Below are 60,948 nucleotides of genomic sequence, written 5' to 3' on the forward strand. Positions count from 1 at the left end.
GACGGATTTTTCTACATGTTCTACAAAAAAATGTACAACTTTTGAATATTGTAAATGTTTAATAGATATAGGAAGATATGGTGTGAGTGCCAATGAGACAACTCTCCATCCAAATAACAATTTAAAAAGTAAACCATTATAGGTTAAAGTACGGCCTTCAACACGGAGCCTTGGCTCACACCGAACAACAAGCTATAAAGGGCCCCAAAATTACTAGTGTAAAACCATTCAAACGGGAAAACCAACGGTCTAATGCATACATGTCCAGATCTAGATCGAACTGCTTTGCTTCGTTGAAAGTACGAATATAGAAAAATCACAGATTTATATTACAACTAGAAAGTCCTAGAACAGTTGAAGAAATCATCAGAATTTGTTTATTGTTAATTATTTTGTACATGTATAACTATAATGCGAACCCGAAGTTGTTTTCTAAGCGTGCTTTGGAAAAGCGACGGTTCTATAAAAACCTATTGTCAATTTCAAGTCTTGTTTCGACATCATTGTAATATATGTCACTGGACGTTAAAACTCAATCCTTTATTTCGTCTTCGTCTTCGTCAAATAGTGCTGTATGTTTCTTTTTATTATTATTACATACTACTATACATGAATATACCACAAGTTATTCCAATGAAATCTCATTTAGATATTTAGTAGTTTTAATATATTTTATTGTTCTAAACAAATGGATTAGAAATTTAGTGCATGCAAAGTAAATTTTAAGGATGACAATGATTGCAGTATCTCTGTGAATCTACTTCTCAATCACGCTTCGTAAAGATATTACAGAATATTCAAGATTTACAACTTTGCTTGAATATGATTGCCAATGGAATAAACCATGCAGCAGATTTCAAAATAACAATATTAATTTGTGTCTGAATTATAACAACTGAAACTGTAATTCTGCTGTAGTGCACCTTTAGAACTTGTATTTCAGATAATTTGACCACGTGACAAGAAATTATACAATAAACATTGGTCACGCACGATAGGTTCTGATGTAAGACACGTACCGTAACAATACCGAGTTTACACGCATCAGCGCACACAGGTTTGTCGAATGGGCCAGTTGATTGGAGGAAAGTTACCAAAAACCACGCCTACCTTTAACTATTATCCAATCAAACGCCTTTGACATAAACATAAATAATACATGAGTAATATTACAGAGATTTTGAAAAAAGTTGAGACTCTAAATTCTAACTTAAAATTATAGATTTATGCTCGTAATGCAGTTTCGCAATTTACAATAAATATAAATATTTTCACCTATCTAGTGAGGAAAAAATAGAAATTAAAAAAAATTGCAATTTACAACTATTTCGAATTATAGTGCACAGCACGGACGTATATTAGTTTTCCGTCCTTGTGCACAGTTTGGGATAAATGGGTATCAAAATGTATTAAACAAAAACCCAAAGACCAGTTTCAAGAAGAATTCTTTGCTTTTATGCAGAATCGCATAAAACATAATGCTGTCATATTTTCAAAAAGAATTATCAATTAGAAAACTCCTTTTTACATTTCTAAATTCATATATTACGCAGATATAGATGTGGTAGTGGCCGATTGAGTTCAGAAGGTGTCAGGATTTACACAGAGAAGACAGAATATGTCGTCTCTGTGACACAAACAACATTGATGATGAGTACCATTACATTATGAATTGTATAACATATACACTATAGAAAAAGAAGGAAATGTTTAAGGAACTACTGTTAGTCAAACCCTTATATCTTTAAAGCTGATCAACAGTTAAACTCATCAAATATTGTAATATTAGAAAAAATATGTAAAAGTTATAAATGTGAAAGTCAGTCCTCCAAGTTAATTTAATTGTATCGTTTACACATACATGTACTAATTTTACCTTATAGTTATGTTTATGTAAGTTCTTGATAACAAGTAATTGAAGTTTTATGAGAAATAAAGTATTCGTATTCCTTTAAACCATAAATTGCAGTACACGAAGACAGCCTACGGGTAAAGTACAAGTGAATATATCACAAATATTATATTTAATCCTCATTCGTACGCGTCCTTGTAAATGCCGAAAACTCTGGATTTTCTTTGAAACTTACCTGAGAGGTTATAAAAGATCTAGAAAAGACCAAAAATGAATTGAAATAAAAGATTTTTGTGTAGACGAGTTACAACATTGCATAAGCATGATTTGGAAATTTGAACAAAAAAAGGTAAGTGCACATCTTTGTAGTGGCGAAAAACACGCATATCGAGTTACGTAGACGAAAAAGAATAATTACATTCATAATAATTATGATGTAAATTCACGAAATTAAAAGGTTATAATTAGAAAACAACCTAAAACACGATTCGTCATTCCCCATGTATAATTATAGATTAAAACAAATTGAATAATAATTTTAATTCTGAAATTCAAAAGGCATGTTTCTGATACTTGACAGTTCAGCAAACACTATTACATGAAATGCACGATGATATTGACCGAAAACAAAGGTGAAAGATTCAAATTGTAAAATCATCCGCTGAACGGTAGAATTTCTATCAATCATTCAACGATATAAAAAGACTTTTGAGTGTATAATAGTATGATAGAAATACTTTTAATTTATTAAAATGCCTGTTAAATTGTTCCAGTCATTGAATACTAGTGCATGATTGTCAGTCCATTTCGATATTTCATAGCACTTTTACAAATTCTGAAAAAAAGAAAAGTAACTGAAACTTATATTCCCATGGGAAAAATATATCTTCCCATGAGGAGAAAATTGTCCCGCAGAATGTTCAACTCCCACAAAAGGGAATCTAACCAACTAAGAAATGCATAATCATCTGTAGACTGAGTTTTATATACGAAACGATGTGTATTGATTTTACTTGGTTCAATGTTCAGTGGCAAGTATTTTATATATGCGCAGGTCCTGAGACAGAAAATCAAATTATCAGATTGCGGGATGACGGACAGGACGACTTCAAACGTAACAGTGTGAACTAGCTGTCAGAAACTTGAGTACTCTCAGATTCTTTCATTGTTGAAGACCCTCTAGCGACTATAAAGATGATCAGGAATAAAAACGCTGACCATTGATAATTTGTATTTTTATTAAGCTCTGACTTTGTGTTCGATTAGGTCCCGTGTATATGTATACCCCGTATTCCTTTATTTTCTATAAAGGCGTCTGTCTTGACAGTAAGTTGACACGACTTAATCATGTTAATACAAGTTAAACCCTTAAATGTAAGACACCAGATGGAAATACTCAAATGGGAGAGCCAGTTTGGTACTCTTTAATGTTAGAGTTCAAATCTTCATGAAGAAACGACTATTTGTTTCCTGTATTCAGCATAGAATAATATCTTCTAAACTATATTTTTTCGCACAATATCTGGATACGGTTGGACATGCATCATTGCGAAACCAGACATTTACAAATGAAAATTAACACTTAGACTATAGACATTTAGTAGGGAAGTAAATGAATAAAAGACAAGTAATTCAGAAACATAAAATTGAGAATGGAAATGGGGAATGCATGGATCACGCAAAATTATGCAGGGGCGACACCGAAGTAATAGGAGTTTGCTTCTTGCAAGACATTCGCCGTGAAAACACAATTTGATATGAAGACAAGCCTTTGTGCTGTGACTTTGTTTTTAAATTTCAAACATGAGGCTGTTACGGCCCTGGTCAATGTTTTTAAGCAATACATTATTTCCTTTCATTTTGTTGTTAGCTTTCTGAAATAAATGTTTACATATTATCGACTATTTTGATCCTTTTTTTTTCAATTTCAGTTAAACACTATGTCTGATTTGCTTTTTCATAAATTTTAGCATGTTTAAATGTCTTTTTCTTTTTCTTCATCTTTTTTGACACCCTAGTTTTGTATTACCACTGACCAGTTCAGTAAAGAAACAGCTGCTTCATGTTTGCATAAATGTGTTTGTAACCATTCGAACATGCTATTATTTTCCGTTATTTTTTATTCCGTGTCTATAGATAGTCTTGATCGGAGAGGCAAGATTTATTTTGTCTGTTGGTTTCTTGGCTAGCGTAGGCTTATCGATTTACCTCACATTTTGAAGTTGGATGGAGATTTTTTTTAAATAAATGCCGTACCTTTGTACTTTGGTTTCCGATCGGATTTTTCTCAATTTTAAATTGGGAAGTTTTATCATCTGTTTTGCATAATTATTAATTTTGACTTGCAAATGAACAATTAATAAATCTAGTCCCATTTGTGCTAGCGAAATGTCTTTAGTGTAATCTCGGAGTGTAATTTTTATTTCAACTTTTACATTTGCTTCAGCACAACCTAAACCACGAAAACTTTTATTTTCTTGTAAGAATGAGATTCGTCACTTCAAACAAAAATCGCTTTTATCTTTTTTTTTCCCCCAGTAAAAGACCGGTTTCTTAAAAAAAACTTTCATACAATCGACTGAACGAAGTATAAGCTTCGGGAAGGTCAAAGATTATAACACACTTTTCGTAATTTTGAAGAAATCGAAAATTTACGGTAGTTAATGGTCGAATTGAAGCTTAATACCTACCAAAAATTCTCAATGAGCGAAAAGACTTTCATTTTAGTCATCTCTGGTGTATTTATGATGGTTTGGTTTGAAGCGAGAACAGACGAACTATGCTTACTAGTGCTACATAAAAAAAAACATGAGGATATGGTTTGTCCTTTATGAATCTAGATTACAAATTTGACTCATATAAGGATAATGTTTGTCTCATAGAAAAATCGGTAATTTTTACCGATAATTTATTTTTCGATTTTTTTTCGGATATAGTAGTTATTTGGAAAAATACAAACCGTATAATTATTTATTAAAGTTTCGTATGCAGCATAAATCGAGCTCCGGCAACTTTTTACTTGTTCTAATATAAATAGTAATGATTTTCAGCGGAGAAAAAGATAGATATTTTGGTCGTGGTTGGAAGAATCGTAAAAGTGTTATTTTTCTAAATTCTGTTTGTTTAATCGGACATCGTAGAGTCTTAATTTGATTTCTTTTTGCCGAACAGGACTCCACCATATTGTGTATTGAATTGAAAGTTTGCAAACGTTCCGACCAATGAAATTCATTTTAATATGTAACGAGAACTTCAACGAGAGCACCTAGATGAAATATTTTATCTATACTACAATCAGTTTTAACTTGGAAATTTCCGCTCAAATGTATAGGAAATAAAATTATATGAAAGCAACAATGCAGAATGTTTCTTTTCCATTTTTTTTAACAATGTTTATGTTCATTTCAATTTGGTAAGTAGACTTATATTTAATGCCCAAGACGTAAATATATGTTTTCTTTTAAAACATTAAAAAAACGTGAGAGTATGCCGATAAATAGCCAGTCTAGGTCGTTAAACTTAAATCAACTTACCAATCGTTATCGCAGACTAAAATTTACCTCATATATATATATGTTCATTTATTACAAGTACGTCAGGGTGCATGACAGCACAATAATCTTTTTACAGAATCGTAAGAACAATATTTTTGTTTGATATTTGCTTCTCTTCCACAATTAACGCCCGATTTGTCCAGTGACCGGTATTACAATTTAACACAGTTTTAAAAGTTCAGTGGGCTGCTACTTCATTTATAATTTTGAGCATGACTTTCTGTTTATCATATTCAACATACGTCAACATTATCTTCATCAATTTTATTATTCAATTCAACAAAACCTTGTTTTTCATTACAAGCTTTTCCGTATATCAATATACGGCAAGAGAATAAATATTTGTTGTTTACCGGAAATATAAGATACATCGATTTAAATTATGTACACAATAAATAATTTCTGTGTAGTTTTCCATGTCTTCATTTGATTTACTAGTACAATATAGTAAAAACAGTAAAAAGAGAAAAGAGAAACAGTAAATATACAGGAATACATAAAGTTTCGTAAATAGTTGCAAAGGACCACATGTTACTTACATGCCATGAGGTTTCATAGCATTCGGTAATTTTTGAAATACATATATATATATATATGTGCGATAAAGATCTAGTGCATTTGATCAAATTAAATTTATGTTATCCATCTTACTATTTTATTTTCAACAGATTCCCTAGTTTGACATTTTTAAACACGCGTGCATAAATGCCTTAGATATGAAAATGTCACGTGTATTATACGTTCGTTTGTTTTAATTGTGGAACATGTGACTTGACTAAGACTGTACGCATTTAAAGTTGGAAACAAAAAACGATAGATACATCGATGTCGTTTTGCTTGGGTGATTTACCTGTAAAAAGCCCGGGTCTCATCCATGTTTAAAACGAATTAATGCATGTTTGAAATAGTTAAACGGGGGCGTGGCCTATTAATTTAACGCAACTAACCAGCAACTTGATTTCAATTGATTCACCGCAGAGAAATCTATTTGACTGGCGTTAAAATGAATTGATATGAATTGAAATGAATTAAATATAATTTTTAATTTTTGTCAATCTTTATCAAATAACGATCAATCTCATTTAAATAGCGTTAACACGTTTTTGTCCGTTCAAGTTAAATTCGGGTTACTAGTGTTGCCAATCCCTGTGTTTCCACCAGTAATTATTACTGTTTTACCATCAATTCGCCTTTTCCCATAATATCTTGGTCCCTTCACATATCGTCGTATTCCCCATAACACAACACCTAAAATCAAATGCAAACATGTCTAAAGTAAAGATTGATTTAGTGCTGTACAAGAAATAATACCAATGTTTCACTACTAATAGTATATATTTAAGTGAAAGTTAGAAAAGAGGATGTGAGCCAGTGTAGATATCGTATAAAAAGAACAATATAGATTTAAGAAGCGACAATGCGTTGACCGTTAACTTTTCAGAAGCCATTGGCTCCAGGGGGATGGTTCCGGGGGTTGGAACACCCCCTTTTTTTGGACGATCAATGCATTTGAATGGGGACATATAGTTGGAACCCCCCTTTTTTTCCTGGGTTTGGACCCCCCCCCCTTTTTTTCAAATGACTGGATCCGCCCCTGCTCCCCGAAATTCTAACCCTGTAGTTACAATTTCAAATATCATAAAACTTTAAACATATATATATTTTAGTTTAAAACGTTTTTTTTTATATTCATTTGCTTTGCATAGAATTAGTTTGCTTTTGATTTATCTCAAAAGGCATGTTAAAAATAATTACTGAAAGTAAGTTAACAGACCAAACAACAACCACCAACACCGAATTAATCCTTCAAAAAAAAGACGTACAAACAAACTTTTAACAGAACGTAAATTAACATAATAGGATAAAACTGTATAACGATGAGTATTGAACGATTTTATGGTTCTGATAAATGCCTATAGAATAAATGTACATTATTCATATAAAACGAAAAACACTATTTAGACTATATGAATATTCCATTTTTAATAATAATAATAAAAAAAATGATGAAAAAATAAAAATAAAAAATAATAAATTACAAAATCCTAGTGGATTGTTTTGTATGCAATGTCATGCTACCAATCCGGAGTTAATAATTGGAACAAAAAATATCAATACTCTCATTTTATTCTTATCGAACTCCCATTTGTTGCCCGTCAATTTTGGAATGAATGTAGTCTCTAGCATTAGCGACAAGCGCCATAACTTTAGTATAATACTGAATACACTGTAGTAATTTAAGTTGACTAAAAACTACCATGTAAAACAATAGTACACTTAAAAAATCAATAAACACACTATGTTAATACTTATTGTACTAACTATGAGTCGACACATTACAATACAACTTCACATGTAAAATAATTTAAAACAAATTGCATGAACTCACCAACACTTACTGCAACACTGAGTCCTATTTTGTGGTCAAGAACAAAGTTTTGCACAGCTTCTGTGTATTCCATTGCAGCACACAAGATTACACTATATTAATACATATATGTTACTGTGCAAAGGGGAATAACCTTGGTTTTTCATTCTATTATTAGTTAAACATACTTCAATTGGTTGATGAAATAAAATTTAAAAGAAACGTTTTTTTTTCTCTCTCCACCTCTCTCTCCTTGTTTATTGAATGAACATATTCACTAATTGGCGAATTATCAAGTGTTTAATCCGGCCTTCCAACTGTCATTCATTGGTTCACACTGTTATAAAAAGCGGGATAAAATGGGTTAGCTATCTTGAAAACGTTCTACCTAATTTATAACCTGTTCGTTCTACTTAGATTAATTCGGTATTTTAAATAGAATCCCCAATATTTTGTATTTATAGTGGTATTTAAAATTAAAGAAACTAGACAGTATGTTATCTTTTGTTAATTGAATGTGGTATTTAAACCATGAAATACATTTCTAATAAATGGAAAAACGTATGTTGCACAATGGCCAGATTAAAATGATTAGTTCTAATGTTTGTTTTGTTTTTGTAGTTGTTTTGGGTTTTTTAGTTGGGTTTTTTTTCTTGTTGCGTTTTATTAAAAAAAAATTGGGGGAGGGGGGATTCATATGAAACAATAAATATGATAAATGCATAGACTTTTTACAAGTAAATGTGTAATATAATTTCAAAAGCTCCGCTGATCTCTTTTAAAACTCATGGATCAACACCTTTAAAATTGTCAATCGGAATATTCTGTGAATAGTTTGTTTTATTCATGTTATGTTTCCAGCAAAAAAAAAAATGGCATTAAGAATGTCGAACTTATTCATTCAAATAATGGCAATTTTACCAGGCTGAGCTTGGTCATCTTATCTCGTATTTGCTACAAAGTAGTAGGTCTGATAAGGTCCGATTTTGGCCTCAAATTTCAATTTCATGTCTATTTCAGTAGATTCAATAATTGTATGTGAAAAGTTTAAACTGATTTACTCAGTAAAAAACGCTCCGATTCTAGCTTAAATATAAAAAAAACTATCAAATATGGCCAAAAATGTCACTTTTCAGATGTTTTTTTTTGTCAAAAATGAAAGTGGCCGCATCCGTGTTCATCCACAACCATTATATATGATATGTATTATCATAAAATACAACTTCAAAATTAAGAATGAACACGAATGCGGCCACTTTCATTTAAGACGGAAACCGTCTAGAATTTAACTAAAATGCTAAATTTGTGAAGAATTCAGTAATTTAGCATGACTTAATGATGCTAGTACCCAAAATATGTGCATTGTATTGTAAAAAACAGTCCATATGTATTTAGTAGAAGCATTTTACTTCCAAATGAATAACTAAAAGTATAATGTAAAAAAATGGGCCTTACTGAACCTACTCCTTTGGTAGTCAGTCAAATGTTTTTGCGAGACTTTAATGGCTCTACATTTTCAAACAAGTGAGTATTATACAAACTTATACCAAGCTACCATTGTAACATCCGGCATTTACCATGCTTGCTTTAAACATGAGAAACTGAGATTCCTCCTCCTTTTTTGTTACTGTTAAGCCTATAGATGAGATAGCTCTCTCTTTAAAAAAATATATATATACACTTCACGATTAAGGTCACACAACTGAGCCATCTACTGATTACTTTTTTAGTATAAAAAGTTTATTTTTAGATATTTCTCATTTATTTCAAATACTGATTTATATTAATCAGTTGGGAAGGAATTTTGTTTAAACATAATTCGCTGACGTTCTAATATTACAAACAATTAAAATTATGCACATCGTCGATTTTGTTCTTACTTGTCACACAAAGACGGACATTGCATTGTTGTTGGTCAGCAACCGTGGAAATGTTTTACTGTTAATGTTTGACGCAGATTTATTATGACTTGTGTTTGTTCTGTTTAATACTATCTTGAAAGAAAGGAACAGCGGTACAAATTTGGTAAGATATTTTTTATTTTATTTTCACAAGGAAATTTCAAAACAGGCATAAAAGTTCATTAATAGATTTTGAGAAAAACAAAAAAAACGAAGTGACATCTGACCTGAAAATAAAGGAAGCAATCGATACAAGTGACGACATTTGTATATTTAAAACCCTTTTACTGCAATGTCTTGTCTGTAAGGAGAAACAGGCATTCTGCAGTTGAATGATTTTGAAACAGGAATGTGTACAACTCCGTTAAATCGACATAAGAAATTGAACAAATTAATACCGATTATAGAAAACACACAAACACACAAGTATATGCAAGCGTTAAAGAGCTACACGTTACTATTTAACTTCACATTTAAAAATGGTGTCTGGTTTAATCTATAAATCATGGGGGCGGGTCGATGATTTTTGGAAAGAGGAGTAATACCAGAAAAACAATAAGTAAATTGAAATAAGAGGTGGTGCTAATGAAAGGGGAGGTGGCGAACGCCCAATGCCTTATCCTGTGCCTCATCCACCACTGAAATCGACAGTAGGATCTTGTTTTATCGAAACTATATGTCGTCTAGTTTTAAAATAACATAGTGTTATATATTTGTCAATAATAAGGAAACTTACGAAACAACATTTATTCAATTATACTCCATTTCCCAATGATTAACTTTTATTTTGGTCAAATGTGTTCTTGGCCATGACAGTCTTTCGTTACTACGTGTACATGTATATTCGAAACAATTAGCATACCAATGAATTGAATTTGAATGTTTTTGCATATTGAATAAAAATGATGTATACCATTACAGGATGGTTTATTTCTGATAACTCGACAGAAAATTGATATGGGTACCAGGACAAATCATATAGATGCAATTACAGAAATTGAAAATGTTCCCGTAATTGCTCCAGACGTGATTGGAAATTCACCGTAAGTAAATGAACATGGACACCAACAGAGAGACAATGCTTGTTAATAAAAGATGTTGGTTATTAGTCGATGAGTCAGCTGCCCAACGACAAACAAAACTTTAGACTTCTAGGGGACAACAAAGGTTTTGATCCTCAATAACACAATTTGTCTACGACAATATATGATCTGGTTTTTTTTTAATTTGGAGTGTTGTACTGTCAGTTGCTTTTTTTCTGTGCCAGTTTTTACCAGGGGAGGCATAAATCATCATTGTATATGATATTTAACTGTGTCATCCCTAAATCTACACAATAGTCTTTTTGTATAATATTAGTATCACTTTGTAGTTTTAACGCTATTGAAATTTTATCCAAAATAACCATATAAAAATATATTGAATAACAATAGAATACAAAGTCATAAAGATAAAAGGTAGCAATGTTATTATGTTATGTTATTCTAAAACGCTAGTATAGATAATGCTTTAAACAGCTTTGTTATAATAAGATATAAACACATATACAATTTGATGTTAAGATTAATGTTGACATGTTTTATCCTTCGTTTTCTTTCAAGGTTCGAATTGTCAACTATAACAGATGAGGAACTGTATTATCTTAAGTTTACAAACCTCATGTTAAGGTTAGCTCCAAGGGCTATGAGAGTTTTGTTTGATAAGAAGTTCCCGCCAGATCAGCTGTGTAGCAGACTTAACCAATACAAACATGTGTTACAACATCTGACTAAAAAGAACGTCATATTTAATTTTCACTGGGAAGAAGTTATGTTTCCTCCTTCAGGTAATTGAGTAGGATGTAGCATCGGTCTTTGATAAACTATAACAGTCACTGTGGTAGATACAGATAGCAGTCTCATTTCAAATCTTCTTATTTTTAAACAGTTTTATTGAATTCAATGATAAAGCTGAAAATGAGACAACCCGACAGGAGAGCAAACAACAGCCGAAGGCCACCAATGGGTCTTCAACGCAGCGAGAAAATCAGTCAACCGGAGTTGGTCCTCAGTTGGTATATAATGAATATGCAAAATATAACCTTATATTATAGAATGTTCTACCATTGAACGGATTAATTACTTGGAACTCAATCTGACTCAATGGTTTATAAATTATACGAATTAATTGTTTTATCAATGTTCAAATCAAACGATTGTTTCTTGAAGTTATCAAATGAAATTTGAGATTTTGATTAAAGCTGTACACAATGAATTATTTCCGGAACACCAATATAGTCGTGTCTGCTACGCTACGCTACACAGAATGTAAAGCAAAGCGTCTACTGTTTAGGCGTTTGCACGATAAAAAAAAAAACTCATTGAAAACGTACCTTCATTTATGTTAAATTATATCTTTCTTTTGTTTTAGGAAATTCTCAAGTGAAATCCTCGTCGTTTGATTTAAGTCTCCAGTTCCTTCTCATTCAGCATTTGACATATATCAAAGTCCAGAACGTGTTGCCTCCAGACCCAGATACTTCTGTTGAGAAAAGTGTGTCTACTATTTATTACTACTATAATTACATAAACAGTAAAGTCAAAACATCCATGAGATTAGATGAATTCGAAAGACACTGGGGATTTTTTACAAAGGTAAGTGTGGTATGTTTTCATTATTTCAAGACACAAATACATATAAAGTTAACTGATGAAATTGCGACTGGACTTCTAAAAACGCAGGAAAATATCCCAAGCAAACTACTACATGTTGCAGTATACTGTATGTATTGTTGTTCCTGCTACTCATAAAGACCTTGTAATTCTGATTTTGAATATGTCGATTGATTTGCTTGAGGTTTCCAGCACTATAAGATAAAACTATTTGTTTTACTTCTTGTATATCAACAATAAAATCAAACACTATTTCAACGTTTATGTTCTGTATATATGTGGTTTGATTGGTATGTGAGCCCGTCATCTAGAAGTTTTGATTGGTATACGAGCCTGTCATCTAAAAGTTATTTACTGTAATATTTTAACTCGATTCTATCATTATCATATTCGCACATTTTTATCCAGTTCAATGTTTTAAAAGAAATATGTACGTCAATGTCGTCAATGTGATATAATTTAGAGCACTATGTAATGAAATTACAGAATCAGTAATTTGAATAGTAAAACAGTAGGTATGACTTACTCGGTCATTCATTTGACTCGTGCCACTCTCGTGTCCGACTCAAATCGAAAGACGCATATATACTTCTCCCTGAGACATTTTGATTTGCTCGATTAGCAGTATCGAACAGTAAGCTTAATCCTCTATGACTTCGAAATAAAGTGATGCAAGAAAACTTAGGAGTTTTAAGACAGAAATAAGAAGATGTGGTATGAGTGCCAATGAGACAACTCTTCATCCAAATCACAATGAGTAAACAATTATATGTAGGTGAAAGTACGGCCTTCAATAAAGATCTTTGGCTCACACCAAACAGCAATCTTTAAAGGGCTCCAAGATGACTAGTGTAAAACAATTTAAAAACAAACATCAACGGTCTAATCCATATAAAAACACATTAATGAACCACACAAGCAAATATGTTCATATTATAGTGTTATTAACTGGCTGTTTCTGTATTGGCACTGGTATAGATTCAAGGTTTGCTGTATTGGCCTCGAGACCCGTAGGGTCGAGGGCCAATACAGCTGCGTGAGAATCTATACCAGTGCCAATACAGAAACAGCTAGTTCATAACACTTTTATTAAATGATTATAAGAGAATTAAAAATCGGAAGTGAACGTCCCGTATTAGCCCATGGGCCAATACAGCTTTTCCCCCGCTTTTTTCTGTATTGGCCCTGTTTTTTTCGTTTCAAAACTTTAAGACGTTACAAAACATTGCACATCATTTAACCTGTTTATTTTATGACTTTAATTTAAAAAATATTATACAAATGTTTTTATGCATAACGATCCTTCCAAAGTTAAATAATGGCGTAGGAAAATTGAAAACCGGAAGTGAACGTCCTGTATTAGCCCTAGGGCTAATACTGCTTTTTCCCGCTTTTTTTCTGTATTGGCCCTGTTTTTTTCCGTTTTGGCCCTGTTCGAAGAGCAATATTAAATCTTGATTTATATCGACAGTGGAACGTTTTTAGTATTGCACATGCTGATTTATCCGTATTAGGGCTTATTTGCTCATATAATTTAATAATATGGTATTATTGCGTAACAATTTTCAATATGGCTGCCCGAGGACCTATAACTAAGCCAATATGAAAATTGTTACGCAATGATACCTTTATTAATTAACCAGTCCAATATGAACTCTAGCCGGGCCAATATGAAGATTGAAAATAGTGTGAAAATCTGACATTCAGGACTTCAATAGTAGTGATTTGAATATGTATCAATGAAAATTGAGGATTTTAATCAAAACAATAAAATAGTAACAATTTTATTAAATAATCAACAGTAAATAAACACAACAAGTAAAAAACATGTTTTTATCTAGTTTTCAGATTAAAGCTCTTGGCTGCAGTTTATAGTATTCTTTCTTTCCCCTGAGTATATGTTAATATTGAAAACACCACCTGTTATAGTTGCACCTGCAAACATGGCCATTGGGTTGTCATGTTTGTTAGCAGTTTGATTATTTGTATTTGATACATTTGCATTTAAATTATTATGAACTAATGTATTTGAGTTTGAAAGTTCACAAGGTTCCTCTGAATCTGATGTCGTCTGTAAATCTGAGTTCGGCAACATGACCTTAGATATTGTGTGAGAAGCTTGTTGCTGTTGTTCAATAGACGGTACTGAATAATGAGTTAAGGTACTAATGCCTTTCCAGCCTCCTAATTGAGCAACTTCATTGGTAGGTCTACCATTTTGAAGTAGTGTGGTAGCAAAAGTTTTACGTCCCGAATGATTAACCTTTCTTCCTTGAAGATCTCCTTTTTCTGCCATATTTTTTACCATTTTACCTAATTTATCTTTGCCTATGGTTTGGCGAGTGTACCATATTTCCTCATGTTTATTATCTAAAGGCCTCAAATAAAATCTATGTTCATCAGTTAATGTGTCTTGAGGTATATGCCGTTTGTATTCCTTGTAAACATGAATAGGGCAATTACTTCCTCCTTCCCCGAAAATCTTTGGCGTAATATCCCGGAAATCCCTGCTTTTTGCTCCACTACGGGTTTTGGTGCTTCTTTCTGAAAAAAGTATGCTTATGTCAATATTTAAAGAAGAATTATCCTTCCTGTCTGTACAAAACTTTCACTTTTATATAACAAAAAACATGTATTGCATAGTAAATGAGATTTGTTTTGATAAATATAAAACAATGGTTAATATCCTTAAAAGCACAAATTACCAACTTTTGTCAGGACTGTTGTACATGTACATCCATTATCCACAGAAGTATATATTCTGTGATTTCTAAAAGATTTAAAATATCAACTATTTAAATGATGGAAATCATAACATAATCTCACCATTAAATTCCAAATACTCCTTTCCATCAGATGTAGCTTTTAACTTGACATCTCCCCATGTCATGTTAACATGGTCTGTTCGACCTCGTAGACCAAAGTATGTTGCATTATTTAAAAACACAGCATTCAGTAATGCATCAGGGTTTTCTGGAAAAAGAAAAAAAAAGAACTTAACTAAAATACATGTATCTTAATGTAAATATCTAACTTAAAATAGTATTTAAAGGACAAATACTGTATCAAAATGCAAAAGACCTCTGGAGACACTCTCATTGTTCAAGACCTTATGTGTATTTTAAACATTTTTTATTAGAACAACCATTTAATTATCAGGGATGGATAGAGGGCGACAAGGAAATAAAATAATTTGTTTGCCACAAGGTTAGAAAAATGTTTAATTACAAGTTACTGACTGACACGCTGGAATACAACATTTTTTTTTAACTTACGTGTTCCAATAACGCCTTTCTCCCTCAAGATTTGGATTTCCTCAGTCGTCAAAGGTTCAGCTCTGTTTGGCTTACTGCCCTTGCCCAATGACTTTAATGCCTTTCGCTTCGCTTCTAATACCCGTCTTGTGTGGTTGAACTCAGGATCCTTTTTAATACTGAAACATTAAAGAAAAGATATGCATAATATCTGACATGTAATTTTTGTATGTACATGTTTTATACTTATAGCAAAGAGAAACCAAGGAATATTCATTGTACACAAGCTTAAGATCATCAAAACCACATTGACCCAGATGATATATATAGTTTTTACCAAAAAAAATGACACAAGGCTAAAATTAAAATATTGGCACTGAATATTCGAGTCATAATGCTTGACAGAATAATGCAAAGGCTATCATGCTATATCAAGACAAGGGAGTTACATGTCTCACAGATATCAAATAATCTACATGAAAATAATCGTACCTTATACTACTTTTTGAGTCCTTCAAATGTCTATCCAAGCTGTTGAACATAGAGGATAAAGAGTCAGGCTCATATTCGTCACCATTTTTCTTCAGGACTCCAAGAAAAAATCTTGATAACAGACTGTCCAAGTCTTTGGCAGGTATTTCCACTGAATCACGCATTTCTCCAACAGATATGAAAAAATCCAGCATCACTTTCAAGTCACTCTTTGTTTTAGTTTTTGTGTTCTTGTTAACACTTAAAGCTAGAAAAGAGTCAGTGTCTTCATCAGTGACAGAGCGAAACCTCTTGCTACTCGAGCTATTTTCTTTGTCTGATTCGTCAATCTCATGATTCTGTGCATTTTCAATGTCCTGCAGAATTTCATTTGGGAAGTTGAAATTCGCTGAATCAACTTCTTCCAGAATCAAATTTCCTTCCCCATTGACATCCGCGAGATTTCTCTTGATGTACTCTGCCTCCCTATTAGATAAATCGTCGTAGTGAAAATAGTCTTCAACTAACGCATCCATCGCATCATCTATATTTTGTATAGAGCTATTGCTCCATCGTTTTGTTGTCATTTTCTCCTGTCAGACGACACTAGCCGTAGTTCTCTAGAGTTATCGGGATTTCAACCGATTAGTCTAGAGCTAATCGAATATGCTAATATTGGGCTTGCTAAACCCGGGCCAATACGGAAAAATCCGTATTGGCCTTATAGGACAAAATTATCGATTTGGCAGTTTTACTCGTATTTAGTCAAATAAGCTCCAGTTAATAATATAGTGTTATTAACTGGCTGTTACTGTATTGGCACTGGTATAGATTCAAGGTTTGCTGTATTGGACTCGAGACCCGTAGGGTCGAGGGCCAATACAGCTGACCGAGAATCTATACCAGTGCCAATACAGAAACAGCCAGTTCATAACACTTTTATTAAATGATTATAAGAGAATTAAAACCGGAAGTGAACGTCCCGTATTAGCCCATGGGCCAATACAGCTTTTTTCCCGCTTTTTTCTGTATTGGCCCTGTTTTTTCCGTTTCAAAACTTTAAGACGTTACAAAACATTGCACATCATTAAACTTGTTTATTTTATGACTTTAATTTAAAAAATATTATAAAAATGTTTTTATGCATAACGAAAATTCCAAAGTTAAGTAATGGCGCAAGAAAATTGAAAACCGGAAGTGAACGTCCTGTATTAGCCCTAGGGCTAATACTGCTTTTCCCCCGCTTTTTTCTGTATTGCCCTGTTTTCTTCCGTGTTGGCCCTGTTCGAAGAGCAATATTAAATCTTGATTTATATCGACAGTGGAACGTTTTTAGTATTGCACATGCTGATTTATCCGTATTAGGGCTTATTTGCTCATATCATTTAATAATACAATATATTTATTTTAGGCTGTTGAATATATAGCTGGTAAAGTTTCGAAAGATGAATGCGACGTCTTCAAAAAAGCAGATTTAGATTCTGTTTACGTTAATTTACTGGTTAAATTGATTGACGTTAGGAAAACTATAATGAGCAATCCTGAGATTCCTCATCAAACACTGGAAAAGTTAATGATAATATGTGGCAAAGTCGAAACTTTAAAGCGAAAAGATTTTGAACATATCATTGAAGACATTAGGAACTTAATGGACGAAGTTAGCCGTGGAGATGATTCGCTGTCTTACAAAATGCATGGTATTATCATTCTACTAATTCATTTATAATTGATTATGTACTCATAATACTTAAAAATTCTTTATGATGTATTTATATGAATTTAAAGCAAAGGTCAAAATCTAGAACGTCCTATTAACTTATGACCTTGACCTCAATTTCAAGGTCACAAACCAAGGACCTCAAATCAAAAGGTCTTATTTATATTTGGTTAATGAGTTATATCACCATACGCATATTTTTCAATACAAGAGGGGAGAAAACTCCCTTTTTCGTTCAACGTACCCTTGCAATCAAAATTTACGTGTAACGACATGTCACAACAAACAATTTAGTAAAAATAATTTGTCGTTATCTTATACAGTCTCTGGAAATAAGAGAGAATAAGCCAAATTCAAAAATTAAAATATGACCTTGACCTTTGACCTTGACCTAAGTTTCATTTTTTTGGACCACGGACCTCAAATCAAAAGATCCCTGGTCTCTAGCACTTATGGTTTACAAGATAGAAATGCATATCACTTATATCAAATGCATAAGGGAAAATAACTCTCATATGGAGCGTTCATATCACTTCGGTCAAAATAGGACAAATCTTGCGAAGGATATAACGAGCAATTTTGTAAAATAAATTTGTCGTAATATTTTACGGTTGCACCCACAAGGAAAACAGTGTTTGGGGAGATAACTCCTACAAAGAAAAGTATTCAGTTACGCAGGGTAAATTTCAAAAGCGCATAAACTGTTCGATATCATATACCAAATATCTAAGCGACATATTGCGAAACAAACATTTATCGCAAGAACAAAATTTGGCGGAAGAAAAAAAAAGAGAAAAAAATAATCAGAAGAAAAACAATAGGTCTTTCCACAGAAAAGTGGAAAGACCTTATTACCGTTACCGTATTCAACACAGAGTATTTAGCTACACGTTGATGCCACTTTTGGGTTATGTGGAAGTCCGTACATTTTTCTTACCAGGTTACAGGTTTAAGTTATAAGCTACAGTTTTTGTTCGCGATTGTTTTCGTGATCACTTCTGTGATTCTGACAACCCCCTGTTTTTCTTTGAAAATAATAAAGGGGACGAGGTAGGTTTCGTTTTCCAAAAAGACAAATACTCAACAGGACTAAAGGGCAAAGCTGTGAATAATAACGGAGGAAGTTGCGGTCTAAGACAATGAGCAAAACCCAGAACCGTATTAAAAGCTATAAAGGGCCCCGTTATGCTAAAACGTAAAACAATGTCATTTCGAAAAAAAAACCAGCCTGGTTATTACTGAATTCTTTAGTCAACTATAACTTTCAAGATCAATTGCGTAAATTCCCTGTAATATCTTTTTTAATGTAGGCACCTCTTTAACGAAAAAAAAAAAACGTTTTGAACCAATAACCGTTACCCATCTTAGGACCTGCTTTCAGAATCATACTTAAAAAGTTAAAATACAAATCTTTTTCCATATGTATAGTTCTATGTCTTCAGTAAAATTATAATCTGTATCATTGTAGATATAATATTAGAGTGGAAAACGCTAGATGCAAGATTTGTAGAAACTAAAGCAACTAAATCCATATCACAAACCATAAAAGATCACAAGGTTGTTGTTTTGGTTGGGAATTCTGGGATAGGAAAGTCATTCACACTACAGCACAATGCTCTTTCATTCCTTCGAAGTGGCTTTGAACTTATACCTGTAACAAAACCAAAAGATATTTTAAATATCAAACAAAACGAACGAAAGAACTTTTATATTATTGAGGATATTTTTGGTACATGTAATATGAATCTGTCTATGCTAGAACTTTGGGAAGACTCTGAAGATTCAATCATATCGGAATTAAGAGATTGTCCGGACATAAAATGTGTCATCACTATACATTCCAATGTGTATGGAAATGAGAATGCTAAAAATATTTTAAAAAACTTAGGAGCAATTGAATGCAACATGTCAAGTGATGAGTTGTCGCTTAGCATGCATGAATTTCAACTGATTTGGAATTCATATAATCAGCGTATGGAGTTAGACAAAATGTTCGGTGAAGCTATTCCGGTAGATTATTTCCCTCTTATATGTAGACTCTTTCATCAAAAAAGAGATACATCTATGGGAAAAGATTTTATTAGAAGTCCGTATGAAAATATAGTAAAATATATGAATGCGCTATACAAGACTGACGAATACTGCTACTTTTTCATGCTGCTCTTAATTCTAATGAACAATAAAATAAAAAGAGAGTACATTACCAATACCGAAAACAAAGCAAAGATGCAAAGCATATTTCAGATGTGCTTTAAAACAACATCTACGACTATGCCGTCTTTCTCAAGTTATATTATACATGGTATAAAAAATCTTAAAGGTTTATTTATTCAAGAATCGAAGAAAGAGTACACGGTTTCTCATATCAAAATGTTTGAAGTTCTTTGTCGGTACTTTGGCGAAAAACACACCGACTGCATTCTCAAGTACGGTGATTCTGATGTCGTTTATAGTAGAGTAGTTTTATGCACGTTTGCTGTCCCCCTTTCTGAAAGAGTAGGCATATCGATAGACTTCACTCATGACAAAAGCTATGTGGAACGGATGATTAAGGATTTGAAGGAAGGGAAATCTTGGGATGTGTTCTCCAGTCTTCAGATGACAAATGAAACATTTAGGAAGCATTTGATATCATATTTATCAAAAACCTCTAAAATGACGGAGATACATACACATAACATTGATTCAGTATATGTAGCCTCCAAGTTAGGTTACCATGACATTGTAGAATTTTTCATTAAAACGCAAGGTAGAAATGTGTCTAGTGGCATCTCAAGCCATGGAAAAACACCTATGTGGGCTGCAACCTACTCTGGACATCAAGATATTGTTAAACTACTATTGAAGAATCACGCAGACGTCAACCAAGAAACACTTACGGAAGAGACTCCAATATATGCTGCGTGTAAGCAAAGTCGTCTTGATATTTTAGAACTTTTGATAAAACATTATGGAGACGTTAATCAACCCCAAAAGGAAGGAATCACTCCATTGTTTATCGCATGCAAGAAACAGAATATAGATATAGCACGGATTTTATTGGAGAAAGGCGCAAATGTTGATCAACCTACACGTGCCGGTGCAACTCCATTGCATGTCTCTTGTTTTCATCAAAATTCAGATCTAGTTGAAATGTTACTGAACAAGAAAGCAGATACTAACAAAACTACTGACAAAGGAGTCACACCCCTGCACGTTGCATGCTACAACGGAAACAAGCATATTACGGACGTTTTATTGGTGAATTTTGCCAATGTTAATCAATCAATGAGTGGTAGGGTTACGCCTATTTACATTGCGTCTGAACGAGGTCATACATTGCTAGTCAAATTTCTATTAACGAAGTATGCTAATGTAAACGAGGCTACAGATGAAGGTTACACACCTTTTTATGCTGCAAGCATGAATAAACATACAGATGTTATTGATTTACTGCTTACTAAACAATCAAATACTTCTGTCCACATCACAACCGGTTTCAAACAGCTGTATGGTGCATGTGAAAGTGGACATATTAACGTTGTAGACTGGCTACTGAGACACGGAATAGAGGTAAATCAGGAAAATGAGGACGGAGTTACTCCATTACACATATCATCATATAATGGCCACCTAGCTGTCGTTTCACATTTGCTTAACAATAATGCCGAAATTAATAAAATAACTAAGAGTGGTGTAACTGCCCTGTACATGGCTTGTCATAAAGGATATTTAGAAGATGCTCGGTTACTTCTTAAAAACAAAGCAGAAGTAAATTTAGCTGCAGACTTTGGTTATACTCCGCTTTATATCGCATGTGAAAATGGACATACAGCTATTGCAGCGTTATTACTGAAAAACAAAGCAGATGTCAATCAAACTAAAAAAGGTGGTTTGTCACCGCTTTATATTGCGTGTCGTAATGGTCATACACATGTTGTACATATGCTTCTCGAACATTTTGCTTTCGTTAATCATGTAGTTGAAAAAGGTGACACTCCTCTTCATATAGTATGCAATAATGGACATACCCCAATTGTAGAACTACTGATATGTTACCATGCTAATATTAACCAGTGTCTACCAAATGGATGCACGCCATTGTATGTTGCTTCTGAGAATGGCCATGAAGGAGTCGTATCCTTACTTCTGAATAACGACGCTGATGTGAACCTTTGTCGTACTAAAGGAAGTTCGCCATTATTTATATCGTCTATGGAAGGACATGATCTGGTTGTGAAGCTTCTCTTGAATAACCATGCTGATGTAAACCAAAAACGTCAAGGTGGTTTCACTCCCCTGTATATTGCAGCACATCAAGGTCATAGCAGAGTTGCTGAATTATTGTTGAGATATAAGGCCGAAATAAACGTAACCGATGATATTGGAGCCACACCATTGTATGTAGCATGTGAACATAACCATAAAGATACAGTCGAATTTCTACTTAAACGCAATGCTGATGTCAATATAAAAACAAATAAAGGATATACTCCTTTACATATTGCATGCCAGAACAACCATAAGGAAATAGTAGACTTGCTCTTAGAGTATAAAGCAAACTTAACAGAAAGCGATAACGCGGGCATTACACCACTGTACCTCGCTAGTACTTGTGGACACATGGATGTGTTAGATATCATGATCAACAGTGTTAAGAATGATGCTGATGTGGATATTGAAACTAAAGAGGGCTTTACTCCGTTATATGCTGCATGTAAACAAAATGACATAGCCACCGTGCAATACCTCCTAGAAAAAGATGCAGATATCAACCATCGGTCAGTTGCAGGGTTGACACCTCTTAATGTCGCTTGCGATAATGGGTACTATGATTTAGCTGAATACTTATTAAGATACGGAGCTGATATCAATACCCAAAATAATGTTGGCATGACCCCTCTTTATATGGCATGTCAAGATGGTAATCTTGAAGTAATTGAACTTTTGTTCAAACATCGCCCTGATGTTAATCTTGCAACTGAAAAGTCATCGACGCCCCTTTATATTTCAAGTTATAATGGTAATGAAGAGGTTGTGAAAATTCTCCTTGATCATAATGCAGATGTTAACCTTTCCATGGTTGGTGGTTTAACTCCTCTGTATGTTTCCTGTTTCAATGGCCATATAAATGTTGCAGAATTGCTGCTACAATACAATGCTGATGTTAATAAAAGTACTTTCGACAAAGTTACACCCCTGCATATATCATGTGATAAAAATAGAGAAGACCTAGTGAATTTATTGCTGGAAAACAACGCTGATGTTAATCTTAAAAATGAATCAGGACTGGCAGCTGTTGATATTGCCAAAAATAATAGAAATACAAAATTGGTCGAGAAACTTGATCAAACTCTTACAAAACATAATTAACAAATATAGAAATCATGTTACGGATACTAGCACAATACTTATACAAAGTATGCATATTCAGCGATGACAAATATATAATAATTATATATATATTTCAGTTGAAAGCGCTTGACGAAAAGACTGTACGTAAAGCTTGTTTTGTTTTTGTTATCTGATAAAAGTCAAACAAACGTATATGTATTCAATAAAATTAAACAAAAATGCTAATTCTTTGCATGTAATTTCATACTTATTTTTCAAACATGAATATTTATGAGTACTCGAATTTGTAAATGAAAACATAAAAACTAAAAACATCGTACTACCAAATTATAAAAATAAGATGTGGTTTGATTGCCAATGAGATAGATATCAACTAGAGTCAGGATGTCGCCATTGTAGGCGATTTTGGGTCACAGCACAAACAAAAACTAAAATAATTCAGATGAACAGGCTCTAAATAAAAAAAAACATCGCCAAAAAGATTATGACGTAAAAATCGAGTTCATGACAAGGTTCGACAGAGGAACTTTCAAATCAAGGCTTTGTTAAACAATTTAATGATATCATAGTTTAAAATGATTTGTGGTAACAAAATCCCTGACTCAATCATTTCGTACACTATTTCGAGTTCGATGCATTTCCGTCCAAACTCTGGTTTTAGTGAACGTCATTTGTGCGTTTACGGGCGTCGTCACTTCAATTCCAATGTTGAGCGAGTGTTTGGAAAACTTAAATTCTATATTGTACGAATTATTCGGCAAATTCTCAAAATTGACAATTAGCACTGCTGTCATTAGGGAATTGTCGTTTAAGTACCTACAGAACAACCATTATTTCTAGTTTATCATACACATATCTGCACAATGACGATCACTGGGACGCTTGATGAACGTAAATAGTACAGGGATACAGGCGACCCCCTCTCTCTGATAAATGACGTCATAAAGGCGCGCATAATTTACGAGTTTTTTCCGGTGATGTATGACCTCGAAAGTGGTCTATTGTTTTGATTTGAACGTCAATGGCACATGTAGACGAAACATGAGTGAGTCGAAACAAATTTTAATTTTTTTATATCTGTAATTGGAGTTTAATTGTTACACACTGATTACGTTCATTGAAATAGAAAAACCTCACTAGACAGCTTTAAAATATCCGGGTATTATAAAATGTTAAACAATTCAAAACGATGAAAACATTAATTCATCATGTAGTCAAATGACACTATAGCGCAATACACAAAGTGATCCCGCCCGCTTAAAATCGGATGTTTTCGATAGGCTATGTATAATTCGCATTCAATACTATTGGTAGATACTAAATTATGGTATCAATATATTAAAAAGATATTGAATCCCTTTAGGAAATATGTATGCAATGAATTATATAACAGTCGTCTCATAATGAACGACCAAATATTGTCAGCGAGCATAACATTTGATTGTCTTCTTAAAGAAAATAACCAGAGTGTTTATACTACTAATTTAAAACCCCTTACAGGAGGGATTGTGCCTGATATTAATATGATAAAGAGATAATATTTCTATCAGTTTAATTGAGGTCTGGAGATGGCATGTCAGTAACTGCTAGTAGTCTGTTGTTATTTATTTATTATTGTCATTTTGTCTGTTTTCTTTTGTTTCATATTCTGACAACGGACTCGGACTTCTCTTAAACTGAGTTTTACTGTGCGTATTTTTGTGCGTTTGTTTTTTCTACATTGGCTAGAGGTATAGGGGAGGTTTGAGATCTCAAAAAACATGTATAACCCCGCCGCAATGTTGCGCCTGTTCTAAGTCAGGAGCCTCTAGCCTTTGTTAGTCTTGTATGAATTTTAATTTTAGTTTCTTGTGTTTAATTCGGAGTTCAGTATGACGTCCAATATCACTGTTTGTAAAGGGGCCATCTGAAGGACGCCTCCGGGTGCGGGAGTTTCTCGCTACATTGAAGACCCATTGGTGGCCTTCGGCTATTGTATGTTTCTATGGTCTGGTTGGTACAAAACAGACTGTACTATGTCACATTAGTATGTTCCAGTCCTGAATTAAGAAATAATTGATGCAAGCAATATTTTATTGTAGTTTTAACATGGGTAAGCATCATTTTCGTGATTATTCTTGCCCGAGCGAGTGAGGGCTCTAATAACACGAATATAATGCCTTCCCATGTTAAAACTACAATAAAGTATAGCTTGCATACATTATTTCGATTCTGATTAGGGCAATTAAGGTGTTTTAGGGCAAAGCAATTGTGTAGGCTCTTCCATGAACCTCCCTTTTTTGTTTGTAAAGAAGCAAACAGCTGGCACTGTGTTTTTCAGAGGGTGGAGTTTTTGAACAGCCAGTATGAATGTTGTCGTATCTAGGTCACATATATCAATTTCGGAATGCAACACATTACAGTCATAATAAATGAATTAGTGAATCAACATGTGCATCATTTAAGAGTTTAAAAGTTAATGAAATATATCAAATGCATGCCAATTTGATAATTTATTCTGCAGTCGTCAATATACGCATCTGCAAAACAGATATTATTGGAGTTAGAGCATGTGTTTATTCATAAAGCGAAAGAAGCACGCCATATTCGAATATGCATTTGCTAATGAAAGTTGAAACAGTCAACACATCACCCCACATCATCTCATCATATCACAATTATCTGAAGTGTAACGACATTATTTTTGAAGATAACTATTTAATTGTAAATAGCAAAACTGACCAATATAGAGCTGGAGATGAAGTTTTAGTTTCTAAAGGTCAATCAATGGCTTGTCCCTTTGACATGTTATTAAAGTATGTTGGTATGGCGCATTTAGATATTTTTTCAGACAAGTATTTGTTTCTATATACAGAAGCAGCAAGCTAGTCGACAAACAAACGTTTGTGTTTAAGTTGCTTATTGGCAGAAGTGTTGCTATGTTAGGAAAATAAGGTATAGAGAAGACTAAGTAAGTACGCTGAATAGCAAGAGCGGAGTACTAATATGATGAAATAACATATTCTTATCGTAATTTTTAGTTTATTTATTCACTTCACTTACTTAACGGATTATTTCAATCACGCACTTTAAAGTTTCTCACTTTTTTAAAAGCACTCATGTATATAATAGTTCTAAATATATAATCTATATAATTTTAGTCAGTTTCAAAGAACATAATGAATTCAGCTGCCTTTATACCTGTCTTTTGAAAAGAGGCAATCCGCTTCTTTTATTATTTGGCCTTGTACGAATAAACAATATATATGTTCTGATATAATTTCTATTGATATACATCAAAAAAATATAACATAAAAGAATCCAGATTAGTCTTCCTTTGTTCAAAATGAATTTATTATATTTATAATTCATACATAAAGTAAATATGAGGTAAAGTTGTGCTGGTTTTCATCCCATCCGTTTATATCTATTTTACACAGAATGTATTTTAATTTGTATTTCCTGAATTGATCATAATACTTGGCTGGTTTCTTTTTGGCTCATGGCTGTTCTACCCGTTGCAATGTCTTTAATTCACATTCAAGTCCTAGGCTGTGTTAGTGTTTACGGCCTACCATTTTTTCAGAAATCCCCCAAAGTCGCTTTGCGATCTCGTCATTTAGTGCTTCTTTTGATGGTGTTTTCTTCGCACAATCACTGCAATTATCAAAAAAATTACATATCAAAATGGATTCATACATAAAAACTAAAAAAAAAAAACTGAAGTTCAAACATTCAAATTAAGTCGATTTACATACATATCAACACGTATCAGTTGCAAAATTACTAGTTGCTTTTCAGTTTATGTCACGTTCTTGTTCATCAGCGTTTAGAACATTTTTCTCATCATCCATTACACGGGTTAACTCACCTGTAATATTTGCCAGTTTCTCCGGAGAGAGATTCATCTACAGCACAATATAGAGTCGTCTGAGCTCCTTCGTTTGGAGTTTTAATCAACGGACCTACCACCGAAAGAAGCATTCTCCATCCAATGCTCTGTGCTACATGTCTAGATAGCTCTGTATTTATAACTCCCGGATGTAAGGAATATGTCGTCACACCCGTTCCTGTAAACATATATAATAAAGCATTTACTATTAACTATTGCAACTGATTATGCAAATTAAATGAACATGTGATTAATATTGAGTGGTAAAGTATAATAAAAAAAAGCTTTAGTAACAACCACCAACGAATGCCACTCTTCACTTCATTTATAAACGATGTGTGATTTTAGTTTTACGATTTCACAGCGTCTTTAATAATTTGTTTAAAGATCTAAGAACAACTCGACTTTGTTCAATACATGGCGTTAAGATTTTGAACTATATGTCTGTCCTTACATTTTATTGTACTGATACAAGGATCCAGAGTTCCAATCTTGAAGTCATTTGATTTTCCGCTGTGACAAAACTGATAAATTACAAAGTAAATAGAAAGTTACAAAATGTAGCTAGCCTACGGTACAAAACCAACAAACTAGCCCCCTTTCAAAGTAACACGCCATCATAAAAAGTATTTTAATATATGATTTATAGATTCTGGCAGTTTAATGCACCAAATCATGGTATGACACATGAAAAGGCGAAAAATTGAAACAATTTTACTCCATCGTCTAACTTTAGGTATATTTTTTTACATTTGCCTTAGGCTAACATTATAATTACTAGAAAATTGTTTAACTATGACTTGAATACCTTGGCAAACTTTAAGGAACTGAGATACAACCGACATTGTAGGACAATGTAAGACAACTCAAGCTTTCTTCTGAGAGTTTATTCCCTGTACTTTATCGTATGACTATAGTAAAACATTGATAACTGATATTTTACATGAGTCTGTAAATCTGCAAAATCTAAACACTTATGGGACGTAACCTTTATGATATTTACCTTGTAGTTTCTTTGCCAATTCACTGGAGAAAAGCACATTTGCCAGTTTACTCTGTGAATACGCGTCACCAGAATCATAATTCTTTTCCTGGTTCAGATCGTCAAAGTTCATCTTTCCTCCTTCAAAGTACAAAAAAAAATCATACATTCATAGAGAGTATTAAAATTGAGAATGGAAATGGGGAATGCAGACAACAACCCGACCATAGAAAAAATAACAGCAGAAGATCACCAACAGGTCTTCAATGTAACGAGAACCTCCCGCACCCGGAGGCGTCCTTCAGCTGACCCCTAAACAAATATATACTAGTTCAGTGATAATGAACGCCATACTAATTTTCAGTTTCTAGTACTGTAACTTTCTAGTTTCTGAACAAATTATAATTGAATTGTTTAAATTACTTTCTAGTGACATTACATTGTATTGAGATCAAATATGCCGTTCCTGTTTACATTTCAAAACATAAAAGCATATTAAACTAAAACTAGTGTTAATATTTGTCAGTGGTATGGTAATTAAAATCGAACTACTTTTAACTACTGAATGTATGAAAGGCGTATATACTTTTACACGTTTGCCGTCACAATGCCAAAGAAATCATTTAATAAAGTTATAGATGGATCAACGAGAAAATCACAGCTACACAATATTTTACAACAAAAACATATTGTGTATTTCGTGATCACATGATGAATGCAAAAATACAGTGACTAGTGAATCTTGATATAACTATAGTTACTTCATTAACATCCCGTGGCACAAAAATGTTTTGATGATGTAAATACTTACGAGTTTGGCTTCCTGAACTTATTCTTGCAGATACTCTTATTGGGTGCTCTTGAATCAGTATCATACATCTTTGTTGGCACTTAGATTTAAAAAAATGAAAATTGACTTACTTGTATGGGCTAAAGATGAAACTGTTACAACTCTGCTTGGCGCAGACATCTTCAGCTTATCTAATAATAAATTAGTCAATAGAAAGTGTCCTAAATGATTGACTCCAAACTGCATCTCAAATCCGTCATCTGTTTTCCAGTAAGGGCATCTCATTATTCCTATAAAAAAAATTTATACGATTGGCATATTTTTGCTACATCGTCGAACTTCTTGCAAAACAAAACAAAACAAAGCGATGCCCTACACTCCACTGTAAAGCAGTGTTATTATAAAAAGTGATGTAAGACTATCTTTGAGATATTACTGTATCTGGGAGACATGATTGATGCCCCCGAAGATGAAAAGTGTCATTTTGAAATAATTTAAGTTGAGTATGGGAGCTCATAGATCTATGATTCACTGAAGCCTTCAAGGAGTAGTCGGGAAACGCTATGCACCTCTTATGCAAATATATATACTCTAGAAATTACAAAATTCAATTATCTCCAAAAAGAACAAATACTTATCAAAACTCTGACCAGAGGCACATCTTCAATTCATGAACAAACAGCCAGCTGAGTGAACACTTCCTAGCATTAAACTGTAGGAGGAGTTATCCGGACACGCTATGCATCTCTTATGTAAATATATACTACAAGAATATAAAAGTTAAACAATCTCACAAAAGAGCAAAATTAATGTCAATAAAAATGAAATCCCTGGCTGTATGTTCATATTTAATATATTTACAAACAGTCAGCTAAGTGAAAACTTCCTAGCATCAAACTGTAAGGGTTATCCGGAGACGCTGTGCATCTTTTGTGCAAGTAAATATTACAAGAATAAAAAAAGAATCAACTATATCTCACAAAAGAGCAAACATGAATAAAAATGAATATCCTGATCACACGCACACATAAGATATATTAACAAACAGTCAGTAAAAACTTTATAGCATTCAATCTGCATCTTCGCTAGCCAAGGGTTACGATCCACTCCCGCTCTCTCTGTGAAGAGAGAGCGGGAGTGGATCGTAACCCTTGGCTAGCGAAGATGAAGAGAGAGCGGGAGTGGATCGTAACCCTTGGCTAGCGAAGATGTCAATCTGTAGAAAGTGTTATCTCCGACGGACAGGAGTAAAACAATATGCCCCCAACTTTCAGTTATATTACAGGGCATTATAAGTGCGTACGTTTTTTTTTTTGTCTAATAAATTAAAGTCAAAATATTCTTCTAAGTTTGATGTCATTATCGTAATTCGAGGAAAAGCTTTTGTATAAAAAGAAACAGAGCCGTGGTGTAGTGGTTAGTGCATCGGACTACTAACACAAAGGTTCCTGGTTCGATTCCCGTTTGGGATGAAAATTTCAGGAACTCAATTTTCGGCTCTCCCTTGACACCATTTGCAAGTATGGTCTTGAGGAAACGATGATAGTCCGTCGGACGGGGACGATAAATGGCTGACCCGTGTTAAGAGAGAGCCACATCTCTTGCACGTTAAAGACACCCTTGTAGATTTCGAAAAAGAGTAGGCTAATGCCGCTACAAGGCAGCACTCGCACCCGCAAAGTGGAAAGGGAGTAATATAAGTTGCAAAAACTTGTTTCCCAATCCACTATAAACAAATATGTTTAAACTAAACTAACAGACTTTCTTCCCTCTATTACACATATCACTGTAACGTATTTCCACTATCATGAACTCAATAGGTCGTATACGTATCAATTAGACAGGAAAGTCAGTGTATAGAAATATATAGATATAGGAATATGTGGTTTGAGTGCCAATGAGACAACTCTCTATCAAAGTCACAATTGATCAAAGTTAACCGTTATAGGTCAAGGTAATGCTTTCATTATGGAGCCTTGGCTCACACCGAACACTAAGCTATAAAGGGCCCCAAAAATTAGTAGTGTAAAACCATTCATACGGGAAAACCACCGGTCTAATCTATATAAAACCGAGAAACGAGAAACACGTACATGTACTACATAAACAGACAATAACTACTGTACATCAGATTCCTGACTTAGGAGAGGTTCAAACATTTGCAGTGGGATTTAATGGTAACAGTCCTTATCCCTTTTCTGAAACAATAGTATAACATTAACACGTTTGTTTTTCTTCTATCTTGATGAGCTGCTGCGCATATTGTCAAATATACGACTGCATAGTATATTTACCTGCATTATTTATCAATATATCTAGTCTCTTCTCGTTTTTGTTGATGTCTTCAGCAAAACTTCTCACCGACTTCAGCGAGGCTAGATTGAGTTGTTTGACGATAATATTTTGGTTCCCGGTAATTTGTTTGATGTCGTCTGCTGCATCTTGTGCTCTTTTCATGTCTCGACATGCAAGTGTGACTTTAGCTCCTAACAAAAGGCATAACAGTGACCAAATGAAGAAAGGCATTTGCAGTAGCAATATAAAAAGAGTTGCAAGATACCAAAAATGCTATATATTTAAACTAATTATTAAGTCGATAATAAACTGACAACGCCATGGCATGCAGTAAATAAAAAATAACCAAAAGTCTACACAACAGTTAATAAAATTCATTATAGAAAAGCAATAAATTGGCAACACAAATCTCGTGTGCTCCAGAAGAGTTTTCAGATTCTGCACCACATTTGACTGTACAGTACATCACCTAATTGGTAAACGATCGGTTTTGGTAATTCTGAAACTTGACCTATTATGAAATTTTCAAATCAAAACAAAGATTCCATGATTCAAAGATGGACACAATTGATAAGCGTTACTGGTAATACCAACACAGGCATTCCATTTAAAACTAAGAGTGAATATACTGTCGGTGCAGGCGTTAATAAATAAGACATGCAAAAAAAAGAATAATTTCGATAATTTGATATACCAAGAATTTTTTTTTTTAAGCCATTTCCTTAACTTAGTGAACGCAAAATAAAAGTGTTTTGAAAATGAATATAGAGCATTGGCCAAGTGAGAATGAATAAACGATAGGAATTATATAATTCAAATACTAGTATGTAACACATTTAAAGAAAGTTGTTCCTTTTCGACGTCAAAATGAACCAGACTCAAGCTGGCAGCCACTTTTATCGGCCAATCAAGTTAGCAGCCACTTTTTTCCAGCAGCCAATTTTGACGATATGTCTAAAAACCAAAAAACTGCATGAGACTCAAACGTTCCAAAAATCGCTAAATCTTAGTTAAATATAATTGAACAGCGAAATTCGACAATTTCGCGGCTTGTACTGATTTTAAAAGCATTTCATTACGTTTTGAATATGTATGTGAAGTTAGCTGCCGGTTTGTTTTTTGATATTCGATATTCAATATACAACCGGTTGCTAGCAGTCGGTTCAATATCAAAATTCATTTGAAAATCATTAAACAGTATGATTTCATAGTTAACAGGAGTGAAAAATTACGCCGAAAATAGTTTGATGACCCCTTCAAGCTGTCGTAAATTCTCGTTGTCCTCGAATATAAACCCTTATATAAGTTGCATATTTGTCATTATGTAATACAGATTTTTGTCAATAAAACGACATCAAAGATTCAACAAAGATTTAATTTAATATATAATATATAAAACTAAAACTAAAGTCGGCCACTCTAAAAACATTCCGAAACATAAAAAGAAAAAAAAATATCTATGGAAAGCCAAAACAAGAATAAATATACAGTGAAAACCTACTGGATATGAAAAATACGTAAATGGGCAACTTTGAACCTCTGTGGTGGCCAGACGGGCCCGGATCCCAGAAAAATATTTAAGTGGTGAATAGCTTGGGTTAATACCTTTAAAATGAGCTAGGTCCGGTTCGGAACTTTGTCGTAGGGATATGCCGAAGAGTACCGAATGTGTAGTTGATATGAAAAATACGTAAATGGGCAACTTTGAACCTCTGTGGTGGCCAGACGGGCCCGGATCCCAGAAAAATATTTAAGTGGGGAATAGCTTGGGTTTATACCTTTAAAATGAACTAGGTCCGGTTCGGAACTTTGCCGTAGGGATATGCCGAAGAGTACCGAATGTGTAGTTGATATGAAAAATACGTAAATGGGCAACTTTGAACCTCTGTGGTGGCCAGACGGGCCCGGAACCCAGAAAAATATTTAAGTGGTGAATAGCTTGGGTTAATACCTTTAAAATGAGCTAGGTCCGGTTCGGAACTTTGCCGTAGGGATATGCCGAAGAGTACCGAATGTGTAGTTGATATGAAAAATACGTAAATGGGCAACTTTGAACCTCTGTGGTGGCCAGACGGGCCCGGATCCCAGAAAAATATTTAAGTGGGGAATAGCTTGGGTTTATACCTTTAAAATGAACTAGGTCCGGTTCGGAACTTTGCCGTAGGGATATGCCGAAGAGTACCGAATGTGTAGTTGATATGAAAAATACGTAAATGGGCAACTTTGAACCTCTGTGGTGGCCAGACGGGCCCGGAACCCAGAAAAATATTTAAGTGGTGAATAGCTTGGGTTAATACCTTTAAAATGAGCTAGGTCCGGTTCGGAACTTTGCCGTAGGGATATGCCGAAGAGTACCGAATGTGTAGTTGATATGAAAAATACGTAAATGGACAACTTTGAACCTCTGTGGTGGCCAGACGGGCCCGGATCCCAGAAAAATATTTAAGTGGGGAATAGCTTGGGTTTATACCTTTAAAATGAACTAGGTCCGGTTCGGAACTTTGCCGTAGGGATATGCCGAAGAGTACCGAATGTGTAGTTGATATGAAAAATACGTAAATGGGCAACTTTGAACCTCTGTGGTGGCCAGACGGGCCCGGATCCCAGAAAAATATTTAAGTGGTGAATAGCTTGGGTTAATACCTTTAAAATGAGCTAGGTCCGGTTCGGAACTTTGCCGTAGGGATATGCCGAAGAGTACCGAATGTGTAGTTGATATGAAAAATACGTAAATGGACAACTTTGAACCTCTGTGGTGGCCAGACGGGCCCGGATCCCAGAAAAATATTTAAGTGGGGAATAGCTTGGGTTTATACCTTTAAAATGAACTAGGTCCGGTTCGGAACTTTGCCGTAGGGATATGCCGAAGAGTACCGAATGTGTAGTTGATATGAAAAATACGTAAACGGGCAACTTTGAATCTCTGTGGTGGCCAGACGGGCCCGGATTCCAGAAAAATATTTAAGTGGTGAATAGCTTGGGTTAATACCTTTAAAATGAGCTAGGTCCGGTTCGGAACTTTGCCGTAGGGATATGCCGAAGAGTACCGAATGTGTAGTTGATATGAAAAATACGTAAATGGGCAACTTTGAACCTCTGTGGTGGCCAGACGGGCCCGGATCCCAGAAAAATATTTAAGTGCGGAATAGCTTGGGTTTATACCTTTAAAATGAACTAGGTCCGGTTCGGAACTTTGCCGTAGGGATATGCCGAAGAGTACCGAATGTGTAGTTGATATGAAAAATACGTAAATGGGCAACTTTGAACCTCTGTGGTGGCCAGACGGGCCCGGAACCCAGAAAAATATTTAAGTGGTGAATAGCTTGGGTTAATACCTTTAAAATGAGCTAGGTCCGGTTCGGAACTTTGCCGTAGGGATATGCCGAAGAGTACCGAATGTGTAGTTGATATGAAAAATACGTAAATGGACAACTTTGAACCTCTGTGGTGGCCAGACGGGCCCGGATCCCAGAAAAATATTTAAGTGGGGAATAGCTTGGGTTTATACCTTTAAAATGAACTAGGTCCGGTTCGGAACTTTGCCGTAGGGATATGCCGAAGAGTAGCGAATGTGTAGTTGATATGAAAAATACGTAAATGGGCAACTTTGAACCTCTGTGGTGGCCAGACGGGCCCGGATCCCAGAAAAATATTTAAGTGGTGAATAGCTTGGGTTAATACCTTTAAAATGAGCTAGGTCCGGTTCGGAACTTTGCCGTAGGGATATGCCGAAGAGTACCGAATGTGTAGTTGATATGAAAAATACGTAAATGGGCAACTTTGAACCTCTGTGGTGGCCAGACGGGCCCGGATCCCAGAAAAATATTTAAGTGGGGAATAGCTTGGGTTTATACCTTTAAAATGAACTAGGTCCGGTTCGGAACTTTGCCGTAGGGATATGCCGAAGAGTACCGAATGTGTAGTTGATATGAAAAATACGTAAATGGGCAACTTTGAACCTCTGTGGTGGCCAGACGGGCCCGGAACCCAGAAAAATATTTAAGTGGTGAATAGCTTGGGTTAATACCTTTAAAATGAGCTAGGTCCGGTTCGGAACTTTGCCGTAGGGATATGCCGAAGAGTACCGAATGTGTAGTTGATATGAAAAATACGTAAATGGACAACTTTGAACCTCTGTGGTGGCCAGACGGGCCCGGATCCCAGAAAAATATTTAAGTGGGGAATAGCTTGGGTTTATACCTTTAAAATGAACTAGGTCCGGTTCGGAACTTTGCCGTAGGGATATGCCGAAGAGTACCGAATGTGTAGTTGATATGAAAAATACGTAAATGGGCAACTTTGAACCTCTGTGGTGGCCAGACGGGCCCGGATCCCAGAAAAATATTTAAGTGGTGAATAGCTTGGGTTAATACCTTTAAAATGAGCTAGGTCCGGTTCGGAACTTTGCCGTAGGGATATGCCGAAGAGTACCGAATGTGTAGTTGATATGAAAAATACGTAAATGGACAACTTTGAACCTCTGTGGTGGCCAGACGGGCCCGGATCCCAGAAAAATATTTAAGTGGGGAATAGCTTGGGTTTATACCTTTAAAATGAACTAGGTCCGGTTCGGAACTTTGCCGTAGGGATATGCCGAAGAGTACCGAATGTGTAGTTGATATGAAAAATACGTAAACGGGCAACTTTGAATCTCTGTGGTGGCCAGACGGGCCCGGATTCCAGAAAAATATTTAAGTGGTGAATAGCTTGGGTTAATACCTTTAAAATGAGCTAGGTCCGGTTCGGAACTTTGCCGTAGGGATATGCCGAAGAGTACCGAATGTGTAGTTGATATGAAAAATACGTAAATGGGCAACTTTGAACCTCTGTGGTGGCCAGACGGGCCCGGATCCCAGAAAAATATTTAAGTGGGGAATAGCTTGGGTTTATACCTTTAAAATGAACTAGGTCCGGTTCGGAACTTTGCCGTAGGGATATGCCGAAGAGTACCGAATGTGTAGTTGATATGAAAAATACGTAAATGGGCAACTTTGAACCTCTGTGGTGGCCAGACGGGCCCGGAACCCAGAAAAATATTTAAGTGGTGAATAGCTTGGGTTAATACCTTTAAAATGAGCTAGGTCCGGTTCGGAACTTTGCCGTAGGGATATGCCGAAGAGTACCGAATGTGTAGTTGATATGAAAAATACGTAAATGGACAACTTTGAACCTCTGTGGTGGCCAGACGGGCCCGGATCCCAGAAAAATATTTAAGTGGGGAATAGCTTGGGTTTATACCTTTAAAATGAACTAGGTCCGGTTCGGAACTTTGCCGTAGGGATATGCCGAAGAGTACCGAATGTGTAGTTGATATGAAAAATACGTAAATGGGCAACTTTGAACCTCTGTGGTGGCCAGACGGGCCCGGATCCCAGAAAAATATTTAAGTGGTGAATAGCTTGGGTTAATACCTTTAAAATGAGCTAGGTCCGGTTCGGAACTTTGCCGTAGGGATATGCCGAAGAGTACCGAATGTGTAGTTGATATGAAAAATACGTAAATGGGCAACTTTGAACCTCTGTGGTGGCCAGACGGGCCCGGATCCCAGAAAAATATTTAAGTGGGGAATAGCTTGGGTTTATACCTTTAAAATGAACTAGGTCCGGTTCGGAACTTTGCCGTAGGGATATGCCGAAGAGTACCGAATGTGTAGTTGATATGAAAAATACGTAAATGGGCAACTTTGAACCTCTGTGGTGGCCAGACGGGCCCGGAACCCAGAAAAATATTTAAGTGGTGAATAGCTTGGGTTAATACCTTTAAAATGAGCTAGGTCCGGTTCGGAACTTTGCCGTAGGGATATGCCGAAGAGTACCGAATGTGTAGTTGATATGAAAAATACGTAAATGGACAACTTTGAACCTCTGTGGTGGCCAGACGGGCCCGGATCCCAGAAAAATATTTAAGTGGGGAATAGCTTGGGTTTATACCTTTAAAATGAACTAGGTCCGGTTCGGAACTTTGCCGTAGGGATATGCCGAAGAGTACCGAATGTGTAGTTGATATGAAAAATACGTAAATGAGCGACTTTGAACCTCTGTGGTGGCTTGACGGGCCCGGATCCCAGAAACATATTTAAGTGGGGAATAGCTTGGGTCAATACCTTTAAAATGCGCTAGGTCCGGTTCTGAACTTTGCCGTAAAGATGTTCTTTGGAGTTCCGAATTTTTTATTGTTGAAGAATCTCAAAAATTGCGTTGTGTTTTCTATTTACGTTTGATTGTCGTGATAGGTATTGCATTATACAATAGCCACACTATCTATAGCAATACAGTTACAATTTATCATAGCATAATGTTTGTACTTCGTGTTTTCCGACATTCTGGGGGCCGAGAAAACTGCAATATGTAACGAAAAATTATAAGAAAATGTAAATTCACAATTATATATACTGGTCAACAAAAGAAACGATACAAGACTTTTTTTCAAATTCAAGATAAAGTTTTCCATTCAATGAACCAATATTGAAGGTAGTAATACTTAATCATTATGGAAATATAAATCCGTTAAAAAAATTTTTTTTTTCCTTTCGTAACGTTTTTTTTTGCGATTTTTTGTTTTTTACAAAATTTACATAACACGACAATTTAAAAAAAAGAAGTTCTAAATAATGATGCCAACCTCTTATTTAAAGGTAAAGACAGTGTTTGCCATCAAGTTGTTTTTAAAAATCATACAGTTTCTTCGTTCATTTGTTAAGCAAAGTTTGTCCCCACGAGAAATCGTTAAAATGTATACATTATCAACTGATTTACCATAGACAGTATGTGTAAAGTGATATTTAAAAAGCGGTAACAATCTTAAAACTTATCCGAAAGGTTCCAAATTTATTGTGTGTTGTTTTCATATCTAAAGCATTGATTTGAGACGAAAATAAAAATTTCCTTTTGCATTTTTCGAGATTTCAAAAAACACTTTTTTCCCCAAAAATTTGATAAAACAATATTTCAACCCATTACTTACAACATGAACATTACTTGATTAGCATATTGAATATTTTTAAACAAACTTGAAATTTTATTTAAAACTTAGAAAATTATGTGTCGATTTCTTATTCAACTTTCCGCAAAACTAATTTGCACCCTACGATCGTTTACACTGAATTTCGATGCTTTCCGACAAGTTTTGATTTTCATTATCACATGTGAATACATTGCAAATGAAAGCTTTTTAAAATAGTGCATCTCATTTTTTTTATATTTAATACTTTTTGATAAATTTTATTTCAAAGTCGTGTATCGTTTCTTTTGTTGACTAGTATAGATAAAAAAAAAATTAATGTCCATCTCAAATTAAATAATCTAATTCCTTAACCTTAACTGATCAAAAGTTTATCTCATAGTCCATTCATAGATATTTCTTCTGCTACATACGGTAGTTTCACTAAGCGGTAATTTTCTTTATGCGTTGGTAGTTCCTTTTCTGTATTTATTTGGCTTCTACCAGTTGATGGTGTGTTTGTTTAGACGGTCTAGGTAGCAAGTTAATTCCTTGGAAACTTTCCTCAAATGGGTTCATGTGCGATCTACTTTGTACGAGCCATTGCGATGGGTCTTCTGGTCTTCTTTAGGCAACGGTCGTACCTCAAGGTATTTCATCTGGATGGTCATGTTTCCATAGCAACTTTGCCGTGTACTTTCTTTTTTTGCTGTCAATAGCTGTGTCTGGTCTTCAATGACGTTTACCGGAGCTGTAGATGTTGGCGGATGGTTGGTGTTTCTATTGATTGGTCTTGATATTAAATATCCGATCTTTGACTGTACAGTGGTGGATCCTTTTTCTGTGATAACTCTGTCCTCGATAATTTACCAGTAGTAGTCGGCTCCTATGAATAAATCAATTTCGAAACGTTCTGTACTTAAGTTTAAGTCCTCTCAAATGTGGCAAGTTCCTTGTAGTCTGTGAAATCTTGTTTTGAATCGGAACGGCAATCTCTGGAACATTGAGTGTGTCGATATGGACTTTTTCTGGTGCAGTTGCTGCTTTCAGGAGAATGTCTTACTCTAGTCTCGTTTGGTGTTTCAACTACGTTAATTGCTGACTGTTGTATTGTAGACTGCGGTGTCATTCCTGGAATTACCTCTTTTCCTTTACATATGCTAGTATGATGCATTCCGTTACATTTTTTGCACCGTTTAGTAGACTGGCATGCGGCCACTTAGTGTGACCCTTGTCAGTTAAAGAATAACTGTTTCTGTTTTACAATTTGATTTCTTATGTTTGCGTCTGTCATTTCAGGGCACTCCGTCAGATAGTGCCCACCTATTAAAACAAAAAAAAAACATGTATGTGTATTTACATTCTTACGTGTGTCTGTGAATTTGCTCTTGTATGAATGTGATTGCGTATCCATAAAAAAATGCAGTGGCGTACAATATGTCTGAATCCATGACTCCTTCGCCAGCTTCAAGTATTTCAATCTCTTTAGTTATTGATTTTCGTAGCTTTTTCAATATCAAATTATATCTCCCCTGTTCTCTGGCATTATATTTTCTTATATCAATTGGTAGCTTGTCCAAAACTACAGGTACCAAAAGCGAACCATACATTTCAGGTGTTTGACAAAGTGACTTTAATCCTCGCACATATGATTCAAGTTTGTCTCCGTTAGACCTCATGCTAAATGCATCATTTGTCGGTGCGGGTAAGCTCATGAGTAATTTCATGTAAGCATTAAAAATTTTGTGTGGGTTTCATAATCTCTCTCTTAGCAAACAAACGGCTGTCTTATAATTGGCATGCGTAAGCGCAAATCCTGCTATGGTTAGGCGGCGGCGAACCAGTAAAGTTGCGTGATTGATTTCCGGTAGGATTTTCCTCTAATGGAATTCGTTCTCTAGTGTTTAGCGTGTAAACGGCTGATGTGTTAGTATTAATAGCGTTTGATGTAGATATATAGCATTCAGCATTAGCGTTCATTGTTGACTTTTCTTTTAAATTAGAAGTATTGTTGGAGGATTTGATTGTTTGCTTAAGTTTTCGTATTTGCCTTAGTTTACTCTCTAAATTAAACATATACTCATCCGACTCTGTAATTTATTGTTCAATGTGATCCTCGTGTTGGACTTCTTTCATCTTCTCGTTTAAATAATGAATAATCTTCTTTTTCGTGGTTACGGCATACTTTGAATTCCTTGAATTCCTCCGTTTTAACGTTTTCAGGATGTTGTGAAATAGTTATAGTGTCTTTATACTCTTTTATTTGTTTACGTTTTACCGCCATTTACGTAACAATAGGCCCGCAACGTCGTCACTTGCCGACGTCTCTCTTGTATATCATAGACTAGTAAAGCTTTCGAACATTGAAGACGCTTTTGTGTTTACTTATATCGATACGTCCAAAACATTGGTGCCGTGACCAGGAAATTGAACACTAACAGTAATAATCAATCAACGTCATCGATTATGAACATTTTGACCCCACACAGACTAGAAGAATGTGAAATACATAAAGTTTGGGAATCCATAGGAACAGAAACAGACAGCGGAGTGAAAGCGAAAACAGACTTACAAGAAATGACCACTTACCAAGAGAATAACATTCATTTAAAAGACAATAGGTACATCGCCCGAGTTCCCATGGAAACAGGAACATCCGGAGTTGCCGAGCAACGAGATGATCGCCAGAAAGAGAGCATACAACGTAATAAACCGACTTGCTAAAGAACCAGAGATGCTTAAGATATACGGTAACATAATCAACGACCAACAAAATCGAGGTTTTATAGAGAAGGTGGAGACCCCGGATGAGACTACTAATCGAATACATTATATTCCGCACCACCAAGTGAAAACAGATTCATCGACTACACCAATACGTATAGTATGTGATTGCAGTTGTCGTCAAGATTCAGAATCACCCAGCTTAAATGATTGCCTTTCTTCTACACCGCCGCAGCTTAATAAGCTAACAGATATACTTACAAGATTCCGCTACGGGAAGTACGCCTTAACAACTGATATTGAGAAAGCATTCCTCCAGATTGGACTACACGAAGAAGACCGCGATTCCACCCGATTTTTCTGGCTTAGAGATCCAAGCAACCCCAAGAGTGAACTTGAGACTTACAGATTCAAGGTATTTTTATTCGGAGCGACATGTTCGCCATTTATTCTTAACGCGTCATTATTGAAACATTTATCAACGGTTACAAGTGCTACAGTTGAGATACTCAAGCGAGATTTGTATGTAGACAACGTACTTACAAGTGTTAATACGGAAGAAGCCGCCTTAAATTTCTTTGAAAAATCTAGAGAACTCATGACAAATGCAGGATTTAATTTGAGAACATGGAAGTCAAATAGCAATCAACTTAGCAACGAAGCTACAAAGGCAAACGTACTTGATACGGATATCGAGACGAAATTCTTGGGATGCGTTGGGATGCGAAGTCAGACATACTGACATTTGCGAAATTAAATGAAGATCGTATAGATATTGATGATTCACAAGCGACAAAGAGAGAAATATTGAGTAAATCATCGTCAATTTACGACCCACTCGGAATTCTTGGACCAGTGACCGTAAGAGCTAAGCTACTGGTACAAACATTATGGAAAGAAGGATACGATTGGGACCAGGTGTTGCCTAGCAACATAGTTAAATCATGGTATGAAATTTTAGATGACATCCGAGATGTAACAGTTAATACGAAAATCGCACGACATTATTTCAACGATCAAAATGAGAACGAAAGCAACGAGAAAATCACATTACATGTCTTTGTTGATGCCAGCCAACGCGCTTATGGAGCCAGTGCCTACTTGTGTAAAGGAAACACTTCTTTTCTCGTAATTGCAAAAAACCGGATCGCTCCGCTCGCCAAAATGACATTACCAAAGCTAGAATTGATGGCTGCAGTAATAGGAGCTCGAATGGCTAAAAACCTCACAAAAAACCCTTAAGCCACAACGCACAGTACTATGGAGTGACAGTCAGATCGTTCTGCACTGGATTTCGTCTTTAAAATCATTTGGAAGATTTGTTCAGAATCGTGTGCTAGAAATTAAAGAAACGACACAAAATTACGACTGGAAATACGTACCAACAGAATCAAATCCAGCCGACCTTCAAACTCGAGTAATATCATCAATGCAATTCAAAGAATCGACTTTGTGGATGCAAGGACCGTCATGGATATCAGATGAGAACAGTTGGCCTACATGGACCCAACAAGTTTAACAAGAGACTATTTTGTTAACGACAACAGATGACAGCAAAAACATGAAACCGTGTGTATTAAATGGAATTTCGAAAATAATCGACCTATCAAGATTCTCGTCATTGAACAAGTTACTACGAGTTACATGCTACGTGCTTAAATTTGTGAGTATATGTAAAAGTAAGCGACCGTATAACTTGAGGAAATATGCTAGACACGGAAAAGATATTACGAAAGATGAAATTGTCCGCGCAACTAGTACATGGATTACAGATATTCAAAATGAAAAAATCAGTAATGAAAAGCAGCAACTCGCAAACCCGTCACATGACAAGAATCTACCGTTAGTAAGACAACTGCGCTTGTTCATATATACAGAAGGTGTCATTCGATGCGCCGGGCGCATACACAATTCACAGTTAGACGACTCCGCGAAGATTCCAGTGTTACTACCGAAGAAAAATGAATTTACGGACTTAGTTATATTGAACGCGCACCTGCAGATGTTACATTCTGGTGCTGGACAGACAATTACGCAAATCCGCCAATCGTATTGAATACCTTCCATTAGACAATGCGTTAACCACATCGTACAGAAATGTGTAAAGTGCCGAAAAGTGACCGGAAAAGCATTTCCACAGCAAATTTCGCCTCCGCTACCCAAGGATAGAGTCACCGATATGATACCGTTTACGACAACTGGTGTTGATTTCGCTGGACCGCTATTCGTTAAAGACAATGGACTTGTTACAAAATCGTATATTTGCCTATTCACATGAGCTTGCATTCGTGCCGTACACCTAGAACTTGTTACAGATATTACAATCGAATCATTCAAATTAGCGTTTAGACGATTCGTTAGTAGGAGAGGAATTCCGAGTACTGTGTATTCCGATAATGCACCAACCTTTGGTTCCTTCTCACATGACAACCTGAAGGAAATGAACATTCAAATTAATTGGATATTTATACCAAAAGCAGCACCGTGGTACGGTGGATGGTTGAAGAGACTAGTTGGAATTACGAAAACAACATTGAAAAAAGTGCTCGGAAAATCACAAGTAAATTCTGACGTATTACGAACAATTTTGATAGAAATTGAACGTGTAATCAACGATCGTCCGATTACGTATGTATCGTCCGACATCCGAGATCCAGAGCCGCTTACGCCGTCACATCTGCTACAGGGAAGAACATTATCACAAGAGAACAATTCTGATTCAGAGGACAATAATTTTAATTTAGATTTCACAGAGGCAAACAAACGTTTTAATCATAAAGTAGCTTTGATTGAACACTTTGCAAAACGATGGAGAATGGAATACCCCACTGGATTAAGAGAATTTCATCGCGTCGCGGGAGACAAAAGCGCACATGTGAAAATCGGTTCCGTCGTACAAATCATGGACAATTCACCGAGAATGATGTGGAAACTAGCAGTTATAGAAGATTTGATCACCGGAAAAGATGAAGTCGTAAGAGGAGTCAAACTTCGGACATCAAATGGACTGATTACCACGAGACCAATTGTGAAAGTGGTGCCATTGGAAATATGAACTACAATTGTTAAAAGTGTTTTTTCAATACCCCTTTTTATGAACAAAATATGAACAGTAATTGCATTTTGCGGCCCCCAGAATGTTGTGAATTAGTTATTGTTTCTTCATACTCTTTGATTTGTTTAACGTTTTACCGCCATTTACGTAACAATAGGCCCGCAACGTCGTGACTTGCCGACGTCTCTCTTGTATATCATAGACTAGTAAAGCTTACGAACATTGAAGACGCTTTTGTGTTTACTTATATCGATACGTCCAAAACACAGGACTTTCCTTTAGCTCCTCAGATTTGATCCAAAGCTTCGTCGCGTTAAGGTTACAACGTTACTATAGCGTAATGTTTGTATTTCGCGTATTTTCCGACATGATTTTTATGGAGAGTATGTTAAGGCACAACTTTAATCCCCAATAGAGGTCAGAATTGCCATGATCCCAGAAAAATATTAAAGCTCGGAACTTTGCGGTAAGGACATACTAAGAAGTACCGAATATGTGGTTTGTAAGTAAAATACGTTATATATTTCGGAACCACTGTAATGGCCAGATGGCTCAGGATTATATAGAAAAGAGTGGTGAATAGTCTAGGTTTAAACCAGTGGTGTAGAATAGAGAGTGCTGCCACACTTTCAAATTTAGTAACTAACAGTGAACGTGAAAGAAGGAAGGTGACAGTGAAAAAGAAAGTGACGTCATTTTAGTAAGTAAAAGTAATGACGTAACATTATATAGGTAAAATAGTGTCATGGTGTAAAAGTTACAGTAGTGTGATTTAAAACTGTTGAATAGGAGTAAGGTGTGTAAGTTAGGGTTAGAATTTGAATAGAAGTACGTGGTGGTGTTTTTTTAAATCGAAAAAAAAAATCCATAATATAGAAATATTTTTAAAAGTATTGAGATTACGATGGCATCTTATAACCAATATCATTTCATTGATCTGAATACCTTTGACACAAAAGGAAAAACAAAAATGAAGGGACCTGCAAACAAGTGATATAGATTACAAGTGTGGATGGAATATTTTGTGATAGTTACCTACTAATCTTGAAGTCAAGAAAGTGGGTTAAAAGTAAGGTGTGGCTTGAAGTGGGTTGTATTACGAAACGAGAAGGGCCGTTTATCAGAAGTACGATTGCCTGCACCCTAATAATCCAGTAAACCGCGTGGTAGTACATGTCCTTGTTTTCCTTTTCACATCTAGTAAACATTATATTTATAAAAATTAAAGTGGTGGTGAGGGGTGTGAAATTGAAACAAATCATCATAAAAGACATGTGGGTGTAAGGTATTAAATAAACAATGGCATTAACAAACAAAAACATACCGGGTGCGTCTAGATTGTCATTTAATATACGTACTATACTTAATGAGGTGGTGGTGCTAGGTTTATAAAGACAATACCAACGGGTCATTTACAAATAACGGTTAACCACTTACATCGAATGGCAAAGGGTCTTGGGTTAAAAGGATATAGTATAAATCCAAAAGACGTGTTGGTAAAGCTTATTGAAGACAAAACGCATCAAGTCTTATCCCGTTCATAATTGTTCACTAAAAATGAATTTTATACTAAAAGAAAAGAAACGTTGTATATCTTATAGATCTAGGTAAAAGAAAAACGACTCCAACAAGACATAGCTAAGAAACCTGTTATTAAGGTGAAAGATGGTAGAAAGAAGTACGTAATCATTGAACCATTTGTTAATTCATTGTTAAGGCAAGTCGAAGTGCTTTACATACATTTGATTAGTAAAAACAGACGCACAACAATTAAAGTAGGCATCGAAGGTACAATATTTGCTTCTAGTACAGTTGGTAAAAACAAACCCTGCAACAGGTGCCAGTGATTTCACTTTTTAGGACAACTCAAGTTAGTATTACTCATGAATCAACCAACTAAGACACTGCACTAACAGTAATGATAGAAAAGGCAAAAGACAGGATAGCAACTTGCATGCGTGATGGAAGTGAGTGAACGTTAGTCATATTGTAGAAGTACACCTTCATATGGATAAATTGTATCCCTGAAGTGTAAGTCTTACCTACGCCTTTCAGTAAAACTAGAAGAAGACTTTTATTTACGTGAGCTGTGTTCTCAAAATCACATAATGAGGAGATGGATCAGGAAAGTACACACCGAGTGATTCAATACAAAAAATAGGTAAACGAGTTGACCAAAAAAAGGGGAAGGGGCTAGTTATTGTCGTTGAAACATATTGACCAAATATGAAAGGCTTAATACTACCTTGTATACTTTATGTGTTTGGGTATGGTGTTGAAATAAACAACAACTCTTAAGAGAATTTGCAGGGTATCCGTTAAAAATTCAAAGAACATCAGAAAGGATAGAACTCAAACAAACATGTTATATTTAACTAAATTGAATGCTACTAAACAACATTACTGTTGGATAAAACTTTATCACATTTGTTAAGTCCCCAATGGTCATCCCACAATGTTATTGTGTTTTTGTCGAAGATGTATGAACCACGGTTGAAGTGATGACTTTTTAGACGAACATTTAGTGTATTGTGATACATTTAAGAGGAATGGAGTGAAAATCGAGATTCCAGAAGAAGATACCTTTACAATATCTTACAACTTAGTACAAACGTAAATTGCGATAACCTTATGTTATTTATGCTGACTTTCTATGTAACTTAAAACAGATAGACACTTGCCAAACTGAGAAATTAAAAGCTTACACAGATGTTTACCAAAACAATACACCTTCTGGTTTTACTTCTGTATCAAGTATGTTCATGGGGAATACAAAGACACAAAAGTGTACTCTAGTGAAGACATTGTTAATAAATTTGTGGCTTGTATGGAAGAGATAATGAAGGAGATTACAGACATGACAGACATATACATGGATTAAAAGACCTGGTGGTGACTGATGAAGATCCCAAATGTTTTACAGCGAGTTAAAATTGTCATACGTGCGATGATAAATTAGGGGAAGCAAAGTGCGTGAGCACGGCCACTTGACAGGAAAGTATCGTGTAGCAGCACATAAAACAATGTAACTTAAACTGCCAACTATCTACCTTTGTTCCAATTGTGTTTCATAACTTAACAGGGTATGACTCCCACTTGTTCGTAAATGCGTTTGGGGTTTACCGATGGTGAAGTGAATTGCATTTCCAACACTGATGAAAAGAACATATTTTTTTCTAATAAAGTGTATGGATAAGAAATGCTTTTCATTGATTTGTGTAGGTTTATGTTAACTTCGTTCTATACCTTATATATTTAGCTAAGAATTTAAAGTTGAACAAATTAAAGGTATGAAAGTTGTGATTTAGGTAGCATTATGAATTAATAATAAAAAAGTGTATATCTTCTGATTTCATCAAGGATCATTACAACATGACGAAAACACAACTACTACTGTGAAATTACTTTAATTTGTGGGTATTTTCGTGGATTGAGAAATATTAACATGTTCGTGGGTTTTTAAATTCGTGGATTTTAGTTTTCTAAAATCAAAATTGAAACATTAATTTTAGTATGCGATTCGAAGCGTAGGTTACAAATTGTCTGGATTGAAGGAAATTGCAAAGAAAACATTGACCTGTGTTAATTGTAGTTATCACACTAATTGACCAGAGATCGAGTGATCAACAGATGCAAGACCTTCAAATGTGTTAATTAAGCCATTAACATGTCACCTAAAGAAAACAGCTACATAAACAAATACAAAAAAACTATCTTGATTTGTAAACAAACGCAAGCCGAGCATGACATTATTATTTCCCATGCATACGAGAATTACGAGGACATAAAATGAACACTTTATCATAGCATATTTTTAATACCAGAAATCTGACTTTCATTGATAAAAAAGTATTTTTTCTATGAGAAATAAAAGATCAAAAGTTGTACATCTTAGGTTTTTAAAGATTAAATAGGTATAACCATGCCTGCAGTTGGAGTTCATAGTGCAACTTTTATAGTATTCTCAGATTTGGCGATATTCAATATATTCTCTATATCATATCAGTAGTAAAACCTATAGCTACATAGGGATCTTTCCATGTCTTGATTTGGACCACGGTTGTTTTATTTCGTTGGACACTTAAATTCTTGGATAAAGTCATCCAGGAAAACCACGTAAATTGGTTCCCCATGAATAAAAGTACTTTCTCAGTATCTGCTGACCGACTTTACAATGAACACGTTAGTGTGGCTGACTATTCTCATGTACAATATGTGTTTACTACATTTAACTGTCAAACATTACAAATGGTCAAGACTACCACGACATTGTGCAATTGGAAGATATCTTTACAAACTAAAGTGCCTTTTGTTTAAAATACCAAGGGCTTGACGCATTTCATTATTATACGTCAAGAGGGCTAGCTTACGATGTGGAGTTAAAAATAAGCAAAGTAAGATTAGACATGTTAATTCTGCTGGTAATATGCAACACGAAAAGGTGTGTGTGCTAAAATAAGCCATCGCCATGGGTGGCCAACGCCAAATACGTGACAGGCTACGACCCATCACAACCAACGATTTTCTTGGAATACTTAGGTACTAACAATTTGTATGTGTTGGTCATGTCCGTAACCTACAGGGGTTTTGAATGCGTGGACAACCTTGAAGACATTGACATGTTGAAATATGAGAACGAGGTTGGTAACATAACTGAATGTGATTTGGATTACTCAGGCTACAATACAATAGCCATAACGACTAATCATTTTAAATGAAAACATAAAAATGAACAAGGTTCATAAGTTGGTGCCGCATTTAGATTAAAACAAACGTGTAAAGTATGTTCTTCATCATAGAAATTTGAAACAGTGTTGTTCCCACAGGTTGGTATAAACCAAAGTGAATCGTGTGTCAAAACTATAGCAATCAATATGGCTTAAAATTTTCATTTACCTGAACACTTACATTAGAATCCTAGCCAGCATCGTGTCTGAAAAGAATTCATTTAAACTGATGAACAACTCCATGTTTGGAAATGCCATGAAAAACATACGTTAACGAGTGAATATAATATGAATGATTACTGATAGACAACCGTTGAAACTAATAGCGAAAACCATCTGTGACCGATTCGTGATGTATAACGAGTCCATGGTAGTAGTAAACATACAGAAAACCAAACTCAAGTTTGACAAGCCTGTGTACTTTGGAGCATGCATCTTAGACATTTTCAAAGATGTTAAATGTACGACATTCATTTGGACTGTGTGCATAAAAGCAACGGGAACAAAGTTCGACTTCTGTTTACCGACACTGATAGTTAAGCCTATCAAATTCAAACCGACGACTTTCACAAAGACATGTCTCACATTCAAAACAAGTTTGACACACCAACCTGTTGTATGGACAACACGTTTTGGAATTCCGACCAACGTCAACAACAAAAAATGATTTGTATGCATGTGGTGGTCAAATGATGGCTAAGTTTGTAGGGCTTCTTACAAGATGTGATAATATCGAATGGGTGATGGTCAACACACCAGGAAAGCTAAAGGAATGAAGAAACAAGTCAATTGACAGAAAATAACATTTAACGATTACAAGACGTGTTTGATGATCCAATAAAGATATCATTGAAAAATAAACGTCATTCGCAATAACCTTCACAACGTGGTGTCTGGGGAAATTTATACAATATGACAAACGTTACATTGTAAAATATGGATTCAGTGCCTTGGTACATAGTCATTACAAAATTGAACCAAAATTCTATAAGGACGTATGGTAAAAGAAGTAACAATGTCTAGAGTCATTAAACCTCTAAAACAACATTATATGAAGAACGACAATATTTCTCGAATATGGATATTATTAAAAGGCGATTGCAACTTAGCGCCCGTTTGGATGCCCGAAAACTTAAAATAAGTGATACGTGTACACAACAGTATACTTCCCAACAAGCTCCTTTCAAACGGAGAGTAAAATAAATGATGCGTGTACACAACATTCTACTTTCCAACAAGTCCCTATCAAACGGAAAGTGGGAGAAAACAGTTTAAACTCTTCAGATATTCTATTTTCGAGGTGTATTAATGCAGGTTATCCTTTTTCAAAAAAAATTTAAACCCTTCCATTATGGGATCTGGAACCCATTGGACGTGTTAGTTTAAGACGACAACCAGCAAAGTCATGTTGATTCTTACGGACTTCCTCACACCCCTTACGTTATGGTAAATTACTTGAAACTTAAGATCTGCTACATCACCGATGAACTTCAGATAAGAGCACCAGTGGTCTGTTGACACTTTTGTTTGTATATGTCACAATTATTGTCTAATGAACATGATAAAGTTGCTTTTCCATGACAGACAAATTTGGATTTTATGGAAATGGCGAAATAAATATGAGTCAATTGCTTGAAAAATTAAACATGGACGACAATCGCATCACTAACATTAAATCTCCGAATAAAAATACGCCGTCTGGCCACCACAGAGGTTCAAAGTTGCCCATTTACGTATGTTCCATATCAACCACACATTCGGTACTCTTCGGTATATCCCTACGGCAAAGTTCCGAACCGGACCTAGCTCATTTTAAAGGTATTGACCGAAGCTATTCCCCACTTAAATATTTTTCTGGGATCCGGGCCCGTCTGGCCACCACAGAGGTTCAAAGTTGCCCATTTACGTATGTTTCATATCAATCACACATTCGGTACTCTTCGGTATATCCCTACGGCAAAGTTCCGAACTGGACCTAGCTCATTTTAAAGGTATTGACCCAAGCTATTCCCCACTTAAATATTTTTTTGGGATCCGGGCCCGTCTGGCCACCACAGAGGTTCAAAGTTGCCCATTTACGTATTTTTCATATCAATTACACATTCGGTACTCTTCGGTATATCCCTACGGCAAAGTTCCGAACTGGACCTAGCTCATTTTAAAGGTATTGACCCAAGCTATTCCCCACTTAAATATTTTTCTGGGATCCGGGCCCGTCTGGCCACCACAGAGGTTCAAAGTTGCCCATTTACGTATTTTTCATATCAATCACACATTCGGTACTCTTCGGTATATCCCTACGGCAAAGTTCCGAACCGGACCTAGCTCATTTTAAAGGTATTGACCCAAGCTATTCCCCACTTAAATATTTTTCTGGAATCCGGGCCCGTCTGGCCACCACAGAGGTTCAAAGTTGCCCATTTACGTATGTTTCATATCAATCACACATTCGGTACTCTTCGGTATATCCCTACGGCAAAGTTCGGAACCGGACCTAGCTCATTTTAAAGGTATTGACCCAAACTATTCCCCACTTAAATATTTTTTTGGGATCCGGGCCCGTCTGGCCACCACAGAGGTTCAAAGTTGCCCATTTACGTATTTTTCATATCAATCACACATTCGGTACTCTTCGGTATATCCCTACGGCAAAGTTCCGAACCGGACCTAGCTCATTTTAAAGGTATTGACCCAAGCTATTCCCCACTTAAATATTTTTCTGGGATCCGGGCCCGTCTGGCCACCACAGAGGTTCAAAGTTGCCCATTTACGTATGTTTCATATCAATCACACATTCGGTACTCTTCGGTATATCCCTACGGCAAAGTTCCGAACCGGACCTAGCTCATTTTAAAGGTATTGACCCAAGCTATTATCCACTTAAATATTTTTCTGGGATCCGGGCCCGTCTGGCCACCACAAAAGTTCAAAGTTGCCCATTTACGTATTTTTCATATCAATCACACATTCGGTACTCTTCGGTATATCCCTATGGCAAAATTCCGAACTGGAACTAGCTCATTTTAAAGGTATTGACCCAAGCTATTCCCCACTTAAATATTTTTCTGGGATCCGGGCCCGTCTGGCCACCACAGAGGTTCAAAGTTGCCCATTTACGTATGTTTCATATCAATCACACATTGGGTACTCTTCGGTATATCTCTACGGCAAAGTTCGGAACCGGACCTAGCTCATTTTAAAGGTATTGACCCAAGCTATTCCCCACTTAAATATTTTTCTGGGATCCGGGCCCGTCTGGCCACCACAGAGGTTCAAAATTGCCCATTTACGTATTTTTCATATCAATCACACATTCGGTACTCTTCGGTATATCCCTACGGCAAAGTTCCGAACCGGACCTAGCTGATTTTAAAGGTATTGACCCAAGCTATTCCCCACTTAAATATTTTTCTGGGATCCGGGCCCGTCTGGCCACCACAGAGGTTCAAAGTTGCCCATTTACGTATTTTTCATATCAATCACACATTCGGTACTCTTCGGTATATCCCTACGGCAAAGTTCGAACCGGACCTAGCTCATTTTAAAGGTATTGACCCAAGCTATTCCCCACTTAAATATTTTTCTGGGATCCGGGCCCGTCTGGCCACCACAGAGGTTCAAAGTTGCCCATTTACGTATTTTTCATATCAATCACACATTCGGTACTCTTCGGTATATCCCTACGGCAAAGTTCCGAACCGGACCTAGCTCATTTTAAAGGTATTGACCCAAGCTATTCCCCACTTAAATATTTTTCTGGGATCCGGGCCCGTCTGGCCACCACAGAGGTTCAAAGTTGCCCATTTACGTATGTTTCATATCAATCACACATTCGGTACTCTTCGGTATATCTCTACGGCAAAGTTCGGAACCGGACCTAGCTCATTTTAAAGGTATTGACCCAAGCTATTCCCCACTTAAATATTTTTTTGGGATCCGGGCCCGTCTGGCCACCACAGAGGTTCAAAGTTGCCCATTTACGTATTTTTCATATCAATCACACATTCGGTACTCTTCGGTATATCCCTACGACAAAGTGCCGAACTGGACCTAGCTCATTTTAAAGGTATTGACCCAAGCTATTCCCCACTTAAATATTTTTCTGGGATCCGGGCCCGTCTGGCCACCACAGAGGTTCAAAGTTGCCCATTTACGTATGTTTCATATCAATCACACATTGGGTACTCTTCGGTATATCCCTACGGCAAAGTTCGGAACCGGACCTAGCTCATTTTAAAGGTATTGACCCAAGCTATTCCCCACTTAAATATTTTTCTGGGATCCGGGCCCGTCTGGCCACCACAGAGGTTCAAAATTGCCCATTTACGTATTTTTCATATCAATCACACATTCGGTACTCTTCGGTATATCCCTACGGCAAAGTTCCGAACCGGACCTAGCTGATTTTAAAGGTATTGACCCAAGCTATTCCCCACTTAAATATTTTTCTGGGATCCGGGCCCGTCTGGCCACCACAGAGGTTCAAAGTTGCCCATTTACGTATTTTTCATATCAATCACACATTCGGTACTCTTCGGTATATCCCTACGGCAAAGTTCGAACCGGACCTAGCTCATTTTAAAGGTATTGACCCAAGCTATTCCCCACTTAAATATTTTTCTGGGATCCGGGCCCGTCTGGCCACCACAGAGGTTCAAAGTTGCCCATTTACGTATTTTTCATATCAATCACACATTCGGTACTCTTCGGTATATCCCTACGGCAAAGTTCCGAACCGGACCTAGCTCATTTTAAAGGTATTGACCCAAGCTATTCCCCACTTAAATATTTTTCTGGGATCCGGGCCCGTCTGGCCACCACAGAGGTTCAAAGTTGCCCATTTACGTATGTTTCATATCAATCACACATTCGGTACTCTTCGGTATATCTCTACGGCAAAGTTCGGAACCGGACCTAGCTCATTTTAAAGGTATTGACCCAAGCTATTCCCCACTTAAATATTTTTTTGGGATCCGGGCCCGTCTGGCCACCACAGAGGTTCAAAGTTGCCCATTTACGTATTTTTCATATCAATCACACATTCGGTACTCTTCGGTATATCCCTACGACAAAGTGCCGAACTGGACCTAGCTCATTTTAAAGGTATTGACCCAAGCTATTCCCCACTTAAATATTTTTCTGGGATCCGGGCCCGTCTGGCCACCACAGAGGTTCAAAGTTGCCCATTTACGTATTTTTCATATCAATCACACATTCGGTACTCTTCGGTATATCCCTACGGCAAAGTTCCGAACCGGACCTAGCTCATTTTAAAGGTATTGACCCAAGCTATTCCCCACTTAAATATTTTTCTGGGATCCGGGCCCGTCTGGCCACCACAGAGGTTCAAAGTTGCCCATTTACGTATTTTTCATATCAATCACACATTCGGTACTCTTCGGTATATCCCTACGGCAAAGTTCCGAACCGGACCTAGCTCATTTTAAAGGTATTGACCCAAGCTATTCCCCACTTAAATATTTTTTTGGGATCCGGGCCCGTCTGGCCACCACAGAGGTTCAAAATTGCCCATTTACGTATTTTTCATATCAATCACACATTCGGTACTCTTCGGTATATCCCTACGGCAAAGTTCCGAACTGGACCTAGCTCATTTTAAAGGAATTGACCCAAGCTATTCCCCACTTAAATATTTTTCTGGGATCCGGGCCTGTCTGGCCACCACAGAGGTTCAAAGTTGCCCATTTACGTATTTTTCATATCAATCACACATTCGGTACTCTTCGGTATATCCCTACGGCAAAGTTCGAACCGGACCTAGCTCATTTTAAAGGTATTGACCCAAGCTATTCCCCACTTAAATATTTTTCTGGGATCCGGGCCCGTCTGGCCACCACAGAGGTTCAAAGTTGCCCATTTACGTATTTTTCATATCAATCACACATTCGGTACTCTTCGGTATATCCCTACGGCAAAGTTCCGAACCGGACCTAGCTCATTTTAAAGGTATTGACCCAAGCTATTCCCCACTTAAATATTTTTCTGGGATCCGGGCCCGTCTGGCCACCACAGAGGTTCAAAGTTGCCCATTTACGTATTTTTCATATCAATCACACATTCGGTACTCTTCGGTATATCCCTACGGCAAAGTTCCGAACCGGACCTAGCTCATTTTAAAGGTATTGACCCAAGCTATTCCCCACTTAAATATTTTTCTGGGATCCGGGCCCGTCTGGCCACCACAGAGGTTCAAAGTTGCCCATTTACGTATTTTTCATATCAATCACACATTCGGTACTCTTCGGTATATCCCTACGGCAAAGTTCCGAACCGGACCTAGCTCATTTTAAAGGTATTGACCCAAGCTATTCCCCACTTAAATATTTTTCTGGGATCCGGGCCCGTCTGGCCACCACAGAGGTTCAAAGTTGCCCATTTACGTATTTTTCATATCAATCACACATTCGGTACTCTTCGGTATATCCCTACGGCAAAGTTCCGAACTGGAACTAGCTCATTTTAAAGGTATTGACCCAAGCTATTCCCCACTTAAATGTTTTTCTGGGATCCGGGCCCGTCTGGCCACCACAGAGGTTCAAAGTTGCCCATTTACGTATTTTTCATATCAATCACACATTCGGTACTCTTCGGTATATCCCTACGGCAAAGTTCCGAACCGGACCTAGCTCATTTTAAAGGTATTGACCCAAGCTATTCCCCACTTAAATATTTTTCTGGGATCCGGGCCCGTCTGGCCACCACAGAGGTTCAAAGTTGCCCATTTACGTATTTTTCATATCAATCACACATTCGGTACTCTTCGGTATATCCCTACGGCAAAGTTCCGAACCGGACCTAGCTCATTTTAAAGGTATTGACCCAAGCTATTCCCCACTTAAATATTTTTCTGGGATCCGGGCCCGTCTGGCCACCACAGAGGTTCAAAGTTGCCCATTTACGTATTTTTCATATCAATCACACATTCGGTACTCTTCGTTATATCCCTACGGCAAAGTTCCGAACCGGACCTAGCTCATTTTAAAGGTATTGACCCAAGCTATTCCCCACTTAAATATTTTTTTGGGATCCGGGCCCGTCTGGCCACCACAGAGGTTCAAAATTGCCCATTTACGTATTTTTCATATCAATCACACATTCGGTACTCTTCGGTATATCCCTACGGCAAAGTTCCGAACTGGACCTAGCTCATTTTAAAGGAATTGACCCAAGCTATTCCCCACTTAAATATTTTTCTGGGATCCGGGCCTGTCTGGCCACCACAGAGGTTCAAAGTTGCCCATTTACGTATTTTTCATATCAATCACACATTCGGTACTCTTCGGTATATCCCTACGGCAAAGTTCCGAACCGGACCTAGCTCATTTTAAAGGTATTGACCCAAGCTATTCCCCACTTAAATATTTTTCTGGGATCCGGGCCCGTCTGGCCACCACAGAGGTTCAAAGTTGCCCATTTACGTATTTTTCATATCAATCACACATTCGGTACTCTTCGGTATATCCCTACGGCAAAGTTCCGAACCGGACCTAGCTCATTTTAAAGGTATTGACCCAAGCTATTCCCCACTTAAATATTTTTCTGGGATCCGGGCCCGTCTGGCCACCACAGAGGTTCAAAGTTGCCCATTTACGTATTTTTCATATCAATCACACATTCGGTACTCTTCGGTATATCCCTACGGCAAAGTTCCGAACCGGACCTAGCTCATTTTAAAGGTACATGTATTGACCCAAGCTATTCCCCACTTAAATATTTTTCTGGGATCCGGGCCCGTCTGGCCACCACAGAGGTTCAAAGTTGCCCATTTACGTATTTTTCATATCAATCACACATTCGGTACTCTTCGGTATATCCCTACGGCAAAGTTCCGAACTGGACCTAGCTCATTTTAAAGGTATTGACCCAAGCTATTATCCACTTAAATATTTTTCTGGGATCCGGGCCCGTCTGGCCACCACAGAGGTTCAAAGTTGCCCATTTACGTATTTTTCATATCAATCACACATTCGGTACTCTTCGGTATATCCCTACGGCAAAGTTCCGAACCGGACCTAGCTCATTTTAAAGGTATTGACCCAAGCTATTCCCCACTTAAATATTTTTCTGGGATCCGGGCCCGTCTGGCCACTACAGAGGTTCAAAGTTGCCCATTTACGTATTTTTCATATCAATCACACATTCGGTACTCTTCGGTATATCCCTACGGCAAAGTTCCGAACCGGACCTAGCTCATTTTAAAGGTATTGACCCAAGCTAGTCCCCACTTAAATATTTTTCTGGGATCCGGGCCCGTCTGGCCACCACAGAGATGCAAAGTTCCCCATTTACGTATTTTCAATACCCATAACCAAAAATCTTTTTAGTCACGTTTATATGTACACCCAATTTATATACTATAGAGTCTTTAATATCTTTGCATTTGAAATATTGAAACACCAGGGTTCTCACTGTCATCTGAGTGGTCTCCCGTAGGTCTTCACTATATATTTATTCTTTTTTGACTTTCCATAGATATTTCTTTTCATATATCTGAATGTTTTTAGAGTGGCCGGCTTTAGTTTTAGTTTTATATATTATATATTAAATTAAATCTTTGATGTCGTTTTATTGATAAAAATCTATATAACATAAAGACAAATATGCAATTTATATAAGGGTTTATATTCGACAACGAGAATTTACGACAGCTTGAAGGGGTCATAAAACTATTTGCGGCGTTATTTTTCACTCCTGTTAACCATGTAACTTTGAAAATTATACTTTTTAATGATTTTCAACTATATTTTAATATTGAACCGACTGCTAGCAACCGTCTGATATTGAATATCGAATATCGAATAACAAACCGGCAGCTAACTTCAAATACATATTTTAAACGTAATGAAATGCTTTTAAATTAAGTACAAGCCGCGAAATTGTCGAATTCCGCTGTTGAATTATTTTTTACTAAGATTTAGCGATTTTTGGAACGTTTGAGTCTTATGCAGTTTTTGGGTTTTTAGACATATTGTCAAAATTGGCTGCTGGAAAAAAGTGGCTGCTATCTTGATTGGCCGATAAAAGTGGCTGCCAGCTTGAGTCTGGTTCAAAATGATAATAAATGAACAACCACTTCAATATCTACATCTTTCATTTTGAAAGTCTGAATCTGCATCTTAGTATTTAAGTTGCAGAACTAGCTATAGTGTATGGCATCAATTGCAACTCAGAAAAGTTTTAATTTCACTTCCTGTTCTGGAAGGTTGTGCACATGCGCATTAACACAATTTTTTTTTAACTCAAGTCAACTCAAGTTGTACGAATCTAACGGGTTTCTCAGATGTTCCGCCGCGGAAAAGCTAATACTTTATAGCGTACCGCAATGAGGACCCCAAATTAAACTGTGACGTAAACAGTAAATTAGATATAGCCGCTCGATCACAACAGAGGCATGACAGAGATATGATATCAAGCTAAAGGGACTTCCACGTGTAATACACAATTATCGATTCAAGTTATCAGAATAATACTAAAGAGAATAAACGTGTATACATTTTAACAAAACTTCTAATATCGAAAATCAACAAAATTACGAAAAAAAATGTGTACGTGTACATGCATGATTTATCAAAGTGTCTTTTCTAAACGAATATTGGAAACATATTTAGATTACAAAAGGGAAAGATACGTTTCAAGCATGCAATTGTGCTTCATTTCGTCTTACTTTTTTGTATATCTTTATTGGCGTCCAGAACTGCGTTCTTATACGACTAACTAAACTAATTCTTTAATAACCTTTAAAATATATAAGTATTTTAATGGGGGTAAAGTCCTCATAAATCATAACTTCAGCTGTCAAGGTTTAATAACAATAACGCTATCAGAAATGCGAATACCTACATGTACCCATAATATAAATAGTGTAAAAAAATATTCCATCAAATGAATAAAAGTCACACTGACGACTGTTGATACTGTGAAAAACATTTGTGAAACATGTCGTCTTCTGAACAATATACATGTACCTCACTGACCTACATTTGTACTATACAATATTATTATTTCACAATTTCACAATCCATATCAGAAATGCGACTTCCATCCCAAAAAAAACAAAAAACTAAAGTGCATCAAATGACAGAGTAACACAGATATATAATACTGCATAAATCATTCCTGAAATATATCGTCTTTGGAACAACCTACATGTATCCTATGAATGACCTACTATACGAGGTATGCACACTTACCCCTGTTTGCCAAGTCGATGGCTGTTTCTTTTCCTATACCTGCATTAGCACCAGTAATGATCACATGTTTTCCATCTAATCTGGTGGTTGTGTTTGTATACCTGACACCAGCTGCGTAACGTCTAACGCATATCAATGTTACACCTAAATTGGTAATAAATCATTTGTAAATCGAATGCTTGTATCAAAAAGTAGGGAAAAAGTGCAATCAACTATCAACTTACTTTATTGTAACTCGATAATTAATTCAACACAGAGGAACAGTTAAATAAATGAAATGTTCGATCAGGGAATAATCTTCAGTGCATTCTTATTAGATATTGGACAATAAAAAAGTCTTATTCTTATACAGAGTTTATTGAGGAGTTCGCCATGATTACCATAACGACTGATAGCTTTTGTGTCAACATCCCCAGCAAATCCTTGAAACCCAGTTCTTAAAATTAAGAACTTTGAGCACAGTGTGACAATAAACCTGTCCAATTAACATCTTGGTGTGTGTATAAAAGACAACCTCTAGTGTAATACTATTTAAACTAATTAAACTCACCAACACCTACTGCAATACTCAAAGCTACTTTGTGGTCAAGAAGAAAAGTTTGTACAATTTCCATGACTTCTGTGTATTCCATTGCTAGTATAGACACGACTCTTTACACGAAATAGAATATACGAATGGATTACTTCCCTTGAATTCGTTCTACTTAAATATATTGTTCAGCTTAATTTGTTTACTTTTAACTTCTTTTATTTTTAAAACAATTAATCAATGATATGTGATAGAAAAACAAAGGGAATAGTAAATTTCAAATATGCAGCAGCACAATTTTCCGATCCTTGAATTAAAAATGTCAGATTAATATAGCGAAAAATTTTAAGTTAAAAAAATAACGGCGGCGATGAACCGTTAAACAGGTTTCATTATACATATATACACATGGTCATACATATTTGCTAAAGGATGGAAGTTCCAAACATAGCGATAAAGTAAATAATCACGTTATCTGGTCTTTAACAATCTGATAGTTGTATATGTACATGTACCTCAATACCTATTCGGCTAATCCAATTATATAATAAATTAAGTTGAGTTAATATCTGGTTTATAATTTACAGTGGGTGACATGTAACATTTTAACTTTTTCTACCGAAACATTGCGACAGTTTAGACAGTTTTGAAGAAGAAAAAACGTCAGTGTAAATGTTCACTTTTTTTCTGGTAAAAAAAAAACCCAAACTGTATATTAATTAAACTTGCAACTATATTTCCAAAGACAACTAGTGCACATCAATTATGCCAGGCCAACTTGTCTTTTCTCTGCATATATTGCGTTTTACAGAAATCTGTAACATCCTAGTACTCTTAGAAATACCATCATGATGTACTAATTGTTGACCTTTCATAAAATAAACCTTACCCGCAGCACTGAACATGTACAACAGTAAAAACAGAAGAAAGAACACACTTTATTTATATTGTTATAAAAAGAAATGATTATTCTCTTTTGTTTATAAAATGCAGCTAGCCAGACTGAGTAACACGACTTATATAATAACTAATCTAAGTATTTCTGCGTATGGAAAAGTTCTATAAATAGAAAGTCAGTTTTTAACAGGGGTCATTTATACATAAGGGAAGACAATGATCTTCTTGGTTCAGTTTCGGGAAGATAGACTTTGACAAGGAAGCAAAACAGTTATTTCAAAAATAACAAAGTTAATTACCGACTCCAGCTGCTGCTATTAATGCTATTCTGTGATTTGAAATAAAACTCTGTATCTTTGTCGATGCCATTCTTCAGTTATCTCCCTTCTAGTATTTACAGCGTACTATTTAATAACCTTTACGTTTGGTTGATGCTTCGTGTATTTTTCTTCAATTTAAAGATATACTTTAATTATATTAAGAATCTCTTAAGTTTGAAAGAAATTCATCAAATCTTACTTCAGTTTTCCATCTAAAAAGTATGTTCTTTGGCGGATCCAAGGGGTCCGGGGGGTTGGAACACCCCTTTTTTTTTTTTACCAATCAATGCGATTTGAATGCATTGGATTAAAATTATGATATAAGGCAGCAACCATTTGATTTTCGGGGGGGGGGGGGCTTTGGATTTTTTTTGGAAAAAAAGGTGGTTTCCATTTTCGGAGAAAAAATAATTTGTTTTTTCCTGAGAAAAAAAAAATGTTTGTTTCACCCTCAGCTGACACAAAATTGAAAGAAAAAAAAATTTCGACCTGTCGCGAAAAAAAAA

At 35.9% G+C, this 60,948-nt stretch overlaps 2 protein-coding genes across 3 annotated transcripts; one reads left to right on the forward strand and one right to left on the reverse strand.

Annotated features, from left to right (window-relative positions):
• The first annotated feature begins 17,582 nt into the window (after positions 1-17,582).
• On the forward strand, positions 17,583-23,147 carry LOC134684595 (ankyrin repeat and KH domain-containing protein mask-like). The gene is made up of 2 exons (XM_063543894.1): positions 17,583-17,748; positions 19,237-23,147. The coding sequence occupies exons 1-2, from the start codon at positions 17,583-17,585 to the stop codon at positions 23,118-23,120; spliced, it is 4,050 nt and encodes a 1,349-aa protein (XP_063399964.1). The 3' UTR covers positions 23,121-23,147.
• Positions 23,148-26,417: 3,270 nt separating this feature from the next.
• LOC134685674 (retinol dehydrogenase 12-like) lies at positions 26,418-60,546 on the reverse strand. 2 transcript variants are annotated; one of them, XM_063545637.1, is made up of 8 exons: positions 60,422-60,507; positions 59,247-59,347; positions 58,697-58,840; positions 31,040-31,231; positions 28,877-29,035; positions 27,977-28,096; positions 26,953-27,151; positions 26,418-26,738 (listed from the first exon to the last, which is right to left on the reverse strand). In XM_063545637.1, the coding sequence occupies exons 2-8, from the start codon at positions 59,326-59,328 to the stop codon at positions 26,639-26,641; spliced, it is 996 nt and encodes a 331-aa protein (XP_063401707.1). In that variant the 5' UTR covers positions 59,329-59,347; positions 60,422-60,507; the 3' UTR covers positions 26,418-26,638. The 2 variants fall into 2 exon arrangements, with proteins under 2 accessions (XP_063401707.1, XP_063401708.1); XM_063545638.1 differs by lacking the exon at positions 59,247-59,347 and having other exon boundaries at positions 60,422-60,546.
• Positions 60,547-60,948: the final 402 nt, after the last annotated feature.

The sequence above is a fragment of the Mytilus trossulus genome, chromosome 9, assembly GCF_036588685.1.
Source record: "Mytilus trossulus isolate FHL-02 chromosome 9, PNRI_Mtr1.1.1.hap1, whole genome shotgun sequence".
Lineage (NCBI taxonomy): Eukaryota > Metazoa > Mollusca > Bivalvia > Mytilida > Mytilidae > Mytilus > Mytilus trossulus.

Coding starts and splice junctions, on each gene's coding strand:
- LOC134684595 (XM_063543894.1), top strand. CDS start 17,583: ATGAGCAATCCTGAGATTCCTCATCAAACACTGGAAAAGTTAATGATA. Junction 17,749..19,236: donor GCTGTCTTACAAAATGCATG/GTATTATCATTC, acceptor GTATCATTGTAG/ATATAATATTAGAGTGGAAA.
- LOC134685674 (XM_063545637.1), bottom strand. CDS start 59,328: ATGGAATACACAGAAGTCATGGAAATTGTACAAACTTTTCTTCTTGAC. Junction 28,097..28,876: donor TTCATCTTTAGCCCATACAA/GTAAGTCAATTT, acceptor TGTACTTTGAAG/GAGGAAAGATGAACTTTGAC. Junction 27,152..27,976: donor ATTGGCAAAGAAACTACAAG/GTAAATATCATA, acceptor ATATGTTTACAG/GAACGGGTGTGACGACATAT.